A 72,089-nucleotide genomic window follows, 5' to 3' on the forward strand; every position below is an offset into this window, starting at 1 on the left:
TTTCTGTAAGTGAAATAGCAAACAAAGTGTAAGACACTTGTGTAACTGATTTCTGTACAAGTGTGAGCTACCATTTGTAAAATCCTGTTAAGAAATTGTTGCCGACTTGAGAGCTCCACCAGTTCTTGGTTGTGTCAGAGATGAGATGTTCTTGTGGCTGACAGAATATTTATTCCCGGAGGTACCTGTTATAAATTGCATTTTGCCCCTTCAGTTGCTACAAGCTTGTGATGGAGAGTGGGCAGAAAGGACAACCTGTAATTCAGGATGGTTTGGAAGCTGGTTGCCTAGGAAACTGGGACGAGCAGCATAATGCCCACCCAAACCGACTGTCAACAGGAGAGGGGATGTACTTTTTTGATCTGCGTTGCTTTCCAAATACAAATTTTGTGACTCTTGTGGAGTCCAATTAGGGCCACTGGCCCTTGATTGGCAGTGCACGCCAAAGGGGGCCAAAGGTGAGTCAGGGAGGATGGGAACTTTTTCATAAGCATTGTGCAGACAATACACGGGGCAGAGGTGGATAATGGTGTCGTTAAAATGAGCCTATAAGAGGATAAGGTGATCAACAGATGAATATTTTATATGATGTAACATACAGGCAGTTCTTGATCATAATTGAACTACATCTAAATTTCTTGCAGCAAAATTACTTTTTTTAAACACACAAGTTTATTTGCCATCATCCCCTAATCCCTACTCTTATGCTACTTACATCAGAAGCTTTGGTTTATAGTAAAGTCGTTTTCTTCAAGGGGAGCACTTGCAAAGTCACACACCTTTGATGAAAATCATATCTAATTTCCCAATACTTTTAAAACATGCACATTTATTTTTTCTTATTAAACATATCATACATGTACACACATACATGTATAGGTGTGTAGACATATGTGCATATATATTCAAGTCCAATCTTATGAAATTGCTTATTGTAGGCTGTACTGGCACTAAAAATTTGGCAATTTTATGTAGTTGAACTTACAAATAAATAAGAGAGATGATAGAATGCATTTTTTTTTTTTTTTTTTTGGTGCAGTATTTTCTTGTCTTTTTACTTGGGTCCCCATCCCCTCTTTTCCTATCTCCACCTTACCCTATCCCGGGTCAGTTTTACCGATTCTTCTCATCCACCCTCCCTCTGTCCTTGCCTCAATGAGCAACTCACTTTAAGAACATAGAATGTATCTCCATTCGCACAGAACCGCAAACGTATAAATATTTCTGAGCATCTGTCCACATGGCAGTGACAAGACTTCCAGATGATCTGTTCCCTGTTGATATTTATAGCCAAGTAGTCTCTTTCCCACGTTCTTTGCACTTACCCTTTATGGATTGCAGCCCGGTTTTAAGTAATTTACTCAGTTTTTGACATTCATTCACTTGAATTCTATCTCTCTCACAGGGGCTAGAAATTACTCACAAATGACTCAAGCTGTAAGCGTGGCAGTGTGTCGCACGAACGAATGAGTAATTCTGTTCTGCTTTCCTGCTTTTGCCTCTCTAGGATAAAGCATTATTCTGCAAAGTTAAGTACACGAGAAGGAATTGGTTTGTTTTTCACTCTGCTAACACGAGGCCCAGAATGTCGCCTGCCAGGAACATGGCCTCCTCGAGCCACGTCTCTCTGGTCTCCATGAGTTAGAGCGAAGTTAGTAATCATTTAGGCAATAGGGTCATATGAAAAGATCAGAGATTTAATATTACAGCGTTTGAAATCTTACAGCTTCACCACAAATGTGACAGGAGACCTGCCTACTCCCTTCTCAGCCAAAGGTGACTTCTCCCCATCACCGCCTCTTGCAATTGCTTTCGAATCCTATTCTCCTTCTGGGGACAGTATTTATTTTATATGTATGAAGTCATTGAGATCTCTGCTCATCGAGGTGGACACATTGTCAGGGTGCTGGACCAGGGGCCTATTCCGGACTACAGCCTCTGAGTTTTCTCACTAGGAAGTAAGTGCTGACAGAGGGAGAAGAAGAAGATTCAGTGGCCGGGCTTGTGCTCCCTTTCCCTGTGGGCACTGTCCCCCCCTGTATGCATCTGTACAGGCCTTGGACGCTCTTCGGCCCACAGGCAAATGCCTGCCATTTGACCAGGCTATTTGCCAGTTCTTACTTGAAAAGAAAAGTTTTTTTTTGTAACAAAATCAAATGTTAATACCTAGGAGTTTGCGCTTGAAGGTGCCTGGGATCAGCTCAGAAACTCCATCCCTAAGAGCTGTGATTGGTTTGCCTGATAGTGTTTCCTTGGGTGAGTCTTTGATCCTGGGCAGAGGGTGCTCTGGGCCAGGGATAACACAGATCATTCCAGTTCTTGTACGGCTGAGGGCTGTTACTTATTTAGAAGCCGAGTCTGCCCCTCCTGCTTGTCAAAAGGGTTTCAAAGCTGCCACACCAGGAATGGTATCAGACTACAGACTTCAGTAACTAATGACCCATGTCCTCCATTCCGTATTGAAATCTCAAAATGGTCCTAGAAGAGAAGTAAATCCTGTAGCTGCTTATAGGTCAGCTTAGAACTCAACGTCAGGAGAAATGCTTTTAGCTTGAGAGAGGACTCCCCAACCCCCGAAAAAAGGGAGGAAAAAAAAGAGAGTATTGTACAGAAGGGTAGCTGTTTGCAGATCATCCAGGTGTGCTCTGAAGACCAAACCTCTACATCAGCAATTAGAAGGAAACCCTGAGCTCCTCTACCTCTTAGAAAGCACAATGGACTCAGATAGCATGGGACACACACACACACACACACACACACACTCTTCATGTGATCCTACCTGCAAATCTTCCTAAGAAAGGAGTTTCTGTGGGTGAGAGAATGAGGCCAGGTGATATTCTAAGGAGGCTGTAATTTTAGCAGATCCATCAAGAACATTGATGTAGGAGGCTTGTTCTATTAAGTTCCGGAAGCCTTTTATCTTTTTCTTCGGAAAGTGTGTGAATAATTATAATGCTGCTTTGCTTCCAAAACTGGACAGTGAGTTAAACAGCAGCAGCAACAACCAGAATAACCGCAGCAGCAGCAAAAGCTCTCATCCTGGCCACCATGGAGTTCCTTGAAAGCAGTTATCTTGTGAATGACAAAGCCACCAAGATGTACACCTTCACACTAGACAGGTAACAGACAGCCGTCTCTGCTTCACCGTTTTCTGTCTTTGATACTCAATACATCCCTAGATCCCCCAGCTTCAAAACTGGAAATTTTCGCTGTGCAATTTGGGGCATTTTGTAAAATTTTATAAACTGTTGGCTGACTTGTAGAACTCATATCCTGAAACATGCAATGCATGTTTATAGACAGTTGATTTGATTCTTAAATATCTTAAGAGCATGAAGGACACACATTATGAATGTATTGTCATCTGTAGATATTGTTCCAGAAAATAGACATATATAATCTAATGGGTTTACCTTTCTTTTGCTCAATTATTCCTACTTTTAAAATAGATAGTAATTTTATTAAATTATCTTTAGGAAGAAGGGAGGCCTTTCAACTATGTGACAAAATTGTGGTTACACTGATGTTAAAATTATTTGCCCACTTCTTGCTTTATCTTCTACCAATCCACTCTCCCCCCTTATTCCACTCACACCAGCTTCTGCTTTCTCTTTGAGTAAAAATTATTTGCTATTTTCTTCATCATATAACTATATTATCGAATGTACACCTATAATAAAAATAACTGAGTTTAATTTTCTATGCAGTTTTGATTCCTTTTACTCTCCCCCCACAGTGCCACTGCAATATATTCATTCATTTTTTCTTATTTAAAAATTATTGATTGAACACACTTGGATACATAATGGAGAAGAAAAGATTATATATCTGTTCTCTAGAAACTTGGAGTCTAATGTGGAATACATGTAAGAAAAAGTCAATTGCAGAATAGCGTATGAGTCATTCTGCGGGCATTCAATGAGAATATCTCAAGGAGACCTAGGTCTCAGCCAGACTGGCAGTCGGAGAGAGCTTTGCAGAAGCAATTGAGTGAGAACGGAGGGATAAAGGGGAAGTAGAGTAAGGTTAGAGACACCTTACCCAGGAAGCAGGTTTCAGGGAAGCTGTGCAGACAGAGATGCTGCCTGGTGAAGACAGACATGTAGGAGCCAGAGTTCCGTATGTTTGGGGAATCAATCCAAGTGGGGAGCAAAGAGAGACAGACTCAATACATACAGATGAGCGAATGAAACTCTGAAATAAATTCATGCCAGGAGCAGAATTTAAGAAAATACTTATCCATTAATAATATGTATAATATTGTTTGTTTCATGGAACGGAATTAATGTTCCAAAGAGTAGCTGCATTGTGTTTGATAGAAGCAAATGTCTGAGCAACTGCAAAGAAAAACTTTCTCTCTTAGAATATTTATAACTTTGCTTTTAAAATGTATGACAAAGAATCAAGCACATCTATTACCTCACCCTAAAAGAATTATGTGCCTTAGAAAGTAATATTAGCTATAATTTATTGAGATCATAAACCATAAAGTCTCATGTTAGGTCAGGCAAAAATTTTGTGCAACAAATTGTTAACACTATGGACACTATGTATAGAGCATCTCTATATTATTGAAATAACGGTATTTCCCTTCTCATTAAAATAGATCATTAGCACTCTGTTATGCACATAAAGCCAACCATTTACAGTCTTATTTGCCTCATAAATGGGTATAGTTTGCAGGATATGGTGATGATAAAAACTGTCAAACTTGTTTATCTTTTCTTTTCAAATAAAAACAATCGAACCTGGAAGAGGTTATTCATCCTGATCCTTCATTTGAACAGTTAGGAACCTGTTTCTCCCCTTTTTTTTTCTCTTTGATGCAATAGGAAACTTTTTTGCTCGGGTCTATTGTTCCTGCTCTCCAGAGCCTCAGCCATAGGGTAATGCATGAGAATCTATGGTAATTAATTCATAGGCAGTGCTTTTACATTTAATTGTTTGAAGCATCATAACATTTGCCTTTTTTTTTTTTTTAGCATTTGCTTTTCAGAACTATCTTTAAAAGATTCTTGAAATGCCCATTAGCTTTCAGCTCAAGAGCCTGTACTGAATCTAGAGACACTTAGACCACTTTGCTCTAGTAACCTGATGGGGATGCATTTTAACTAAGGGTTTAAACTTATTTTAGAGTCATAGGTTCTTTTGGGAGCCCAGTGAAGACTGTGGGCTCTTACCTGTCCCCATAAAACACACACACACACACACACACACACACACACACACACACACAAGAACACTCTGTACTCAATGTCAATGTGTCCTCTGAAGCCACCTTTGGATGTCTGGCTTGGTGCTTCAAACTCAATCTCAGCTCAAAATGTAGCCATATTGATTCATCTGAGGTCTACAGAAAAGCAGTATTTAGAAGTAAAAATTGGCCAGGGTTCTTGCACGTTTCCCCTTGTGGCATTGCCCACAGGCTATGCCCTAGTGGGATTCCTGCCCTGGTCTACCTTCTAACTGCTCCGAGATAAGTTCTCGCTCCTGGTCACTTTCTACCAGTTTCCTCTGGCCACAAGATTCATGAAACATATCAAATCAACCAGTGGTCCCATAAACAGTGCCAGAACAATTGGTGACCCTGTTGTCCGCATGCTGCCTTTCAGCACAAGGAAAGGGGAACCTCTTCCATGCTTTCTTATCAGTTCTCAGGGTCCTCTGAGTTGATGACCATTGGTGACCCACACTACTACATCATATGGTTGTTTATTATCAGGGTACGTATCACATTACAAAGGCACAAATGGATGGTATAAATGTTTTATATACCTCTTGCCAAATGGTTCTTATTCCAATATGAAGAGTATGTGGAACTGCTCAAAATCCTGAACACTATTAACATCATTGGTATAAACATTCTGAGGTCAATTTGGTGATATCCATCCAAGTCCTTAAAAATACTGATACTCTTTGTTTGACCAAGTAATTTTACTTCTAGGATGGCACTTTAAGGAGATAATAATATATTGAGCCAAGATTAACTGTAAGAATATGAATCACATTGGTGCTTATCTGAGAAAATACTTGGAAAAAATGAATTGCCCAATAATAGGAAATCAATTAATTATGTTGTGACGTATCTATATTAAATACAATGATCTCTGTAGGTTAAAAATAATGACACAGAATACTTAATAAATTGAGAAAATGTTAACAATATATACAGCTAAGATTCAGGTTCCAAAGCTATATCTTTGGTAGGATCCTATGGTGACACTATCGTTTCATCCACAATCCAGTCCGGCCCACCTCCACCGAGTTGCAACCATGTGATTTAAGTAGCACGCACCCTATTCTCAGCTCTAGGAGTCAGCATGGATGGGTTTAGACAGTCTTCTGATTAGAACAAGGTCTGAGCCAATCAGTCCATCCATATTCTTCTGGCTATAGGGGTTGGTTCTCATTTGGCCAAATCATGTGACTCAGAATTTGTTTAGCGGTTGGAAATGGGGACACTCTCGCTTCCTGTACAAGAAGAAGCAAGTATGTAGCCCTACCTTGGGCAAACATGCCACTACCATGAGGAAAACCGCCTGAGGTTGCAGCATAGTTAGAACTGCAAAGCAATGGATCTGGAGCTCTGATAAATCAGCTTGAAGCCCGATACCTCCAGACATTTCAGTTACAGGACCAATAATCCCCATTTACGAATTAAGCAGCATGAGCTTTTTTTCTGTACTTGCAATAAAAAACATCCTAACTGACATGGTTTCAAATTATATATGAGAAGTGTGTTTGTATATTACAAAGCTAAACAACAACATGTCCATAATAATTGTCTCTTGCAGGTAAGGTTACCTGTGATTTTTCCTTCTGCTTTGTGCTCTTCTGTAATTCCAGATTTTCTAAATGAATATATTATTTTATTCAGAAAAAAACAAATATGATGATAAATGGAGTCATAATCAAAATCATCATCTAAGCCAAAGCCTGCAGACCTTTAATTCCAGATTGTGATAAGATAAATAAAATAGCTCTTTAATTGGAAACTTATTTATTTTTGTTTTTATACCTTTCAAAGCCATGAATACAAACACTTAATTCTGAGAATCTTATTAATACTTTCTAATAAATTTATTTTAAAGATTTAAATCTGATTAGTTCAAGATCTGTGGACATCAACATTTGCATCAGTAAAGATTGGTTTTAGATGTGCTGATGTTCAGGTAGGGAAGCAGAGTAGGGTGACCTGTAAAAAACAGTAGTCTTGGAATCCCAGCTCTGTTCTTTCCTGGCTATTTGACCTCAGGCAATTACTTAACCTCTCTGAACCTTAATCATTATTTCAGCTAAGAAACTGTGGGGTTGGACTCCATGTTATCTATAATCTTTCCATCTGTGAAATTCTATAATTCTATAAACGGCTCAAAATTATTTCTATTTGAGCCAAACCAACAGAACTGACATATACTGCTTGCTACAGGAAGTTTAAGAAAGTTTCAGCTTCCGTTGTAAATTCCATGGATTGGTAGAGATGGTCTGTAATGCTGTGTTAAGAAGGTTTCTGAGGGTCCACATGGACTAGGTGGGAACCAGTGCTATGATCCATTAGCAATGTTGTCATGCAGAAGAAAGTGACATTGACGGCATGTGATGGTGGGTATTTGAATCATCAGATGGCTCATATACACATATCTAATGTGGTTCCCACTACCTTTTGAATTTGTGGGACAGTGTCCAATATCTTTTCAGAATAAAGTAATTGGGAAGGAAATGCATCAAAGTGTATCTGCTTCCTTTCTCCTGTTTCTTTGATATCACATAATCACTAGTGGTAGAGACTGAACAAGAGTTAGACCGAATAAAAGTAAAACTTTCAGTAGTTGAGATTTCGATGAAAATTTCTTGCTTGTTACTTACACTTGGTATTTCTTGTAGAAGGAGCCATGAATTATAATTTCATATTAGGTAGCAAATGTCTTGACAGTGGTTCAGAGAATGGCTGGGGCTGTCAGTGGTGTTCGCAACCATGTTCATTTCTTGCTCCTGTCACACTCATCCACAGTGTGGCTCCCCAGCAGAAACCCGAGAATAAAGCTCGATGTTCTGGAGAGAAGCCAGAGGAGCTGGAGTCAGGAGCCATCTATCACTGTCACGGCAACACCAAGGACAAAGCGAACAGGGCAAACGAGCACGTCTATGCCAAGTGGAAACTCTGCGCGGCTTCAGGAATATGCTTCATATTCATGATTGCAGAGGTCGTGGGTGAGTGTTTCTCAGGAAGACTCCTCTGAATAGACAAGCAAGCAAAATCCTGCATCATGACAGGAGGGTTCCCTAGGTGCTTCTTTTCTTTTCTTTTTATTTTTTTTTATCCTCACCCAAGGACATTTCTGCATTTATCTTCAGATAGAGCAGGAGGGAGAGAGGGAGGAAGAGAGAGAGAGAAACATCAATGTGAGAGAGACACATGGACTGGCTGCAACTCACACGACCCAACCAGGGCCGGGGACAAACTGCAACCGAGATATGTGCCCTTCGTGGGAACTGAACCCAGGACTCTCTGGTCCATGGGCCGACGCTCTAACCACTGAGCCAAACCGGCCAGGGCCCTAGGTTCTTCTTTTAAAGTAACAGTTGATGTTTTCTGTAAGTATGAAGTAACAATGTGCTCATTGTAGATAAGATGGAAACAGAAGGAAACAAAATAAAATAAATCACTATGGCACATTTGAGTGATAATGTCCAATAAAATTTTGAAGTATTTCTGTACATTATATTTTCTATTCATAGTTCACTTTTTTCACATAGCCAAGAGCATAGTGAATGTTTCTGACATGCCATCAAATGCTTTTTAAAAACATTTTTATGCCTAAACAATGGACACTCCACTGTGATTTAAATAACCATCTCTCTATTGTTAAACACTTAGTGATTTTTTTTTTTTTTTCTTTTTGTGGACAATGCTGCAGTGAAAAATCTTGAATAAAATGCTGCCTGTCTTTCTGGTTAATCCCATCAAAGGGAATCTAAAAGTGGAAGTAATTGGTTGAAGGACATGAATGCTTTTGTTACTTCTTGATGCATTCTGTATTACCAAACTGCTATCCAGAAAGCTGTAAACAATTCCTATGTGTGCTAGGGCTGCATGAAAATGATTCTCTCCAATCTTTACCAGAACTTATTTTAATCTTCTAAAAATTGATGTTAATGTATAGATGAGCATGCTTTATTTTAAACATTTGTTATTGCTAGATTGTTGTTTTTTTTTTGTTTGTTTTTTTTTGCATGCTTATTAGTGACCTATATTTTCCTGTAAATGTATTTCCTGCTTGCCTCTTAATGTCTGTTTTTTTTTAGGTAATTTGTAATTCTCTATATTGATCTCTGGGAGCTCTTTATATATTAGGATATTAAACTTTTGTTATATTTGTTCAAAGTACATTTCCAGTTTGTTGTTTACTTTTCAATTTTTGTTTTGACTTAGAGAAGTTTAAAATTTTTATATAGATAATTGTATAGACCATTTAATTTTTAGCTGATTATTAACAAAATTATTCTCACTATTTTAGTACTTAGTAAGCCTTCCCCAGCGACTGAGAAGATAAATATCATTTTGTTGTTGTTCAGTGTTTTGCATTTAGTTTTAAATCAATGTGAAATTAGACTAAGAATTTAAAAAATATTTTTCTAAATAGCCAACAAAGTTTTTAGTATCACTTATGGAAAAATTATTTTCTCTGTTGATTTTTAATGTTTCTTCTATCATTTATCAAATTGTTTATAAACAATGGGTTTGGTTCTAGGGCATTTCATGATTCATGTTGCTGGTCTCTCAGTAACATTTAATTAATGCAAATTTGTATGTTATAGTATCTCTTGTTCTTTCCTTATTATTCCTCTTTGACAGAAAAAAATGGTAAAGGTCATTTGTTTTAGTTTATTATTTTAATTAAACATGGGAATAATTTTGTTCAGTATCCTCCAAAATCTAATAATGATTTTATTGCCATATAAATTAATTTGGGAACGCAAATCTCTTTATAATACTCAGTGTTTCCTCCAGAAATATGATATGTTTCTCCATTTATCCAAGTACTATACATCTTTTATCAAAGTTTTGTGGTTTTAGTTTGTTCATTTGTTTTAACACAGGGACAGCCTATTTCTTGCTAGAGTTATTTATAGTTATTTCATGTGCTTGGTTTATTCTTTCTAGAGGTGAGTAGAGTCTTCCTTTTCTCCCATACTGTTTTCTAGATGGTTGGTTTTTTATTCTGGAAAGTTTTCATTTTCTATATTTATTTTGTACTTAACAGTGTGCATATTTGAAATGTTATCATTCTAAATGTATCTAAGTCCATTCTTCTTGTTCCTCTCTCATCTCATCCCTGTAGGTAACCCTTTCTTGTGTGAAAAGCACATTTCTCCTTATTTTCAATAGTTAAGCCTCTTCTGTACTTTTCTTATTTTTTATCATGTCAAATAATATGTTATGCTAAGTCAAATCTTATTCTTATGTTTCTTTTTTTAAAATTGTTGACACTATCACAGATGTCCTTCATTTTTTTGTTGTTCAACTATTCAACAATTAAATAAAATATTTTCTGAGGGGCTAAGTATTTTTATTAAGTTAATGAAGTATTTCCTATGTTCTAATTTTTAAGTAATTAACCAATAATCAAGGATGAGTGTTGACTTTTGTCTTATTTTTCCTTCTATTTTTTTAATTCATTATTTTGACTTAAAAACCTCTTTTACTTCTTCCATTTTTGTCAGGGTTGTATTCTCATTGTATATTTTAATATCTTAAGTAGCATTCTCATTTATTTTTATTCTTTTTTTTTTTTGGTACGTGCCCCTAGAGGGAACCAACCCAGGACTCTGGTCTGCAGGCTGACGCTCCAACTGCTGAGCCAAACCGGCCAGAGCTATTCTTTCTTTTTCTTAATAAAATTATGTGCAACTTTAAACTTAGTTTGAAGGTTTTGATATGCAATGTTATCTTATTTATTTATTTTTTTCTAAAAATTTTTTTTTTTAAACAAAAGCGCTCTAAGCTATCTGGCATCTAGTATCATACGCCACTACTAGTCTGTTAGTACTGTTACCTGTTACACTCTGGTACCAATATTTTGGCTTCATTTTTTTCTGTATTACTCAAAAGGTAGCATAAACTAATAATAATCTGAGAATGGAAGGAAACAGAATCTGCTAAACGTTTTTTTTTTTTTTTTTTTTCATCATTAATAGCTAGCAATCAGAATTAATTGGTTTCTTCAAGCTATGGAGTCTTATGGCCTATATATACTCACTTTTATTGCTTTTCAAAACTGGAAAAGAACTTAGACTTATCCAGCCCCAGACAAATTCAGGGTTGTGAATAACCTTCTTCCAGTTATCGAAATAATTGATAACACAATTTCTAGAGCCAGGGTAAGTCTTTTGAAGGAACTGACTGAATAGCTTGGTAGAGTTGCAAATAACTTACCTTTAGCAGTTCCAATCTGCAAAACGTCTTTTAGAAACCCCTGGCATCGTTGTCAGAGGGGTATTCTTTTTGATTGTTGAAATTCATAAGATTGTGGACAACATTGCGTTGCTTGTGGAAGAGATCGACAAAATGGAAAATCTGAAAAACAGAACCCGTTTGAAATGTGACTTGAAAGGTGATGTCTGGAAATTCACAGCCTTCCAAATAAAGTCCTGGCCCCTCCGCTGCAAACACAGCCCAGGCAGTTGCAGAAACCAGCTTGTTTCCTCAACTACTTTCTTCCTCTGCTTTTCCCTGAACCCACGTGGGCGCTGGGAGTCAAGGGTACTTCCTCCCCAGCTGATGTCCAACCAACAGTCTGAAATGGGATGGTCTTCCATTCACAAAACTCACTTTTCTCCTTGTGCCTTTTCTGATGCCCTGTCACTTTGCTTTTTCAAAAATGACTTGTATTTTTAGGGGGTAAAATGGGACACTATTCACTTGGAGGGAGCAAATCAATCTCCTTTCCTTCCCACTCCTGATGATTAGTCTATGAGTTCTGATTGGGCTTTATTTTAGAGTCAGAGCAAAGTGACATTGTCAGAAAAGGAATAAAATGGATACTGACAGCCAACCGTTTGGAATTTGAGCTGTATTTATTTTGAGTAGCTTATCCTAAGATGTTGCTCTCATCATGTTAGTTCTATCTTCAAAATTCTTCCATGCCTCTGCTTTGCCTAGTTCAACCCTTCACAGCCTTTTCCCTATCATGGCAGATGTAGGGAATTTTGCTGAGCCCCGGGGTAAACTGGCAAGAATACTCGTGGTAATAAGAGGCTGGTCCCTCTGTGTGAGGCCCCATTGGCTGCCCCGAGAGAGATCAATCTATCGGAAAGCTCTGGCATCCTGCACAAAATGGAAAAGTCTTACTTTGGTTCAGTCATTCCACCACGTGGCTGCCAAACTGACTGTCAGTCTCTTTCCTTTCCTACGTCCCTACATGACTCTTCTGTTTCAGCTATTTATTCGGAGTGTAAAATCATCGCCGTGCCCTAACGTCTCTGTAGCTTTGGCTTATGCCTCTCCATTCCCCACCCTCACCAACACACTGGCCATGATTCCAGCACCCAATCCACAGCTCACCTCCTCCCTAACGTAATCTTGACCAAGTCAGAGAAAGCAATTCTTACTCACAGAGCACTCCTGTGGGATATGGGATTTGAGCAAATCCTTGAGGGGTGGGTAGAAATTGAGAGGTAGCTAAGAAGGAGATGAGGGGGCCTTTCGGATGGAGGGGCCTGAACGAGCAGCACCTGATCATCGCTGTGGTCCAGGAGTAAATGTCAGCTATGCCTGGAGAGACTTTGAGTGGGTGGGTCTGCAACAGGACAGGAAGTCTGTACTCTTAGGAAGCAATTCAAGCGAGCCTGATATGTATCGACATTGGGTGCCACTGTTGGTACTGGACTGGTACTGCGTGCTCAGCAGGCTTTCTCACACCCACTGCTCGGGTTGCGATTCTGTTATCCTGGCCCAGGTACCGATGCTCACAGACAAGGCTGGGTGGGAGAGGCCGAGCTGGATTTAGCAGAGTCTCTGGGTCTTTATGTAGGGAGGCTAGGGGGAAAAGCTCTCTGTTTACAAATACTAAGCTGAAATGGTAAGAACCTGGAGCTTCCAGAGGCTGACTTTTCTTCTGAGAGGGAGGAGGTCTGTCTTCAGTAGGACAATAAACACTAATAGTTGCAGACAGAATAGAGCCCCAACAATGTTTTATGAACCTGAGTTTAGGCTATACCCAATCCCATCCCACCCAGATCTGTTCTCAGTCACTGAGTCAATGAATTATCATTTTGTTGCTGTTACTGTTTGAGCTAAGCAGTTATGACTTACAAATGAGAGGACCTATCTAAGGCAGTGGTGTAGGGTAAAACATGGTTAGTGGAGAATAAAACTAGAATGGTAGTTGGGGTGGGGGCGGGGCGTCAAGAAGGACCCTGAGGGCTGGCTGGGGAATCTGGACCCCTTCTGCAGGCCTTGAGGAGTAGTTGACATTTTGAACAGAGGAGAACCAGGTCATAGATCTGTGTTTGGAGACAGAACTGGCCTCAGCTTGCAGAGCGGATGGGAGGGAAGAATTGAAGAAGGTGTGTCCACTGTGGGTGGGCCTTTGAACCGGTCGAATTGGGACTCTTTCTGATTGCTTGTGAAAATTCCTAACTGTAGAAAGGCCATCAAGAGATGAGTTACTTTGCAGAGGTAAATATGTATCCCAAGTTGATAAGACAGACATACAGACACAGAGACCTCACAAGAATATGCTGCGCTATGGCCATTACGGAAGCACTGAGAATGGTCAGGAAAGGCTCCCTGAGGTCCTAGGGTTAAAGGAAGGTGCAGGAAGCACCGTTGTTGCTAGAGAGAAGTACAGACAGAGCTGGAAGCAGGCTGGGAAGAAGGCAGGTCTCTCGGAGTAAAAAACAAAAAATCTCTCTTAGTAAGAAAATGATACAGCTGGATGGTGTGATAACCATAAGCTTCACGAATAAGGGAACTTACTTTCTACCAGAGCCAGGGTGTCTCAGCAGCTCACACCACTTCTATTTCTTGATGTTCCTGGTATTAAAAATTTAAGAAATGTCAAAACAGGCCTATGCAAACTGGTATGTTTTGAATACTTGTTACATAAGAACTCCTTGAGTTTTTGACATAACAAGCTACATAGTATAACAATGCTATTCATAAAACAATTAAAGAATTTTAATTTATTAAAAAAATTTTTTTTAATCCTCACCTGAGGACATTTTTTGTTGGGGTGGGGGGCGGGGAGAGGAAGAGAGAAACATAGACGTGAAAGGGACACATCAAGTGGCTGCCACCCGTACGTGCCCTTAGCGGGAACCGAACCCGGGTCTCTCGGGACCACAGGCCAACGCTCTAACCGCTGAGCCAAACCGGCCAGGGTGACAATTAAAGAATTTTAAAGATATGGCTCACCATCCTACGAGGTGTAGTCAAATGGTGTCAGAGAAACATTTACTGCTTTCAATCCTGTCCATATGTCTGTGTTCTCCACAGAGAAGGTCACGTGTGCGTCACATCATCTCTCTGAATCTGAGAGCCAGGCCCAAGGGCTCCCCTGACCTACTGTCATCTCCACCCCACAGGCCCTAAGTAGGGTCTGTTTCCAGAATGTAGTCTTAGGGCCTCTCCCAGCTTGTCCTAAGTACATTGCTCTCGACATCTTGCCAAGTGACCCAGAAATACGAGTGCCGCCGCCTTACTTCATGCCTCTCCCATCATTCCATTGCAAGAGGTAGTTTGCAAATGAACTTGCATTTGCTTCTGGATGCATGGCGCACTACTGACAGTTAATTCAATCATGCAGCCAGTATTTACTGAGCCTTACTGTGCACGGTACAGGGATAGGAGATACAAAGATACCACTGTGTGCTAACTGCTAGCTTCTTCTCCCTCCAAGTCAGTCTCCATATTCCTGGCCAAGATCTCCCTCTTAAATTCAGATTTGAACATGTCACAACCTCGCCTCAAAATCGTAAGTAGCTCCCCTTATCCCATAGGAGACCATTCCCATTCTGTCGCATGACATATATACCCCAACCCACCTTCCCAGTCTGACTTCCCGGGATTCCTCCAACATTCCACACCTCTTGCTTTTTCGACAAAGGTTCCAAGCTCTTTCATGTCTCTCTTCTCCTCCCTGCTCTCCCTCTTCCGGAGAAACCCTTCTCTTCCAGCTAGTTCTTCCCGCTCTCTCCTGTGCCCAGGTCCACGATGCTCCAGTGAGAGTGGTTTCTAGTCTCCCCGCCTATTCATCATACTGTCTAACAGTGAGCGTGAGGTCACCAAAGAGAGGGCCTGGGACTTTTTAACTTATCTTTGTATCTCCTGTCCCTGTACTGTGCACAGTAAGGCTCAGGAAATACTGGCTGCATGATTGAATTAACTGTCAGTAGTGCCCCATGCATCCAGAAGCAAATGCAAGTTCATTTGCGAACTACCTCTTGCAAACAGTTTGCTCCACAGTCACTCAGCATGATTGCCCCCAATTTTCTGGATGGTTCTTCCAAGTAGTTCTGATGGTAGCAAAATGGTTCTTGGGTCCCAGGCCTCCATATTAATGTGCATCTTTCAAAGCCAGGCCGTTCTTCCTCCTGACTCAGCTGAGCCCGAAGAAACCCCGTAAGACCTCATTTCCTTGACTTAGGCTACGATTTCTGTTCAGCACCAAGAGTCACCATCATCACTCATCGTGGAGATGGCGGCATGTTGCTTATCTGCGTGCAGTCATTTTCTGGGCAAGAAATAATGCATTATTAACACAGCTTCATTATCAGGCCCCAGTTTGGCAGATAGAGCAGCATTAGGGGATAATTGGAAGGACAGCTGATTTGTTAGCAAAATGTTACTTTTGGGCTAATGAATCATTGCAATTTTTGCACTGACAGCTGAGTAACAAGCTTGAAGACGACTTTCCTTCAGACCATTAAACTCTGACAAACCCGTTATTAACCGCAGCGAGGCCCAGCAGTCTGTGGGGATTATTGCAATTATGAGCCCTCTATGTAATTTTTAAAAATCATTAGCCGACAAGGTGAGCCTGATGATGGAGGGGCTGACGACTGACAGCCTCCGGTGCTTTTTAGCACAGAAGGAAATAAACAGCTGCTGGGAGGACTATCCGTCAGCAAAAGCTCTTTCCAGGGCTGGGAAGACGCAGGGAGAGTAATAAAGGTTATTGCCCTCAGACAACAAGCCCTGTCCCGGAAGGAAGAGACAAGGTTTCCCTTTGGCTTCAGTGATCGAGGCTGGAGGTCTTTTCTCAAAAAAGAACAAGAGATGGAAAGAAAAGCCAGGCAGGGCTCCATCGCTTGGGTTCTCTTCCTGTGCTTTACTGGATTGTTGCTCTTGGAAATCCCGCTGGAAGGTGCCTACCCTCCCTCCTTCCCGTCCCCCACTTTTCATAACAGGGGTCTCGAACTCAGGTGGCTGATACAAATTAGTAGAGAAGAAATAAGTGGTAAGGACTGTGGTAAAATAACAAGGCAAACACACACACACACACACACACACACACACACACACATCTGTGGGCCATTGTATCATCTGTTTACAGTCAAAAGCCCAGGTCCTTGGTTTGGAATGTGAGACCCTCTCGAATCTGGCCTATTCTTCTCCAGCTTCACCTTTTGGCATTGCCCCTTCTGAAGCCTTATGCCCTTATGACAGGGATGGTCTCCAAGAATGCCCCCCACGTTCCAATCTCTGTACCTTTTACCCCCTAGGAATAGCCTTGCCCTTGAAATTCATTTCTACGTGTTCAAATCCTACCCACTCTCTGGGTCTTAGTTTGTTGACTTGTCAAACTGGGAAGAAGAGGTGGATTGAATAGATGTTCATCTCTCTGGGAGTCTGTGACATTTCCCATCTCTGGTTAGTATGCATATGCCTCTAGATGTACTCTGGGGCCCTAACCCCGTGCGACATTGTGTACCCCTTAGGCGGCCACATTGCTGGGAGTCTTGCTGTCGCCACAGACGCTACCCACCTCTTCATTGACCTGACCAGTTTTCTGCTCAGCCTCTTCTCCTTGTGGCTGTCCTCAAAGCCTCCCTCCAAGCGGCTCACATTCGGATGGCACCGAGCAGGTACAGTTCATGGGGGGAGCGTTGTTGGCGGGTCGTGTCTCAGAGTCGAACCAAGGGACAAAGCAAAGCCTTGTTCGGAAATCACTCAGAGGCCCATCTCCAGTGCACAGAACAGAATAGACATGGAGGTGGGAACGTGTGTTCTCAATGGTAATTCAGCTGAAATCCAGAGTACTCAAGCTACCCCTGCTCCAGGGGGGCGCCAGGACATCAGGAACACAGGCATCACTCGGGCAGCCACCCCGGCTCTAGGGTCTCAGTGTGCGGTGACAGCCTAGCACTCATTCAGTCACTCTGCATCTGGGAGAGAAGGTGGGGTGAGGCTCCCAGCATCTGGCGAACTAAGGCACAGGCCGCACAGACAAGCTGCAGAGATGGAAGAACTTCTCACAGGGCGTCAGGAACAGGAGGTGAAGGAGAGCTGAGGGCGGGCAGGGGCGGTGGCCACGCTGATGTGGCTGAGCTTTGCTGAAAGTTGCCAGACACAGACCACAGCTGCGGACGGGTATCGGTGGACAGCAGTTTTGCAAGCTTACAAAGCTCTGTTCCATACTACACAATTTATCATCACGGGTGTTTTGAATTGTGTTCCTTTAACGTTCAGTGAGAGGGAGAGAGGCAGTAACCACCAACAGAAAGAGTTAGTGACAATGTGACAATGTGATCTGAAGGCGCTTTCCCGGTCCCCCAGCAGAGCAATGCTCGGAATAGGTGTACTTTCAGCGGAGCACTCACCTTCCGTCTGTATACATCACTTGAACTTTTACGCTTTCTGATACTGTTGGGCAGAGCTGTTGTGTAAGCACGGGAAGGACTCAGAATTAAAATCCTGCTCCTACTTTCTCGTCCTGGCGTGGATGTCCATGAGCATCGACTGACAGGCCAGAAGACCAGTGCTGCCCAACAGGACTCTGCTTCCAGGGAGATGTTCTGTAACATAGTGTATGGTGTGGCCACAGACCACTCCAACACTTGGCTGGTGCTACTGAAGAACCGGATTCCTCGTTTTACTTAATTCCATTTGAACAGCCACAGGTGGCGGATGGCTACTGTATCAGGCAGTACCACTACCAACAGAGAGGTGGAAACCAACCAGAACATTACACGTAATTTCATGGGTGACTCTGTTCAGAAAGACGCTAAGTATAAAAAGTGGATTTCTTTAAACAGAACATTACGTGTCCAGTGAGACAGGTGGCTGTGGTGAAAATCATGACCACTGGATGCAAGTGACTCAAGTCTGGCAAACACTCTTCCCATAATGAGAAAACAACACGTTCCAGTGCCCTGCTTTGGGGGGTGGGGGGTGGTCAGAATTATGGAATGTGCTTGACCCCTGACTGATTGCATGTTTCCAGACCCTTGTAGGGCTTTCAGAATCCATGTCCAAGGCTGAGTTACAGATCACGGTGAGGTGTTAGGGAAGTCCTAAGAGAGCCATGCTTTACTCAGTGGGCAGATTGAACAACATCTCATCTTTAAATGTTAATGTAAATGTTGCATTCTGATGTTTCTTTTCCTTACTGTTGCTGTTAAAGTACATTTAGAGTGCTGGTATACCTCTGAGCTCACCTCTGTGTTTACGGTATGTTGGGTTAGCAAATGAAACTCATTTTCCAAGTACCCCCTGAAGCTTTCCCTTTTTACTGTTTTAATCCACAGAAGACACTGGTTCCTGGCACATCATCAACGTTTTATGGCCAAATTAAGAGTTTCTAAGTACCTTTTGCTCTTTGTGTGTCATTATTTCATCTCCTAATAAGTTCCAATCATTTTAGCACCTGCTTAAATCAAAATCCCCAGAGAAAACAGCGAGGCTAGGCAACAATTAATATGCTTTAAAATTTTGCTGCGAATTACTGAGTAACCTGGAGCCCAACGAACTCATGTCACTATAAATGCAACATAAAAGTACCTTGTCTTAGGGCTAAAATCCTCCCAAAGTTTTGCTTTGTGAATCAGAGCGAACTAGTTTGAAGCTTCAGTAATGTCTTATGACTCTTGGGGATGTGAAAATGATTCATACATTCTTTGTGTATGGACATCTGTGTGCTTGCGTCCTTAGAGATCCTTGGTGCCCTGCTGTCCATCCTAGGTGTCTGGGCAGTGACCGGTGTGTTGGTGTACCTGGCGTGTGAGCGCCTGCTCTACCCAGATTACCAGATCCAGGCCACTGTGATGATCATCGTTTCAGGCTGTGCGGTGGCAGCCAACATTGTGTAAGTCACCCGGCACACTGCTCATGAAGCTTGTCTGTAACCCTGTATGGACACAGATGTGTTTGTTCTTATTGTTACTTTTTGTTTTTGTTTACTTCCTCCACTTGTGAGGATGGCAGAGACCTGACAGAGTGTTCAAATGGCTCTACGACTAAAGCTAAGGTTGGTTGTGCTGGTTCCAGTATTTTAATATTGGCTTCTAATAGCTACCATCTTGAATGCTTTCTATGTGTCAGGGACTGTGCTAAGATCTTTTGAACTACATCATCAAGCTCAATGTTCACAACACCCTTACTTCACAGATCAGAAAACTGAAGCTCAGTGCAGTAAAATGAATTGCCAATGAATTGGTGTGGAGCCAGAATAGGAATCTAGACCCACCACAGTCAGAATGGAGTCCTAGCCATTCTGCTCTCTCATGCATATTGATAGTTCCCCATGGGACTTACTCCTCGTGCGTTTTTATCACAGGAACATATGGGTTTCCAGGGAGCTGGGCGGGAAGGGATCTTAAATTTTATTTACTTCAGCCCCCTTTCTACTTTTGAATTCTCTTTTGCAACATCACCATAAAATGGTCATTAGTTTCATATATTTTAACAGAACTAATAACAGAATTTATTTCTCTCAAAAGAACTCTACAGTTTCTTTGCAGTATTTTGAATACACGAACATTCTTCCTTAAGCTATGTTAGCTAAACCCTCTTTTTATTTTCTACCTGTTTTTTCATGTCTTAACCAGGTAGTCTTACATCATTCTTATGGGATATGTGATCATTGTCATATTTGTCCGCTCTTCTCTGAATGAGCTACTTGGTTGCTTATGACAATGTGGTTTTAAGGCCAGGGCTTTGATCCTTTTGGTCAATTTGTCCCTTCCCATTTGACATTCTGATTCTGGACAATCCTATTTAAAACTGCATCTATCTCTCTGTCTGTCATCTGTGGTAGAGAAAATAATGGCCCCTCAAAATTTCCATATTCTAATGCGTAGCACTTCTAAATGTGTTAACTTACATGGTAAAAGTAATTTTAAAAATGTGATTAAGTTAAGGCTAGATCTTGACATGGGGAGATTATCCTGGATTATTCAGATAGGCCCAATGCAAACCAAAGGTCCTTACAAAAGGGAAGTATAAAGTCAGAGAGAAGAGAAGATGCTGCATTGCTGGCTTTGAAGATAAAGAAAGAGACCTGGAGTCAAAGAATGTAAGTGACATCTAGAAGCTGGAAAAGGTTAGACAATATATTCTCCCTTAGCAACTCCAGAAGGAGCATGATCCATTTTAGATTTCTAACCTCCAGAACTGTAAGAATAAATTTATGTTGCTCTAAGCTGGAAAGGCTTGTGGTAATTTGTTATAGCAGCAATAAGAAACTCATACACTATGCATCACTTATTTGTCTATCTTACAATATAATGTGACACATTGCAATAGCTTTATACATGAAAGTGAAGATGACAATGATAGAAGAATGGTGATTTCACATTGGCATTGAGAGATCAATGCAAATCTATCACCACTAGGAGACAAGACACATGTCCTTGCTGACTGGGGGTCAATAACATCATCTTTGCACAGGAGAACAATATGTTCACAAGGTAGCAGGAAGAATAAAAATATTAATAATTTCCCAAGTCACATGTCACATAGGTTGTGTTGATGCTACACAAAGATGAAGGGTACCCCTAGCTAACTACCACATGAATCTGGACCTCGATGATTGAGTCCAACTTTCTAAACAGATACCATCCACATTTTCTTTTTAGTTCAGCTGCTTCTGAACTTTGACTTTAATTTTCAGGTGCTCAGAAAGTCAAGGGAATTGAAAAGCATCGACTTCCCTGTGTGAGCAGGTAGCTATTACTGGATGAGGATACTGAATGACTAGAATGTTTTCTCCCAGAACTGGGGTTACAGGGTTCAAGTGCAGCTACAGGCTATGCTGTCTGAATAGAGATATCAGAGCCGCAATTTGGGAATAAATCTATTCCTTGGAGACTCAAAATCAGGACAGAAAGTTGTAATACAGGTTGCAAAGGGATTCGAGGATGACAATTATTGATAGAGCCTTAAGGCTATTGCATACTAAATTTTCTCTGCCTGAACAGTTCCTCCCCTCCTAGCTTATTTAACTCTAACCTTTCAAATCCAACTCAATTGCTTTGTCCTGCTAACTAAATCAGACTTCTTTGTTTGATCCTCTGTTGGTACAGCTCTTAGTAGACTTATCATTACAATTTTCCATGGGGGTGTGTGTGTGTGTGTGTGTGTGTGTATGTGTCTTTTCTAATTCTCTACATCTCCTTCGTACTCATAGCCACAATGGGAGGGGCTATGTCTGTTTTTACTCCCTTTTATGCCCCAAACATTCAACAATGCCTGACATTGGGTCCCTAAGTAGTTTTATTTTATTTTATTTTTTAATAAAATGAGTGAAAGAATGAATGACAATGTGATGAGCACACATGGCAGACCTAGAAAGAGAGTCTATTAACTATCTGGAGACCCTTAAATGGTAACTCCTAATTGAGGGTATATTTCTGCCCAAACTCTGACAATCTAAAAGTGTACATTATGTAATAAGCAAATTCTGGTGGATAGCAATCAGTTCACTTTGTGATGATGGCCTGAGATTTGACAGACACTTTTCTGAAAATAAGGATACATGGTATTAAGCAATAAATTTTTAGACCTTTGTTACAAAATACACAGAAAAAGTTCTCCTTGTTGGCTATCAGAAAATACTCCTTGTGGGCCATCAATAAAAAGTTCTCATTTTACCTTTGGTCTAATACCTCTTGAAACTGTAGATAAATCGAATCAGGTACATAAATTATCATGGCTACTATTTAACCTGTTTAACTCTTTGATTTGAATGTGAAATGTTATATTTTGAAATATTATATATATATACACATTTATAATATTTCAGTATATTTTAGTCTCTGGATAAATAGCAACGTATACTGAAGCACAGTATGGTTATCATCAGCCATTAGAAAATTATTCAAATTTCCAATTCTCTTGTAAATGAATAAAAGTAAGTAAAATGACAGATTTAAAAAACACCCACCCTGATGAAGTTCACTGCTTGTTTTGTTTTATCCCTTTCTGCTGCTGTTTGCACTTGAAACCAGTACATTTAATTAAGCTCCCACCAACGCTCAGCGTTAACCCTAGCTCAGTGCCCGACGTTCAGTAGACCTTCAATAAATGATATTTCCCCTCCTCATTGTCAAATACTTGGCTTTCACCAAAGAAGTGATGTTTTCCAGTTTTCACGTGAAACAGTAGCATTAGGTAGATGGAAGGGAAAACCGAGGCGAGTCTTTGTTGCCTGCCCTCGTGTGAAACATTTAAAATGCTATGACCCACTTGTGTTCAAAACTGGTCAGAAAGAGTATATCTTTAAACATTAACATTTCAATTCCCTGTCAGTTTGGATCATATGTGCTACTGTTAACTCTTCCATTACACCACATAGATTTTTAAGGGTTAATAGCGTGTGGGCTGAGAACATTGTTTTCTCTTTCAGACTAAGTGTGATTTTGCACCAAGGACACTCTGGCCACAATCACAAGGATGCGCAAATGAATGCCAGTGTCAGAGCGGCTTTTGTGCACGCTCTCGGCGATCTGTTTCAGAGCATCAGTGTGTTAACCAGTGCACTGGTTATCTACTTTAAGGTGAGTGTTTGATTTAACTCACTGTCATAATAATTTTATAGATCAAGTAGTATAGAAGTGGGTCCTCCAAAATTAACTTAAACAAGGGTGGAGAGACTTTGTTTGCTTAAGCAAACTATTGTTCAAATTTTAAACAAACAAACAAACAAACAAACATTCAAAGCCTGAAACCTTAGACTTCCCAAATTCCTAAGAGCTGTGTCTTTAATTGTAGGGCTTCCAGTCTTTTAAGAAAGAAGTTCCTTTTGTCATGGGGTCAGCAGGGACCGCAATAGAATTATGCATACCTTAGGGAATCTTGGGTTGTAAGCAACAGAAAAAAAATCTCTAGCTCACTTAAGCAAAAAAGAACTTATTGCTGAAATTCATTGGATTTACTCCCAGATCAAGGTACAGATAAGGGTGAATTTTGAATTTTGATATCTAATTTCAGACATTAGCCAACTTCTGTCCCAGACACCAAGCTGAAATGAATATGACTCAACCTTTTTTTGTTTGTTTGTTTCTTGTCATTATGCTGAAGATTCATATTTCTGGGAAAGGGACTCTAATTGACCTAGCTTGGGTCTTCTACCTGCTGCGTGTACTACTTGGCTCAGGGAGGGTGGAATACCCGAATGACTGTCCCACCAATATCACTCACACTGGGGGAGAGGCACCTTCTCTCCCCAAAGTCAGGGTATTGATAGAAAGTGGAAATGGATCTGGGTGGGCCTTTGACCCCAAGGAAATATTCACTGCAGATGTCTATTTGGTAGTACTGAGAATGAATGGGGGGGTTGGAGTGGAGGTGGGGGTAATGAAGCAGAAAAACATTTGTCTCTGTTCGCATCACGATTGACCAATTAGCAGGGATTCTACATTAGTTTTACTAAAATATAAAAACATGTAAGTACAAATTACAAAAACCTATCTGAACTCAGGTGAGCAAATGCTCACCAAACGCTCTAAGTCTAAGGCAAAATAGTTCTGCGTTGAAGGGCTTAGTCGGGTTGGAGAGTACACTTGTAAAGGTTAGGCTGATGCCGAGTTTCTCAGCGATAATTAGGTAGACTTCTCTGCGGCACGAAGCTGCAGCAGAGGCAGAACAGCAGGTGTTTCACCCGGAGGCTAAGGGCTCCAGTGGTGAGGGAGGCCAGAAATGAGGCCTCAGCTCGTACTCTTAGGACTGTATCCAAGATGCCTGCCTCGAGGAGGTGCCCTACTTGGGCGGGGGGAGAGAAATTAACCCAGTCTGCCAAGACCGAACTCCAGCTGCACCTTGGTCAGCCGAGCAGACAACAGTCTGTCTTCTCATCGTAATGAAGGCTGAAGAGTCACTGAGCATCGTGCAAATCAGTTCATCTCACCCTCTGCATGTCTAGTAATTTCAGGGCAGTTCACTCAGGCCTCTCGAGACGACACTCCAGGGTATCTTTCCCTTACTCCTTCAGTGCTGGGGAGCGCATCCTGCAGTCTCTCTCCTGTCTCTGGCAGTCGAAAGCAGGAAAGAAGGATGGAGTCTTCAGGAAGCGTTGTCTCTGAGTTGGATGTCAAGTGTTCGGGGAGGCTGGTGGAGGGGTGAGGGAGAGGGAAGGAAATGGGACGTTTATGTGATGTATTCATCAGACTTTCTGCAAAGGAGGGACACATTCAGTAACCAAAGCCCCTGTATTTTCCAGCCAGACTATAAAATGGCCGACCCCATCTGCACATTTGTCTTTTCCGTCCTGGTTTTGGCCAGCACCGTCACCATCTTAAAGGACTTCTCTGTCTTACTCATGGAAGGTAGGAGTGATTTTATCACTAGTCCTGGAATCCATGGTTTCTCTTCCCTGTGTCTACAGCAGGGCACCGCCTCAACGCACACACGTTGCTAATATGCCTCACGAAGAACATTTAAACTGATAAGGAATTTGGGGGAAAACAAATATGATGATTTTCTTTCGTATGGGAACAAGAAACAAGTTTCGGCTTCTATTTTTCCTCCAGCCACCATTAAATGATATGGCTCAGTGTAGAGACAGTATGTGCAAACACTAAGGGTAAACATGGAGGAAGTTATTGTAAAGATATCAGTTTATCCCTAAATGTGTGGATAAGACCCAGGAAAGATGGCATGTAGATCTGTCCTTCGGGCAGCATTGCAACTATTCTGAAGGGCTTGCCCAAAACCCTTGCTAGACTCGGCCACCAGTTCTCCAACTTTAGTGGCGTCAGAATCACTTGGAGGGTTTGTGACAACACATATTGCTGGGCCCACTGCCACTGTTCCGGAGACAGTAGGTCCCGAGTGGGCCCTAAGAATTTGAATTTCTAACAAGATGCAGCTGCTGCTGCTCTGGGAACCACACTTGGAGAACAGCTGGACTAGTCTTTTCATACCACTTAAGAGATTCCTGCAGGAGGGAGCTGGGGACGGCACCCAGAGAGTTCTAGCAGAGCCAGAGCTTTGCATCATATCAAACATTCAGATGGTCAAAAATATCTGGATATCAGCTGACCTTTTCATTTTTTTGTCTAGCACATTTTGATAGAAGGGATACACAGCTTCAGAGAGCAGTTGCCTTCGAAACAGCTCAGGTTGGCTCAGTGTTCACTGCCAAGGCTGTGTTTAAGGGTCCTTGTCCTCAATGGGCACTGTAACTGTTGACAATAGTGAAACAAAATGGAGTCAAACGTCACCGAGTGACACGTGAACTTCCTCCCCGTGGAGATGACAATATTTGGTTTGTCAAGTCACAAAAACATCCATTTCCTTCCCCGAGAGCCAACTGCTGAGCTGCCGCTATTGTTGCCATGGCACTGGTGACTTGGAGGGATAAAGGACAGGTTGGCGCACAATCTGAGATGACTGCATTCCACTTCCCTTCTCTCAGTGTGATGCTCTCTGCTGATTACTGTTCTTCTTTCATTTAATTATTACAATTGTCAGGCGATTCCTATCTGATAGATGCTCAATTCATAAATGAGGTTTTCAAATTAGGTTGGCACAAAATAATACTTATGTTTGGTAAAAATTTAAAATAATATGCAAAGGCAGAAAATAAATTTTAAGTCTCTCCATTTTTCACCTTTGGATTTTCAGTCCCATTTATCAGGGTAACACCTACTAATAAGTTGACATATATCTTTCAAAAGATAACTATAACTATGTATAGATATACACACACACACATATAAATATATGTGTATAAATATGTGTGTGTGTATATATATATATAATGTAGACCATATATATAATATATGTATAGTGTGTGTGTATGTATGTATTTTTTAAACAAATGGGATTCTGGATTGATACTTATTCTGTTCTGCACTTGATTTGTTCACTGGGAGATCTTTTCCTATTAGTATATACATAGAAACTCCCCATTCTTTTACATAGCTATAAAGTATTCCACTGTAGCCATGTACTTGCTTATTGATGGGCATTACAAACAATGGTTTAATTAACATTCTTATACATATATAATTTTAGCATTTATATACCTGTGGAATAATTCCTAGAAATGTTATTTCTGTTTCAGAAGTTCTGTGCATTTTAAGGTTTGACAGATATTGCCATTTCTACCAAAGATACTATATTAAATTTTTTTTTTTTATCCTCACCCGAGGATATTTTTCCATTTTTTATACAGATAGAGTGGGAGGGAGAGAGAGGAAGGGAGAGAGAGAGAAACATCGATGTGAAGGGACACATCGAGTGGCTGCCACCCGCACAACCAACCAGGGCCGGGGACAAACTGCAACCGAAGTACGTGCCCTTAGCGGGAACCGAACCCGGGTCTCTCCGGACCGCAGGCCGGCGCTCTAACCGTTGAGCCAAACTGGCCGGGGCTATATTAATTTTTTTTGGCCAACAGAATAAGACAGTGCCCATCTCCTCACATGTTCACCACCATTGGGTATTACCAAACTGATGATTCTTTTCTAATCTACAGGTGAAATATTTTATTTTATTAAATGCAGTTCTTTAAAAAAAATTTTTTTCTTTATTGATTTCAGAAAGAGAGGAGGGAAAAGGGAAAGATATAGAAACATTGATGATTGAGAACATTGATTGGCCGCCTCCTGCATGCCCCTCACTGGGGATCGGGCCCACAACCTGGGCCTGTGCCTGGACTGAGAATCAAAGTGGTGACCTCTTGGTGCATGGGTCGATGCCCAACCATGGAGTCATACCAGCTGGGCCAAATACAGTTCTTTAATTGAGTGACATTGAGTGATTTTTTCATATATTTATTAATCTGGGAAATTATTTTTTAACCACTAATTTGAGCATTTTTCTGGATGCATTAGTATATTTGCAGGCTCTCCCTAGGGGGAAAAATGGTTTCTAGAATGTGATGGAGCATTGAGGTCAGTGGGAGCATGGCCTCATGCTTGCCGACATTATTTCATAGAGTAAAATAAATAATAGTGGACTTCTGCTGTTCATAAATGTAAAGAGATAAATGAGGCAATAGAGACAAAAAGTAATGGGATCATGACTTCATCTTAAGGGTCCTAGATGAACGATGATAGCAGGTCTTCCAAGAGCCAAATGAAACTCCCCAGAGATGACGCACTAGGCATGTCAGTGAACTTTGGGTTGCCATACCTAGAGTCTAGCTTTACACCACACTCTCAGAGCATGAACTTCAGGCTCCCACACCCCATTCATCTATGTGGATTTAGCAATGCTTTTTAACCTCCCTGTCTCCAAATTTCCTCTCCGCCAGTTAAATAGGAATTGTAACATTGATAACTAGCTCTTAACGTTTTTGTAAATATTAAAATAAGATAATCACTATAAATAAAGTGGTTGGCACAAACCTTGAGCTGTTGTAGGTTTTCAATAAAGCAATATTGTTATTATTATTACAACATATAACAACTTTATCCATGACTCCATACACATTTTGTTGCTAATCTGAGACAAAACCCCTTTACTTTGTTTCTGCTGCCCTGAGCTCATTCAGTAAAATTACATGTCAACCAGTTCTTTCTACATCCATGAAACAATATGAAGTGGGAGTCAACTAAATTCAAGCTGTAGAGAATTGTAAGTTAGCCCTAAGGAGAAAAATCATCATGAACAAGGTTCTTAAATCCTGAAAAAGGAGGGTTAAGGATGCCCTGAAATGCTTCTTGACTAGCGGCTCATGACAATCTTGGAAACTTTTTAAAAAATACTTATGTCCAGGTCCTATACCCAGAGATTCTCATATTTTTGACTGGGGTGGGGACTGGCTTTGATGTTTTCTAATAGGTAGCCAAGCTGAAGAACCGCTACAAAGTAGAAGCACTGTCCAGTGGCTTATAAATAGTAGTGCAATGGTTCTCGCCTTGCCGGTGTGTGCGAGTCAGCAAATGAACTATGAAAATACTGGTGCAGGATCTTATCCCCAGAGAGTCTGATTTAATTGATCTTGGGTGTAACCTGGTCATCAGGATTTTTAAAATCTCCTTCAGTGATACTAATGTGCACCCAGGGTTGAGAACCACTCTGGAAGCATGTAGATTTCAGAGCCTCATCCACAGAAATTTCCTTCAGGAGGTCGAGAATGCAACTGAGACATGTTTATTTCTAACAAACACACCAGGTATATAGATTGAAGTAGAGGCTGGAAGGTGGTCAGCCTTAAAAATCTCTTCTACAGCATTCTTTTGGGATCATCTTCAGTTGATAAGGATTTACCCATTCATCCAATGACTTTTCCCATTGTTGTGCTGGTTGAGTTGATTTTTTTTAAAAAGTATCATTTTTTTATCAAATTGATATCTTTCACAATTCTAACCAAACATTGGCTCCTCTTTTATTTTTTTTACATCATTTTATATTCCATTAATTTATTTTTTAAACTTATCTTTATTGCTGAATGTATTATAGATGTTTCTCCCATTTTTCCCCCTTGACCCCCTCCTTCCCATTCCCCCCCCCCCTTACCTCCCCCACACTATTGTTGGTGTCCATTGGTGTCCATACATGCATAGAAGTTCTTTGGTTTATCTCATCCCACCCTCCCTCCCCTTTCCCTTTGAGGTCCATCAGTCTAACAACCAATTTGTACTTCTTAATTCCTTCATTTTTTCACCCGTTCCCCCCAGCCACCACCCATCTGGCAAGCAACAAAAAGTTCTCTGTATCTAAGAGTTTGTTTCTGTTCTGTTTGCTCATTTTGTTTGTAGATTCAATTGTTGATAGATATGTATTAATTGCCATTTTATTGTTCATATTTTTGTTCTTCTTCGCCTTCAAGAAGACCCTTCAACATTTCATATAATACTGGCTTGGTGGTGATGAATTTCTTTGACTTTTTCTTGTCTGGGAAACTCTTGATATGTCCACTGATTCTAAATGATAGTTTTGTAGGATAGAGTAATCTTGGTTGTAGGCCATTGCTTTTTATCACCTAGAATATCTCTTGTCACTCCTTTCTGGCCTGCAAAGTTTCTTTTGAGAAATCAGCTGACAGTCTTATGGGAGCTCCTTTGTAGGTAACAGACTGCTTTTCTCTCACTGCTTTTAAGATTCTTTCTTTGTATTTAACCTTTGGCATTTTGATGATGATGTGACTGGGTGTGGACCTCTTTGGGTTCAACTTGTTTGGGACTCTCTGTGCTTCCTGTATGTCTGTTTCCTTCACCAAGTTAGGGAATTTTTCTGTCATTATTGTTTCAAATAGTTTTTCAATTTCCTGCCCTCTGTCTTATCCTTCCCTATGATGCGAATGTTGGCACAATTGAAGTTGTCCCAGAGGTTCCTTACACTATGCTCATTTTTTTTGGATTCTTTTTTTGCTGTTCTGGTTGGATGTTTTCTGCTTCATTATATTCTAAATTGATGGTTTGCTTCTTGGCTTTACGTACTCTACTATTGATTCCCTATAAATTATTCTTTATTTCAGTTAGTACATCCTTCATTTCTGACTGGTCCTTCTTTATGTTGTTGATGTTTTCACTAAGTTCCTCAGAGGTCTCCTTAAGACCCTTGAAGGTCTCACTAAGTCCCTTGGATGTCTCACCAAGTTCCCTGAGCAACCTTATAACCTGTGTTCTGAACTCTGCATCTGTTAGATTGCTTATCTCCATTTTGTTTAGTTCTTTTCCTGGAGATTTGTTTTTTTCTTTCATTTAGGACATGTTTCTTTGTCTCCTTATTTTGGCTGCTTCCCTGTGATTGTTTCTATGTATTTGGCAGAGTTGCTATGCCTCGTAGGCTTCATAAGGTGGCCTACTGTTGCAGGTGTCCTGTAGGATCCAGTGGCACGGTCTTCCGGATAACCCCAGCTGGGCCCTTGTGGTGCACCCCTAGTGTGGACTATACACCCTTCTCTTGTAATTGAGTCTTGATTGCTGTTGGTGCATCAGTGGGAGGGGTTTACTCAGGCTGATCAGCTGCAAGGACTGGCTGTGCCCACTAGCCACTACCTTGGAGGATCAGCTGTGTAGGGGCCCACCACACAGAGCAAGACTTACTTCGGCAGGGCTCTGGTACCCACTGAGTCCACTCACTGAGTGTGTCACTTGTGGAGGTGGTTGGGTGGTGGTGTTTTGATGTGGTCTGAAGCTGTCCACCAGGTGCAAGGTCTGGGGCAAGGTCAGCCACTGTCTGTGCTCTATCCAGGGCCACCCGGCATAAGCTAGAAAGTGAACTGCAGATGGCTGCTTCTTGTACTGGGCTTGGAGGTGTCCAGGAAAACCAAGTTGTGAACTAAGGCTGGCTGCTTCTAGTGCCAGGCCCGGGGCCACTTAACAAGAGGTATGGGGCTCACTGAGACTGGCCCCTCTCGAGCCCCGGCTCAGTACCGCTCTTGTGGGCCACTGGTCAAACATGTTCATCCGGAGCCCCGGCTCCACCCCGCTCTTGTGGGTTGCTGGATTGCACAGGCCCCTCTGGATCCCCGGCTTTCCACCGCTCTTTTGAGCTGCTGGGTCTCACAGGTTCTTCTGGATCCTTAACTTCCCACCACTCTTGTGGGCCACTGGGTCACACAGGCCCCTATGGATCACCGGCTTCCCACCACTCTTGTGGGCAGCAGTTTTGCACTGGGCCCTATGAAGCCCCTGGTCCCACTGCTGGCGGCCAGGGAGTGCCGCTGCCCTGTGGGGCTCAGCTCCTGCTCAGCCTTTGCTGTAGTTTTTGGAGATGGTTCTCTGCTGCTCGTCTGTGCTTCTGTTGCCTGGGGATGGATGTCTGCTCCCCAGTCTCTGTTGCTGGGGGTACATCTTGACTGATTGGGCTGCTGTTGCGGGGGATGGTGCTGGGTTCCTGGCCATTTGTGGTTCCCGCAACCAGTACCTTGACAGCTCCACTACTGTGCACTGGGCTGTGTTGACACAGGGTGTCCACTGGCCCGATGGTGCCAGGTGCACTGGTGGGATCAGGTACCAGATGCTGCTTGTTTGAGAGATTTTAGGAAACTCAGAAGCAGGATCCAAGACAGGCCAATCCTATGGTAAAGCCTTTGGAAACAGCTTGGGTGGGCCTGAAAGTTGGGTGGGGCGGGGCCTCAGGGAGTCACCAGGGTGGGGCAACCAGGAGAGCCAGGTTGCTGGAGTCCCAGATATGGCTGCTGTCTGCCTGCCCTGGGAAGGGGGTCACCAAAGGAACAAGGCTTTCACCAGCATGTTTGTCCAGAATAAAGCAGCCCCTCCAGCCCTTGTCCGGAGGCCAAACAACTCAGTTCTTCCCTGTTCTCTGGTGCCCCTCAAGCTGCCTTCCCTCCAAGCTCAGAGGGAGCGGGTCTGAGTAAGTCCGTGCGCGGGCCCTTTAAGAAGCTGCCTGGGGCTCCAGCCGCCTCAGCCTCCCTGAGCCTCAGTTCCCTCTGATTTTCCAGCCAGAAGTGATGGGGATTCTCTTCCTGGCACTGGAACCCTGAGCGGGGCACCTGGTGTGGGACGGGGACCCCTCAGTCCTCAGGGAGGACCTTCCCAGCCGAGGTGTCCTCCTGATTTTTATCCCCACACGTGGGTGTGGGCCCAGCCCGTCCCCTCCGCCCTCCTACCAGTCTCGGTGTGGCTACTGCTTTTTTTTTTTAATCTTCACCCGAGGACGTTTTTTCGTTCTTTGTTCAGATAGAGTGGGAGGGAGAGAGGGGGGAGAGAGAGAGAGAGAGAAACATCGACGTGAAAGGGACACATCGAGTGGCTGCCACCCACACGACCCAACCAGGGCCGGGGACAAACTGCAACCGAGGTACGTGCCCTGAGCAGGAACTGAACCCGGGTCTCTCTGGACCGCAGGTGGATGCTCTAACTGCTGAGCCAAACCGGCCAGGGCGTGGCTGCTTATTTAATGTTGTAGTTGTAGGACTTCCATTCAGCTCCATGTCAGGTGGTTCTGAATGATGGTTGTGTTGTAGTTTTGTTGTAATTTTGATGTGGTTGTGGGAGGAGGCGAGACCGTGTTTACCTACCCGCCATTTTTCTGGTGTGCCCTGGCTCCTCTTAGAGCTAGCCAATGCAAGCAACGTCACAGTTTTGTACCCTCTACTCTTTGCAATATTTGAAAAAGACAATCCTATTTCCTTAGCCTGCTCTTCTGCAGGCTAGAGACACTCCAGTTCCTTCAGCCCCAGAGAAGAGCTGATTGGCTGCCTGCCAGACTCTCTACCTTCCTGGCCACTCCATACTGTTCCTTTAGAAACAAGGATGATCGTCAGACTATTACATACTGTGACCTGAACATTAACCCTAACTATTGCACCTAAATTAATACAACTTTTACAAACCAAATAATAAAATGGTATTACAATGTTAGAATCATCTATTAACGCTGTTCATTAAAGTGACCTGTTTGGTAGCTAACATTTTTATAGCATCACAGTTTACAAAGGGCAGTTATTTTCTGATATGCTCCTCAAAGAACTCTAGAACAATAGATTGTTCTTATCACCTTTATTTTCTTACAGATGATGCTAAAAATCAGAGAAGTTCCAAGATTTGGGTAAATTGAAAATAGTTGTAGCCAGAATGCTAATCCTGGATTGTTTGATCCCAAATCCCACATTATTTCATTTTGCTTCCAGAGTATATGCAAGGATCATTAGGAAAAACACAACTGGATTAATAATGCACTACCTACAAGGGAAGGATGATCACTTTTGATTATTACACACTCAAATCTGCAAATATTTTTTTGTGAACTTCTGATTGATGCTAAACCCTTTGCAATCATGGAATCTGATTTGGAATCATTTGGGATAAGAAAGTATAAATGGAGAGGGCACATGTTGGTATTTGGGTGAGGACTTTGCAGTTCCAATTGGCCATCTTGATGAGCTATGCTCAGTTGAATAACAACAGCCTTCTTTCCTTCTGTCAGGTGTGCCAAAGAACCTCACCTACAACGATGTGAGAGAGCTCATCTTAGCGGTGGACGGCGTGGTGTCTGTGCACAGCTTGCACATCTGGTCGTTAACAATGAACAAGGTGATTCTCTCAGCGCATGTTGCTGCAGGTCAGTGAGTTTTGTAAACACCCTGGACAAAATTCAGTCCTTGTTCTGGAAAGTCACTAATTTTCCTCCTCTTTTCAGAGATGCCTTCAGTGTCTGTTGCCTGTCAAAACAACTGTGAAGTATTTTTATATTACCAAAGGCCATTGAAAACAACCTCCCTTGTCAATGTCGTCAAGGCAACAATGATACTGATGACATCCCTTGAGGCTGACTGAAGAGGGTAGAGAGTAGAACAAAGGGGTAAAAATGCCACCCAAGCTTCAAGACCTTAGGCTCAGAAAATTAGACATCACCTGTTTGACTTGGTACCCAAACAGTTAGTTAAATAATAGGGATGCTTTCAACAATAAATCTCCATGGAGTGCCTCCTGTGGATGAGATGCTTTGCCCATCACTGAAGATAGAAAGATGAAGGACACACAGGTTCCATCCTTAAGGTTCTAACAACCTAAAAAACTTGCTAGTAAAAATTAATGGTGAATTTTCATACTGGATGGTTAGAAATTCTGTAACTATGTGAGATCATTCTTAGCAGGTTGGATTTATTCTAAAAACGACTTTCTCAAGTAGAAGGTAATTTTGTCCATGATACGTCCTAGGGCTGAGAAACTGGGTAGTGGGGGGGGGGGGTGTCTCACTGCCTCAGGAGACAGCTCAGGCCAAGTAAGGTACATTAGGTGGCTAAAAAATAACTCAGAAAGTTACTTAGAAGCAGAGCACAGGAACATCGGCGACAGTCACTTGAGGACTTTGCTTTCTCAGACATCCTCATCTTTGCTGAGGTTCAGAGCTGGCTACAGAGAATTTACAGCATCCACAACACCAATATTTTATTGCAAATGGAAGAATCTAGTAGTCAGGTTACTATGGGGGGAACTTTACAGCCTCCTGATAACTTTGGGGACAAGAGAAAAGATGGAGCGAGGGTTGCTGCTCTAAGAGAAGTCTGCAGGGAGCGCTAAATGCTCCCCGCCTCCTGTCACCAGCCTTGATATAGGTCCTGATTAGATATTAAGGGCTCTGGGGGCTGGTGAGAAAGATTGTGTAAGAAATAACAGCTCTGTCTTGGCTTTTTCCAGGGCTCATTTCCCCTTCTATACGTAGCTCCTAGGAGTGCCAGACCCCAGAGAAAACCGGGGGAAAAGCTCTCACAGTGACAGGCTACTTTGTTGCCCTTGCATGAATTCCCCCAGCCCACCCCCGCCTTGTCTGTGCAGATGTAGCTGATGGTCAGAGCCAAGCTGCTTCTGAGTGCCTGGTCCGCAGTGCCCCACCTCACAGCGTACTTGAAGTTGGAGATTTAGTAGTCGCCTTGTGTGTGGGATCAATGGCAGTCTCACTGTGGTTCCTTTTTCAACAGCAGCCAGCTGGGACAGCCACCGTGTCCGGAGAGAGATTGCTAATGCCCTCAGCAACAGCTTCCCCGTGGTGCATTCACTCACCATTCAGATGGAATCTCCAGCCGACCAGGACCCCGACTGCCTTTGCTGTGCAGCCCCCCGGGACTAGTTCAGTCACACCGTCAGCTTCCTGAGCTCCACAGGTCGCTAGGTGACTGCAGTTTCTGGAACATAAGAAATAAGGAACCAAAGAAAGAAGTTTGAGAAATTGATGATGCAGTACCATGCACATTTTATACTTCTTTATTTAGCTCCATCCACCATGAAAGAGATGCATTCGGATTCGCCAGTCAGTGCCGATTATCATCAGCTTTTGTGTGGTTGCAGGAATGTGTATGTAGGCCATTCCTGACTGGGGCTGAAATAACAGCTGTTGGTAACTACAGGCAAGAACAAAGTTCATTGCCCTTCAGTGACGCACCTGGGGATGAGCCGGTAAAGGTAAACTCAGGGATGTCTGATCAGGAATGTAGGGCGAGACAAAGAATCCCATCAATTCCCCCAAACCAGAGAAGTGAAAATAAGAATATCTAAATCAGGGGTAAAAGGGACCCTGGAGGCCTAATACCCCATAAAAACTTGACTTTCCCACTGAGTTGTAATATGGTTTGGGCAATTCTTTTGAATCCCTGTCTGTTCACACCACTATTCACTGCATGGGGCAGACATGCCCTCTCTCCATCTTGCTTACAAGTTGTTGTAATAGGTCTGAAACTATTGAATTATATTTTACTTCCCTGTATAAAAATCCTAGACACATTAAAATGATGAGATTACTGTTTTTCGAGTGTTTTCATATGGTATGACCTATTAATAAAAGAAAGTGAGGAGACAGAGGAGGCAGAGTACTTACCCCAGGTCACATGGGAAATAATTTAGTCACAGAATTAAGTTAAGAACTCTGGGGTCTTGAATGATATTTATGGGGTACTGACTATTGTCCCAGTATACACTGGGCTATTTATCACCTCACTTTATTCTAAAAACTGAGAAATTGTAGTTAATACCATCAGTGTACAGATAAGGACATAGGCTCCTATAGATTAAGTAACTTAACCATGTAATTTATTCATTCATTCAAAACTAATGTCAGAGGCCAGCTATGGACTGAGCACTGGTGAACCAAGCTGATAAGGCTTTTGCCTTCATTGAGTTCTTTCCCTTTTGTAGGGGAGACAGGCATTGCACCCATAAACACCGCCAGGAACGCAATACAAGTAGTGACAAGTAGCAATGAGAGAAGAGAGGCTGGGGTCCTTTGGGGAGGCCGGCTGAACAAGCAGGCGATAAGCAAACGGACCGTAAGAGGAAGCTAGTTATTGAAGAAACAACATCATGACCGGAAACCCCGAAGAAAGAACTTGGTGTGTTTGAGGATCTGAGGGAGGACCCTGTGTCTGGGGGACTCTGAGAGGATGAATTTAAGGGCAGGAAGCAGGAGAAATAAGCAGGTCCAAGTTGGAAAGTAGCTGAAACCCAGATCTATTTTATCCAAAATCTCACTTTCAAACACTTTTATTGTTTGGCGGTTTCTTTGTTTTTTTCCTCACAGTTTACATTCACTATTACTCTCTCTTTAAAAAAATTTTTTTTTCTTTATTGATCTTAAAGAGAGAGGTGGGGAGAGGGAGTGAGAGATGGAAGCATTGATGAGAGAGAACATCAATTGGCTGCCTCCTGCGTGTCCCCCACTGGGGATCAGGCCCACAACCTGGGCGTGTGCCCTGACCAGGAATCAAACCAGTGACCTCTTGGTGCATGGGTCAACACTCAACCACTGAGCCACACCGGCCAGGCAACTATTACTCTCTGTTAGTTTCAGATGCACAGCATAGTGGTGAGCCAACCATGTGCTTTACAGAGAGGTCCTTGCTGTTTTAAATACCCACCTGGCCCCACACGTAGTGATTGCAATCTTTTTTTTAATTTATTTATTTTTTATTTTTTTAATCATCCTCACCCGAGGACATTTTTCGTTCAGGAAAAGTGGGAGGGAGAGAGAGGAACAGAGAGAGAGAGAGAAACATCAATGTGAAAGGGACACACTGAGTGGTCGCCACCCGCACAACCAACCAGGGCCGGGGACAAACGCAACCGAGGTACATGCCCTTAGCGGGAACTGAACCCGGGTCTCTCCGGACCGAGGCCAATGCTCTAACTGCTGAGCCAAATCGGGGCGTGATTGCAATCTTTTTGACCAAGTCATCTCCACTGACAATGAGCCAGTGTTTTATAATTGTATGCAGAGGACAAGCCTAGGTTCTTCAAAGGAATAGGATGAAACATCGCTGGTTAAGGTGAAGGGCTGACAGTGCTTTCTGAATGGATCCTATCCCAGGAGGCACTGCACTTGGACTCTCTCTCCACAGGGTCTGGCTAAGGAAAGAGGAAACCCAGCTCCTCGAAATGGCTGTGGGCGGACCTGCCAAAAGACCTCGCCCCCAGGGGGAGTGATGCCAATGACAAGGAGGATATGCAAGCAGAGGCGAATGACGTGGGGGGAGGGGACAGGGACCTCTGTGTCAGAGGAAAGAACAGGAGTGGGAATTAGAAACCGTGGTTTCAATCCCCTTCTGCTTCCTCCCAGATATGTGATCTGAGCTGGTACCTAATTTCTCTGAGCTTCAGATTCCTCATCTGAAAAGAGGGATCATAGTTTCATCCAGTGGTTTCTGTTAGAATAACATGAGATGATAAATGTAAAGGACGGTGTTTGTGTGTGACAAAAGTCAGTGCTCAGTATAAATGCTCTTCAATCCACGGTCTCACCCTCAGCCTTGTGGGCTGTATTTTCCTCCTAGACAGGGTTGCTGTGTCTTGCAGCCAGGGGTCCATGCTCTCGGTCTTTTCCCTTCTTGCCCCTGGGTAAGCGAACCCAGGTGGCGTGTGTCTGTCTCCTTGAAAGGGACACATTGAATGGCTGCCACCCGCACAACCAACCAGGGCTGGGGACAAACTGCAACTGAGGTACGTGCCCTTAGGGGGAACCAAACCCCAAACCCGGGTCTCTCTGGACCACAGGCCGACGCTCTAACCTCCGAGCCAAATCGGCCAGGGCTCGGCTATTCTTTGTGTAGCTACCTCTCTTCTCCGTGTAGCTACCTCTCTTCTCTCGCAAGGGGCGAGACCAGATGCTCACATTCCAAGTCCTTGATCACATAACACGTCTTACTGCCATGAAAACGTCACTCTCCAACTGCAGCCATAAGCAGGAGGAGCGGTTTAGGAAGAATACAGTAAGTTTCATTCCGAGTGTGTCATCTGAAAGTGTAAATGTCCATTTGGGCAGTGAGAAATTTGGTCATAGACCTTAGAATAAATAACTTCTTGGGATTTTTTTCCTAGTCTGAATGTGGATGGTTGTGAATATACAGAGAGGCCTTTTACAACTAATCTTTATTTCCTTGTCACATTTTGGCAATAAATCTCTTCTACCTTTAGATTCTAACTTGTTTATTGCAAAACTTCATACAATTACTGTTCAAAAGAAAATATTTCCACCTCAGACCACTGCCTTTATCTGAATGCTATTGCACTGGGACCCACCAAAGAATGTAGCTGCAGAAACCGCGACAGCTTCAAGATAACCCTTCGCAACCATTCGAGTTGACCCCAGCAAGTTGGTGCTAGTATAATTTAGATATGTACCTACAAAGAGACATGCGGTGGATGTGAGTAATTCATTCAGTCCACAGCATGACCTGAGCACCTGCTGTGTCCCTGGCATTGGAGCTATAAAAAGGCATCGGGCACAGTGAGTGGGGCTCAGCTCTGACTGTAAGTCAGTGTCACCTGCAGAGAGAAAATAAAACAATTTCCCTGTACCCGGGAAATCCTGAGCCAGTGGGTCTGGTTTGAAACCTGAATTTCTGTATTTTATTTTAAAACATACCCAGAGATGATTCTCAAGAACAGCCAGAATCTAGAAGAACCTCTACCAAAAGGGGTCTCCCAGTGAGTGGGGGATTCAGACACACCCCTAGATATTTACCATTAACATCTTGAACTGCAATGGTGCGGATGGAGGGGTGGTCTAAAGGTTGCACAGAGAAAGTGATGAGAATTGTGGTGTGGGCATGGCCCTTGAGGCTTCATGTCATCGAGGTGACGGTCATGCTGGACTTTGCATTCCATATGGAAGTTCTTCAGGAGGATAAAGAAAAGGGCAGTCTAGACAAAAAGGTCATAGGCAAAGCCTGCTTCCGTTTGTCTGATAGTGTTTAATTTAAGAAGCAGGATATAGGTGGCAAAAGAAATGATAAACTCTGTGATCTTTAACACGATATCACTTCTGCTCCTCTATCATTATTCCTGTTGTAGAGAACAGGAGCTATGTCTTTGATGATTTTTATGTCATTGTCAGCACCTAGCAGGGTGCTGGAAGCCTAGCAGGCATTAGTGATGGTTGAGGCAATGACTCTGGGGCGACATGTGGGCCTTGTCATTATTTTTCATTTGCATTTGTACTTTTCTGAAATTTTGAGGGCCAAGAAAACATTGACTTTGACTGAGGAGGTCACATCTGTGCCATCCCTGAAAATCAATCGGCGCTGCTGAAATAGCTACTTGGCATTCTGCTGACAGCTCGCCCTGCTCAGTGGAGACAAACAGACTTGCTCGCCACCTCGGTGAGCACTGCGAATTAAGTAACCAGAATTAGAGCTGCTCGGCTCCTAATGTTTCCCTCCTCAGATGGCTCTCAGAACAGAAAACCGTTCACCCCAAAACATGTCTCCTGTCGCAAGGGCCACGGGATGGTTTTGCTTTTTTTATATTTTATGTAGGGCAGAGCCCCAAAGACCGGATGACCTTGCAAATGCACATTCTTTGCTCTGCTTTCTTTTTGAAATCATGTTTATCTTTAATTTCTTTTTTTTTTTTTTTTTTATCCTCACCCGAGGACATTTTTCCATTTTTTACTCAGATAGAGTGGGAAGGAGAGAGAGGAAGAGAGAGAAACATCGATGTGAAAGGGACACATCGAGTGGCCGCCACCCACACGACCCAACCAGGGCCGGGGACAAACTGTAGCCAAGGTACATGCCCTTAGCAGGAACCGAACCCGGGTCTCTGTGGACCGCAGGCTGATGCTCTAACCACTGAGCCAAACCGGCCAGGGCCGTTTATCTTTAATTTCATGTCAGGAACCCACTGAATGCCAGGTAATCATAAGGAAGGGGGATTTGTACGTCAACCAAGGGAACTCCTCCAAGCTCCATTTCTGCTATTTTCCTGAAAGTCTACTTCTTTCATTGGCTAGATTGAGAACTTTGGATGGGAGATGTTTCTGTGATAAAACATGACACAATCTGCACTGGGATTTGAAGGATGTAAGATGAAAGAGCCGATGCCATCAAGAGACTTTATGTGCCAGACATCAGTCCTGAAGGTCAGCTTTTCCCTTTGCCCTTCCTTGGCATGCTAGGAACTCCAGGCTACCGAATTGACTGGAAGAGCCTAGTAGAATTCTTTACTTCGTGGCCTTGTATTCTCTCCAGCCAGCAAAACGTTAATGACCTTTCGCGTCTTTCAAAGCAACATGCTGTATTCTTCAGAGCACTGAAATCAACCAACTTGACTGCCACCCTCCGTCCGCCATATGCTTATCTGTGTTCCAGCGCCCAATCGGCACGCATCTGGGGCGCTACGGTGATGGGGGGCCCGCAGAAGGAATGTATGCGTTCCAGATGTTTGGCTACAGATGCAGAATGGAAATGTCGGAGGACATGAAGGAACGGAGGTTTTTACTTTGAACGTCAGTTCAGTAGTTAGATTGCCTGAGTCTGAATCTCAGCTATTCTTTGTGTTAGCTCTGCGACCATGAGCGAGTACCTTGAATGGTCTGTCCCTCTGTTTCCTCATCAGCAAAACCTCCCTCTCTGAAGGTTTGGGGATTTAATACGTTAGGGCACTTAAAGAGGTGGGACTTGTACACAGCGTGTAGTTAGCTCCCAGTACAGGTTAACTGTCATTTATTATTATAAACAAAGTGAGTGCGCATGTATGTGCGCAAAAACACAGAGGTTTGTATCATCTAAACGTTTGAAAGGTACTGAGCCATCAACAGAACTCTCATGAGAGAGTGAGAAAGTTATTGGTGAGAATTAAACAGCCCTTTCTCTCGTGTGGAGCAACGGAGGCTCGCTGAGATCAGGCAGTTATCTGAGACTGCTATCTTGTGAAAGAGTCGAGTCCCTTTCTGACACGCTCTGAAAAATTCCGCTTTTATCTCTGAAGTGAAAGCTGAATTAGTTACTCAAAGTGCGTTAACCAAGTATGACTGTCTACTTCAAGGAAGGCAGAATCATGGATCTCCCAGAACTCTTACCCTGGTTCCTCTGCTTCTGGTCACAAATCGTCACAGCATATTTGGATCACTTACATATCTGTTCAATTTTGCAAGGCTACAGAGGCCTCTAGCTCCCTGGTGTCAAAAAGAAGGGCTTCTGGGCATATACATTTTATAGATTGTCGGAGAGTGTGGCTCGGAGCTCCATCCCCACCCACTGATATATGAGCCAGAAAATCCTGCAAAGAGACAAGCCTCATTTTCTGCAATTAGCTTTAAAGCACCTTCAGGAAATGACTTTCTCAGCTCATCTCCCTGCATTCCTGGTTTTGGATCACAGGGCAATCTGTTTAAATGACTAATTATAAAAATCATTAACGGCACCAAGCAAATGTTGCCTTTGAATGCTCACCTCCCAGGATTTACAAGCCCCGCTTGGCCTGAGTGATGAAACCACTTACCAGTCCAGGGACCATATGTGGTTCAGTTTCCTCACTTGGAGATTTCACACTTAACGTTTGTCATTCTGTTACTGGACACCTGTTTAAATTATTTTAAAATGTTAGAGCGTGTTGTTGAAAACAAAATCAGAAGAAAGAGAGTTTTGGGTTCAATCGTCATCTTTTTATCACTGGAATCATGACAAAATGTTTCTCGTGACACCAATCAGGACTGTAACGAGAACACACTCCTCCGCTGTGGGTCTTTTCCGAGGGAAGCACCATTCGGGGAGCAGGTTAGTTGAAGAGAGATCAAAGGTGATCTAAGAATCGGGGGCACTTTTGGAATCATCCTGGTCATTGGTAGGAAACCCCAGTGGGGAAGAGAACGGTGGTCCGAGGCAGCGGTAGCCCTTGACAGTTGTAAAACACACACTTGTGCTTCTTCAACCATAAAGGCCAAGGAGCGATGAGAGATGTCGAGCTGAATTGCCCCCCTCTCAGGTGCGCCCGTCAAGCCCTGGGGAACACGTGTCAATAGAATTGCCCTATATTTCCTTTCTTCAAAGGGGTACCTGTTTGCTAAAAACCCGATTGTCCCATTTTTAACCATTGAAACCATGTGCACAGTCCAATTGGCTACCTGAAGATCTTGTGAAGCATGATGAGTTAACCTGCACAATGTAACTCTGGAGTCTTGTTCGAAGTTGAACTGCATTCTCCACATTGGGACCAGTAGGATCTTAATAAACTAATGTCCTGTTTCTTTTCCATCCCTCCTTATTTTTTCACACATGAATAGGGCATTTTATGTGGCATATACATGGGCTTAATTAATAAGAATTCCTGTTGCTGTCCCATTCTCCACTCCGAGTTTTCTCTGACGTGGCAGAAGTCCACCATCAGAACGGTGTGGGGACCCTGAATTGACATTTCACCAGAGCAATACTTTCTATGAATAATTAATGGACCAGAAAGATGAAGCCTCTGCTTCTGGCTGCCACTTCCTCGTACAGTTTAGCACCTTGCACACGTTTTTCCTCGTACAGTTTAGCACCTTGCACACGTTTGGGGGGAAAGGACAGGTCAGATCCTCCTGGCTCAGTAAGCTCTGAATTAAGAAACAAGAAACAGATTATTTTTCCATTCAATCTCCAATCACTTAGAAACATAAAACCATAGGGAAGGTTTTTTAGGGTCTTAGATTACATCATTTTTAACATTAACTAAAGAAAAAATTCTGAGGGAGGCACTATGACCAAGCACACCTGATGAGAACATGCAATTATTTTTCTTCTCTTTCTTCTTATCATTATTATTTTGACAGCTTTTATTTTTAATTTTATTTTAATCTCACTCGATGATATTTTTTTCATTCATCTTTAGAGAGAGTGGAAAGGGGGGGACGGGGGGAGAGAGAAACATCAGTGTGAGAGACACATAGATTGGTTGCCTCCTGCATGACCCCCACCAGGGCTGAGGATGAACCACAACCCAGGTACATGCCCTTGGCTGGAAACAAACTTGCAACTCTTTGGTCTGCAGGCTGATGCTCTAACTGCTGAGCCCAACCAGCCAGGGCTATTTTGACAGCTTTTAAATATACTGGAAGTTACCACCTATATTCCAGCTACATAGGATGTTTTACCTGGGTATAAAAATTTGTAGACATACTTCCATATATAGATTTTGAAGAAAACTTCTAATATCCCTACCCTGAGACTTTTCATTAATTCATTCATTCACTAATTCACGTAACTAATTTTTCTAATATGTATGGATCAACTACAGAGTCAGGGTGTAAAATATTGCTTTATTTGCATTTATATCAGTTTACAAGATTTTTACTTAAATCAAGGATTAAGAAATGATTGAATAATTAAACCCTGGAGGTCCTGAAAAAAATCCTAACTCTTATGCTAGGCATCAACTCTGAGAAGTAAACACAGCTGCAATTCTTCTTCCTTAAAATATATATTTTATAAAGGTGTTGCTTAGGTGCAATCAAATCAGAACTTAGTTCATTTCCTGATGAGATTTTACTGACTGTTCCAGAACCTGATGAAGAATTTCACTTTACTTCTTTCTCCAGTTACTGAGGTTTCTGTGTCCCTCATTGTACAAGAGAAAATATAGGCCAATAACTTGGGGGGCTTACATGGGTTTGAAATGTTAGTGCTGGAAAGTTTGGAATAAAATCATTAGGAATAAATTTAACCAAGGAAGTAAAAAAACCCAAAAACCTGTACACTGAAAACTATAATATGTTAATGAAAGAAATTGATGAAAACACAAATAAATGAAGAGATAATACATGTTGATAGATTGTAAGAAATGATATTGTTAAAATATCTATATTACCCAACATTATTCCAGATTCAGTGCAATTTCTAACAAAATTCAAATGGCATTTTCACAGAAATAGAAAAAAAAATTCTTAAAATTGATATGAAACCACAAAAGACATTGAAAAGTGAAGTGATCTTGAGCAAGAACAAAGCTGTAGGCATCACACTTCCTGATTTCAAAATATATCATAAAGTCACAGTAATCAAAACAATATATTATTGGCATAAAAACAGACATAGAGACCAATGCAACAGAACAGAGCCTAAAAATAAATCCTTGCATTTATGGTCAACTGATTTTTGACATTATGCTAAGAACACACAACTGCAAAAGACAGTCTCCTCAATAAATGGTGTTGGGAAAATTAAAAATCCACATGTAGAAAAATGAAATTGAACCCTTATTTCACACTATGTACAAAAGTAAACTCAAAATGGATTAAAGACTTAAAGGTAAGACCTAAAACTATAAAATCACTTAATGAAAACATAGGGAAACAGCTTCTCAACATTGGTCTGCGCAAGTTTTTTTTTTTTTTTTTTGATAACCCCAAAAGCACAGGCAGCAAAAGCAAAAATAGACAAGCGAATTGCATTTAAGTAAATAGCTTCTATGCAGCAAAGAGAACAAGCAGAGTGAAGAGACAACCTACTGAATAGGAGCAAATATTTACAAACCATACATCTGATAAAGAATTAACATCCAATAGCAAAAATCAAATAACACAATAAAAATGGGCAAAGGGACTGAATAGACATTTCTCTCTCTTTTTTTTTTATCCTCACCTGAGGACAATTTTCTGGTTTTTTTTTTGTTCAGATAGAGTGGGAGGGGGGGTAGAGAGAGAGAGAGAGAGAGAGAGAGAGAGAGAAACATCGACGTGAAAGGGACACATCGAGTGGCTGCCACCCGCACAACCCAACCAGGGCCGGGGACAAACTGCAACCGAGGTACGTGCCCTTAGCGGGAACCGAAGCCGGGTCTCTCTGGACCGCAGGCTGACGTTCTAACTGCTGAGCCAAACCGGCCAGGGCTGAATAGACATTTCTCAAAAGAACACATGGATATCCAGCAGGTATATGGAAATATGTTCAATGTCACCGATGATCAGGGAAATGCAAACCAAAACCAAACTAAGAAATCACCTCACACCTTTTAAAATGATCATTATTGAAAGACAAAAGATAGCAGTGTTGGTAGAAAAGGGAACCTTTAATACACTGTTGGTGGGAAGGTAAACTGGTACAGCCACTATGAAAAACAGATTGGAGTTTCCTCAGAAAACTAAAAATATAGGACTACTACATGACCCAAAAAGCCCACTTCTGGGTATATATCCAAAGGAAATAAAAACAGGATCTCAAAGAGATAGTTGCTCTCCCATATTCATAGCAGCATTATTCACAATATCCAAGACATGGCAGCAACCTTTATGTCCATCAACAAGTGAACAGATAAAGAAAATGCAATATACAATGGAATATTATTCAGTCATGAGAAAGATGAAAATCTGTGTCCCTTCCTATTTATCTTTAAACGGTAACACCTGGCATGTGGACTAGCATGGAATAGTATTCAATGAATTACCTTATCTGCAGTAATATACTCCTGTCTAGTAGATCTTAATAGTTATTAGTAGATAGTGAGGCATTTTAATCCTTCCATATGTTTCATTGTAAACACTCAAGATCGCATTTGAATTCTAGCCTTAGGTTCACCCAGACCATGGTTCTAACTCAAGACATATCACTAGCTACATGGCTTTGTCCACACTATGAAGTAGAATTAAGTTTCTCACAATGAAATGGGGATGATGAACTTGTATCACAAGGTTGTTATAATCATTAGATACTAGTGTGACACACTCAGCCCCGTGGCTTGCACATACCATGGACTAGGAACATAAACAGTGTCATTCTCTCTGAAACAGATCCCTGCTTGTAAAACATGAACTTGTGAACCACACTGATGGCGTTGTAGAAGGCGTGGGTTCTTTATTTAAAAGAAAGATTAATGGACTTATTTAACGAGTCAAATGATCAAAATATGCCAAGACAAATTTTCTGGCCCATATCAGAGGGCGTTTAAAAATTAGATTCATTCTATTACATAGACAGCTTTTTAAAGAAATTGGTAGAAATGAATAGAAAGTGGAAAAGATAGAAGGAAAAGATCAGTTTCAAACAAAAGGAGTGGGGCAGTTACAGTGCAAATGATTGGGCCTGACAACATCTGGAGTGTGTTTGTAGCAAATTGCACTGAGATAGTGCATATAAAATGCTCAGCAAAGTGTGCTAGGGCATTATCCCAGGTAATGAGATAAGTGAGTTCCTTTCTGTCCGATGGCCTGGGGAACTGGCACCAGGCAAAGTGCTCGACCATTGTCTCCTTGCTCAGCCTTGTCTCCCACCCTGAACGGCCTGCCTCGAGCCTATAGATTAACTCCCATCTTATCTATTCATATTCCAGAGGCTCCATGCATAACCCCCGCAGGGCCAAACCCTAAGGGACAAATTCCAGCTGCAACAGGCAGATATAAAAGACACGAGCCCCTACATTGAGCGCGGCTTCTAGGACTCGACCCCCGGAGTCTGTGAACCCGCCCGGAGTGCACCCAATAAAGCCTGATCCCTGTTCATTCGGCTGATTGGCTCTCCAGTCTCTTCTCTGTTTTATTCGGCGGCGCCCCCGATTCCTTACACTTTCCTATTGTGCAAAAACAGAATAAACTGGGAAAGTGAAGACCTGGGATGGAGACTGAGATAGGGTAGAGGAAGGGTAAGAAGTTGGGGATAATAAGGTGAAGCATTCATCAGGTACATAGCCTGGATGGAGGATATTAAAATAATGTGACACAAGTGTAATAAAAGATGGCCATTTCCCTCCACACTTAGCAAAGTCAAATAGAAATTGGGATATTTTTTTTTTTTTTTATCCTCACCCGAGGGTATTTTTCCATTTTTTGTACAGATAGAGTGGGAGGGAGAGAGAGGAAGGGAGAGAGAGAGAAACATCGACGTGAAGGGACACATCGAGTGGCTGCCACCCGCACGACCAACCAGGGCCGGGGACAAACTGCAACCGAAGTACGTGCCCTTAGCGGGAACCGAACCCGGGTCTCTCCGGACCGCAGGCCGACGCTCTAACCGCTGAGCCAAACCGGCCAGGGCGAAATTGGGATATTTTAAATACGAATGGAAATGCATGTCAGAATTTAAGTGACCCTGAAACTGCCTTTGCTTTTTGATCCGTTTGCTTATTAAATGAGCATTTAATGGTTGCCTAATATATGCCAGATTCTGTGGTAGACATGGGCTCCAAGAGTGAGGAGGAGACTCACATTGTAGGGAGGGACCTGGACAGTCAGCAAATAAGTGGAGGCTTGAAGAAGACATTCACAGATAGTGGTAAGTGGGAAGTAGGAAATGAAACCTGAAGATATGGTCATGACTGGAGCGGGGTCAAGGGAGGCAATGATGAGCAGATGACATCTGGCCTGAGCCCGAACGTCAGGAAGGAGCCAGCCATGCAATGTGGTGGAGGAAACTGGAGGGCAGCATGTGCCCGGATCTGAGGTAGGAAGAACTTGGCATGTTTGAGGAAAAGAAGTCAGTGTACCTGAACTTAGTGAGCAAGGCGGAGAGAAGATGGGCAAGCTGGGCTGCAGTGGTTACAGCCCTGTAAGCCATGGTAAGGACTTGGACTTTTAGTAAATGCAAAGATCTCCCCTGGGTGGACACTTAGCATGCTGTAATTCTGTAGGTTTGTATTATTTTGGCAAAATATTTTTTAAAATAAATTTATCAAAGATTTACTAAGTACCTCAAAATCCCTTGAAAAGAAATGCTTTTTTAAAAATAGAGAGAGAGAGAGAGAGAGAGAGAGAGAGAACAAAGTACTACACTTGGGGAAATATTCCCACCCTCAGTGTCAGGAGAAGCATCATTTGGAGGTGGGAGACTGGACGACTAGTCCATCCCATCTCCACGCTCAGGAGAAGCATCGTTTGGAGGTGGGAGACTGGACGACTAGTCCATCCCATCTCCATGCTCAGGAGAAGCATCGTTTGGAGGTGGGAGACTGGACGACTAGTCCATCCCATCTCCACCTCCCCTTTGGTGCCTTTCTCCCATCTGCCATCACCAATGTTTAAATAAGGTTATAATAAAATAAGCTCATACTTGGTCTTCCTTTTTTTTCCCTTTGTGGCTTTTAAGGCATGGTTTCCCCCTCTGGGTCTACAGTAGTTGTTCCTTTCCTTCATGCAGACACAGAGGAAATTCCATGGTACCCAGATGATCCCCACCATTGACTTCAAGACCCATACTACCACCCCTGATCTGGGACAATCTTGTCTCAGAGAAGAAATTTTCATTTATTAACCAAGTACTTAGGTATAATTGCTTGCAAATCTTGTTGCCTTTTAATTTTATCTTATTTATTTTTATTTATTTATTTAATCCTCACCTGAGGACATTTTTGCATTTATCTTCAGATAGAGTGGGAGGAAGAGAAGAAGGGAGAGAGAGAGAGAGAGAGACATCGATGTGCCGCCCACACAACCCCAATCCGGGCGGGGAAAAATTGCAACCGAGGTACATGCCCTTAGCGGGAACCGAACCCGGGACTCTCTAGTCTGTGGGCCAATGCTCTAACCACTGAGCAAAATCAGCCAGGGCTCTTGTTGCCTTTTTAAAAATTAAATTATAAAAATATACATAACAGAGGGTTAAAAACTGACTTCTCAGTGGGGTTCACCCGGCCTGGTTTCTTTTCTAGGTTCGTCTATGGTTACTCTTCCTTGGTGCCCTGTACTTGTCCCACACTGAGGTTCTTGTCTGTCTGCAACGGGCCATACTGCCTCCTGGCTCTGTGCTTTGGCTCATATCTCCTACCTGAAATACCCTCTCCTCTCCTCTCCTCTCCTCCTCATTAAAATCTCCTGTTCTATAAACTTCCACTTACAAGATAAGTCCTGGGGATGAAATGTTCAGCAAACTGATTATAGTTGATGATAATGTATTGTAGATTTGAAAGCTGCTAAGAGAGTAGATCTTCAAAGTTCTCTTCACAAGAAAGGAAATGAGTAACTATATGAAATGATGGACGTTAACGAAACTTATTGAATGATTATGTCATATACCATAAATTTATCCAATAGTATATGTCAATTATATCTCAATAAAACTTAAAGATAGCAAACAAAATCTCATAGTCATCTTCCAAGGCCTTTCCAAAGATCGACGCCCCCTGAAGCTTCTCTGACTTCCTTCCCTCAGAAGAGTTAGGTTCTCCATCTTCTCTGCTTTGTAGGCATCTGTCACATTCCACAAAAATAGTTATTCACAATTTTGACTTTGCCAGTTTAACTCTGAGTCCCTCAAAAGTGCAGTAGTTTTTCTCTTATTTAGCTTTGTATCCCCTCCCAGAACCCATCATTGCGCTTTGCATCTAAGTAAGCATGGGATAGTTTGTTGAATGAATAATAATGGAATATATTGATTTTATTTCCTTTATTAACTTTAGAGAGAGAGGAAGTGAGAGGGGAGAGAGATAGAAACATCGATGAGAGAGAACATTGATTGGCCCCCTTCTGCATGTCCCCTACTGGGGATCAGGCCCACAACCTGGGCATGTGCCCTGACTGGAAATTGAACCGGTGACTTAGTGCATGGGTCAACGCTCAATCACTGAGCCACACCGGCCGGACAGAATATATCAATTTTTAAAACATAGATGTGGCTCATGGATCCGTGGTGGAGGAAGTGGAGCAGGTGGGAGCAGGTGGCAGGAAGTGTGAAGGACAGGTGTCAGCAGAGCCAGCTCTGTTACTGTCACTGTCAATGAGTCGTGGCTGACTCTGGAGCTCGGTCTCCCCACAAGGGAAAGGAGCCTAAGAATCTTCACCCTCCTTGTTCACGTCAATTGTTACGAAGATCCAATGTGATAGCACAGTCAAAAGTACTTTGTAAACTAAACCATTATATAATCAGCCATTCTGTACACCATTACGTAAACCAATATATAATTATATGACATATAATATATAAATTATTATTCCAAACTGCAAATGTTACTGCATGGCCCTATATTGTAGAAATTACACAAGAGATCTACTTCTTTCCATAGGAGTATAGCCGCCCCTCCTCTCCAACCTCCAACATATCTAAAACACACACACTCACATATACCCCGACTATTTTCTTGTCTGAATTGTGGAGAATTGCTCATTGAGGTCTTCCTGTAAGACTACTTGACCGTGACGTTGCAAATACAAATCTGTGGAAGCCGAGAAATAATCCTTCTGGTAGAAACTGTTGTACTCAGTTCAGTAAACACTGACCGATCAGCTTTTATATGCCTGGCGCTATCTGGGGGACTCAGAGTAATTCAGTGAAACAGGGGGCAGAGGATCTGATCTCAAGTTGTCCGCAGCACTATAGGCCTACTTTATAATACAGGGGTTTAATAGGAAGATCTCGCTTAACTTGTAGTTAGCCTTCTCTGAATGCCTCTTCCCTGGCTGGGGCAGGTAATGAAGTCAAGAAAGCAATTACAGGATGTATTTTGTGAGTTGGTATAGGATCTTATCACTCACATGTTGGAGGAGACAGCTTCTGAACTAATGTTATATTGGGATTGAGGACAGCCTTCGCCTTCAGACAACTTTAGGAGGGTTGAAAGTTAAAGATTGGGTGGTTCTAGAAAATACGGTTGGCTCAAAAGAGCTTGCCCACTTCCCTTCTGAGAAAGGGAAACTGGCATCTATTCCAGAAGTATTATTGGAGTGGCAGAACCATAAACCCCCCCAATGCATTTAGGCTTCTTAAAGCGAGAGTTTGGCCATGATGTTTATTTAGATTAAGGTTTTGTGCATCACCAGGAAAAAGTCTGTTTTCCAGTGGATCAGTTCAGCTGACAGGAGCGAGACAAATCAGGAGGAAAACCGGCAGCCCTATGGAGGTGGTAGAGCACACGCCCCTTTAGGAGGGAGGGATTGGCATCCAGACCAGAGGGCTTGGAGAACGTTCCTGTTACGCTGATTAGGCGCCAACTATCTTGGTTTAGTCAGAGGCCCCACAGGCTTCCTGGGCCCCTCACTGCACTGGTCCAGATGGTCTTTGCTGGCTGGGCTGTTCTCAGCCACGTACCCAGCCAGCTCCATGCTCCCAGCTCCGCTCGGAGCCGGAGAGGCTGCCCCCCTCCTTCTGTGCTTCCACAAATGCTTTACGGCTCAGCGCTCAGTGAGGCTCAAATCATTAAAATAGCAATAACAGCCCGAACTTGGCATATCCCTTCGAAAGTCCTGGACAGGAGACAGGAGATACTGAACTGACTGCTGGAGGGAGAGAAAAGGGTCCAACCCTTTCCTCATTACAAATGATAACCATAATAGAGATATATTGCTGATATAATACCAATGAGAACAGTGCCTGGCAAGGTGTCAGGTACTGGGATGAGCAATTAAATACCTTTTCTTAGGTAACCCTCAATAAAACTTCATGGTGTATGTATGCTAACCTCCATGTTACGGATGGAGGACAGCTCAGAGTTTAAGTGACTTGCCCAAAGCGAACAAGCAATAGCACTAAGATCCAAAGCCAAGACAGTGGCATTTCAAAGCACAGGCTCTATGACTCTACTCCTCCTCCAGCTCATTTCTCATCGTGGATGTTTGAATAACATGAAAAGTGACTCGAGGGGCAAGAGGGGGCCTTCAATTTCCTTGTTTGGTGCCAAACGGACAAAATTGCTCCGTGGTTGTAGAAGGTGAGGTGATGAGAGGGGGCTGGAGTGAACAGACTAGAAGTAAAGAAAGTGCTGCTATTATTTTAATGCTTTCTTTTGCATTCTGTCTCCTGAACCCACTACCCTAAGCAGCAGTAAGAGTTTTGCCTCATTTAAGAAAGCCAGTTATACTAATAGCCATGGTATGGATGATGAGTACATAGCATCAGAGAAAAATTTCCCAGCTGTTGAATAATAGTCAAAATATTATCAAGGTTCATTAGCCATAGAACTGTAAATGCAACCCACACATGCTATGTCCTGAAAACAGTGAATGACCTAAGAAACTTGTAAGTGTTTAATATGCCTCGATTTATTTTATTAAAAAAACAGGGAGCTAGAATTTTATGTACATATGTCTATACACATATTATATAAAGATGTATATAATTTTAGTGGAATGGGTGGAAAACTGTGTTTGTATTGTGAATAGATCACATAAAAAACAAACTTTGCAAGGAAATCACTTTCAATAGCTTAACATGCTTAATTAAAATACACTTACATCTTTAGAGTTCTACACCTATAGGCTTTGAATTTTCCATATACAGGCATACACAAAACAAAGTTAAACGATTACCTTTTGCTTCTATATTTCCTGGTTTCTTATACTCAGGAACTGAGTGGGACAGACTTTTATCTAGAATTTCAGAAAAGGCACATTTGCATATGAGTGTGATTACCACTGATCTATTGCATAGATCCTTGGGGGGGGGGGGGGGTAGGGAGCTCAAAGCTTTTAATACTTCCGAGCTATTGTTAAAGTTGGGCTGTGGTTGCTAAATGATGCACAACCACCCAAGGGTCCAAGAGCTGGGTTTGACCTTACGCATCTCACATCAAAGTTATTAGACTGTGACATCGGGAGCAGAATGCAGGGTGGCTGGGCAGGTGAGGGGGGAACACGTTCCCTAAGTAAAGATCTGATGACGAATCCAAGGCTGCTGCAAGGCGGGAGATACATGGAAGGTACATGACCGCCTAATGGAAGTGGCTGAAATATGGGCTGCCTCCCATTTTGGAGAGCCTGTTAAGTGCTAGATGTCTTAGAGGTGCAGAAAGTACTTCTGCAGTAATGTTCCCATTTGTCAAAAGGCCTCCTCCAGCTGTACATACCCAAGGCAGATAGATGACCAGTGGTTTCTTCTTGAAAGCTTAGTCCACTCTTGTTCCCTCACGTGCACAGTATGTTCTAGCGTGAACTGATATGACTGATGAAGGGAACACACTGACCCATCCACTCTCCTCTGAGACAGAGCGAATCCTCAGAGGCAGTGTGAGCTCTGGGTTCTGGAGCCAGACTGCCTGGGTGTGACTCCCAGTTCAGCTTTTCTCTGGTCGCCTGATATCAGTTACTGAAATTTCTAAGGCTCAGCTTCCCTAAGTATGTACTCCAGAGGGCTATAGAGTTAACATATGTAAAGAGCTTAGAATTCCTGACTTGTGGCTATTATGTTATACCCCAGCTTCGAATTCTTCATGTGACTTCTCGGTGCCCATAGAATAAAGTCCAAAATACAAAGCATGCTTGACTACGTCTGACGTCATCCACCTCCCCGGCCTCCTCTGGCATCTCTGTTCTTCCCCTCTGTTCTCACGGCAGCCACATTTCTGTCCATCAAAGTCCCAGCTCTCTCCTCCAGGGACCTTTTATGTTCTGTTCCTCTGCCTGGAAGCTTCCCACCTTCTTCTTAATAGAGTAAGAGCCAAGTTCTCATTCAAGTCTTGGTTAAATAACACACAATTAGGCCTGTTTCAGACCATCTACATTGTGCTCCCAACAGCATCCTGGACTTCTCTGTAGCACGAATCATATTGATAATTAAACATAGCTTTCTGCATTTTTAAAATGTCTGCTCCGGTCACTTAATATTGACCATAAGTATATGCCAGAGATTAACATAGTGTCTGACATTTAACAGAGGCATTGAGAAATACTGGCTGAATAAATAAATGAATAAATGTGAGTCTACCATGGGCTGTGGTCGGTACCTTGTGCTCCACAATAATAGATATAGTTCCAGTCTATCAATAGGGGCCCGATATTACAAATCTTTGGAAAAACTTTTGGAAATTCTAGATAAGTTTATGGCTAGATTTTGGTGATGATTTGATGGCTGTATACTTATCACTAACTTATCAAATTACATCCATTAAATATGTACTGCTATTTGTATGTCGATCATAACTCAATAAAGTGTTGTTGTTTTTTAATTCCACTACAATACTTCTAACATTCTTCTACTTAAAGAAGTAAAAACATGTTTTTACATGGTTTTTAATAGATTACAATGGCTATTTATGTGCCCACCTTCCCACTAGATTCTATGGTCTTCAAAATCAGAAGCTAGTGGCGAAAACATATTTAATCTAATACAAAGTATGCAGAAATTATTTAATTAAAAATATTTTAAAAGGTTGGTTATTCTGTGTTCTGCACGGCCACCTGCCCTGTGAACAACAAATATTCACTAGCACAAACGCATGTCTAAGACGTATGACGTCAACTAGAAGTTGACAGTTTAGGGGTGTTATTACTTACAATGATCTGATTGCTGATAGTGCCCGAGGCCACAAGTGTAGCACCTGACCTGCCTGTACCACATTCCTGATAACCAGCTACGTCTGCTGCCGCATATCACCTGTCACTTTGTTCTGTTTCTGTGCCCTACTAGGTGTCCAGTGCTTTCTGCTCAGAGTCAGCCTATCTCAAGTTATCACATATTCCACCCAAAGTGCCTTTCTGCCAAGGTGGGATCTAAGCTCGCTGGGCTGCTTCAAGTGGGCGTGTGCTTCCCACGTGCAGTGTTTCAGCCTGCCTGGTGCCCGGCTGGTGCCCTACGAGCCACGGCTTGAGCACCTGTAGATAAAGCTACCAATAATCTTGGCCCCGTGGTTTCAGCCTAGCACTTGTGCAACATGCAGACTAGCATGATTTTAGTTTATCCAGGAACAACATAGAAAAGTAGTGAAGAGCATGAACTTGGGAGGCAGATGGACTTGGGTTCAATTCTGCCTCTGCCATGTGTTAGCTGTGTGGTTTAGAAAAATATGAGCCAGTTTCTTCATCTTTTAAAAGAACCAACTTATAGGTTGTCAAAAAGATTCAGTGAGACAATGCATTAAAGTAATCAACAGAGTAGCTAGTATTATTACTACTACTATTATTCCTAGCATTATTGTTACTATCGCTGCTATTATTATTATCGTTATTATTATTTCAAGTTAATCCTGAGCTGAATCCATATGACACATGGGAGGTGGTCAGAGGCCATTCTCCGAAAATTAAAAGGACCTTAAGATATCTAAATAGACGGTTCAGTACTCCTTAGGGAAGCCTTCAAGCAATTTTCAGTCTTCATGCTAATGAAACGCTGTGGTTCAAAAATGTGGAAGGGAAGAAGGCAGATGAAAAGGACAAATGAAAGACTTGTAAATTGGAAGTTATATTTGAGAATCACACGGAAGCCCTTGCTATTAATTTGCAAATTATTTTGCTCTCTAAATTTTCATAAAGCTCAGCTTCGCCAACTAGCAAGTCAGCAGGAAGCAAGATTTTAGTGTTTCTTATGTATACTGTGTGTTTATAATACTTCATGTCATAAAGTATAGAAAAACACGTATAATGTATCCTTATGTACAAATATATACCTGCCTGTTTGGGGTTGATTTTCAAATTTAACATTTGTTCACACCGGACAACTTTGCCCCAGGGCTGGTAGAGACAATGGAGAATGAAGACGGGGCATGGTGGGTTTCTTTAGAGGTGGTTGTTATCCACGCTCTCCTGTAAACTCCCCCACTTGTGGGATTCAAATGGAGGACCTCTGTCCCAGTGACAAGGTAGGTCCATGCAGCACTTAGGGCTTATAGATAGATGAGGTGGCAATAAGGGTGTTCTTATAGAATTTTAAGGTAGAGGAGCACATATATGTTTTTCATCTTGATGGCATATTTGACTTTTTAATCCACTCAACTGGGCAAGGGTGTGACAATAAAGCGATTGGCCCAAGACTTGAATACCTATATCAGGTGTTAGACGGGAGTTAGGGTCAGATTTGCCTGATTTACCTGTGGGGCTTCCCTGATCACCTTCTCTGGACTTGGGACACACTGTCATGCTGATTCTTACTTAATCTTACATATATCTTTTATCTCAGCAGAATTTCTGCCTGAAACTTATACCTAGCAGTATTTGTCACCATCACAGGTAATTTACAGAGATGAATTTATGATATATGCAAATACATATGTTATATGCACACTTACCTACATATATACATATTCAAATATAACATATACAAACACAAGACATTTAATATACGTGTGTGTGTATATATATTTATAAATAAGATGTCTATATAAATACATTTATATAGTTTTTATAAATTTACTTTATAAATTTTACAACTCACAAACAATATTTCTACAGCTGTTCTCAACCAGATCAGAAATAGGAGGAAGTCTTCCACAAATACCCCTCTACACTGTAACTAAACCTCTAAACCTTCCAATTAATATATCTATTATAAACATATAATATATAGTATATATGCATAATATATATTTATTATATATATTTATATATTATAATTAAAAGAGAACACTAAGATTGAAAGAGAAGACTAAGAACACTAAAAGGTCCAAATTAGGTTGTACTATTTCCTTCACTCACTATGAACGTTCTTGTTGAAATGAAGGAGTTCAAGGTTGGAAGCTGTTGGTTTGGTTTAGAAGTTCTCTCTCGCCCTGGCCGGTTTGGCTCAGCGGTTGGAGCGTCGGCCTGCGGTCCGGAGAGACCCGGGTTCAGTTCCCACTAAGGGCACGTACCTCGGTTGCAGTTTGTCCCCGGCCCTGGTTGGTCGTGCGGGTGGCAGCCACTCGATGTGTCCCTTCACATCGATGTTTCTCTCTCTCTCTCTTCCTCTCTCTCCCTCCCGCTCTATCTGAACAAAAAATGGAAAAATGTCCTCGGGTGAGGATAAAAAATAAATAAAAATAGAAGTTCTCTCTCAAGCCCCTGGCAGAATGATTCATTGTGCATAATCTGTGTCTTACGTAGCACTATCAGGATGCTTCACTTCGGAGTCTAACAAACTGTGAGTTTGGGGATTTGTAAATTCCATTCTTGAAAGTCACCATCAAGGTCTAGATAGCTTAAAAGTTGAGTAATGAAAAATGATTTCAACATCTAATAAAAGACAACTGTAATGGTTTCCAATACACAAAATAATAACTTTATCAATTGTGGTACACATCAATGGTTTATGGTAACCATGCCCTTTACAGTGAATCTGTTCACATCTTCTAAGAGGAGGTTAAGTCTTTTCTCCCAATCCTTGAAAGTGGACTGTCCTGTGACTTGCTTTATTGAATAGAATGTAATGGAAGTGAAAGAATGCTAGTTCAAGTTCAGCCCTCAAAAGGTCTTGTAGACTTCTGCTGTCTCTTCCTCCTCCTCTCAGGCTAGTTTTCTAGAGGATGAGCCACATGGAGCATAACATCAACCTTATTATCTCAGATGAAGCACTAGTCAGGAGAGAGAGGCCGTTCTAGACAGGGATACCCCTCCAACCCACCCGTAGACTCAGGGGCGAGGCCAACCAATATCAGCCAAGGTGAGAGAGAACTTCCCAGATGACCCATACACTTGTGAGAGATAGTAAAGGTTATTGTTTTGGAATGGTTTTTACTTAGTATTACATGGCAATATTAAGTAATATAGACAGGTATACAGAAATGTGGAGACAAAGCTATAGACAAGATAAATTGTCGGTAGGCTAGGTGATCATCAAAATCCTGTTATTTCCTACTCTGTTGAATATAATACAAGAAAAGAATGTGAATACCAATAGCTAAAATTAATTACTTTTCAGTCCTGGAACCTAAAAATGGCTGCTTGAAGAAGCAATGTCTAATGTGTCCTCCATCCTGTGATTTTACGAGCTGTCTTTGATTTGGTGTATATTTTCTGTGTACAAAACTCCGACACTCAAAAATGTTAGTACTGGTGCATAGACCGTGAGAGTCTCATGGGGAAGTCAAGCACTCAGAATGATACATGATTCTGATAACTCGAAAGTTAAGTTCTTGGAAGTCAGAGATATCTTATGCAGTGGGACACTGTGAACTCATAAAATAAACACTGGAAGAGGTTGTTTATTGCATTCAAGACAAAATGTTTAAAAGCATTTCAACAACCCAAGACAGGGAACTAGCAGCTGCTATACACTGGACTAAGGCCACTGGGGCCTGGAGTTGTCACGGCCTGATGATAATCCCAGAGCAAGTTCTCTCATATCATTACTACTGAGATTCAGGTCTCCACTTACCCCCCACACCCTTGCCACAAATCCCATTTGGGGGCTGTCTGTGCAGAGGAGATATGAAGCTTTTCCACTTCTTACCTATAAAGAAGTGATGTCTCCTAAGACTACAAGCTGTGTTCTCTGTCCACCTCTTCCACTAGGCTTCCTGGCCAATTTCAGGACTCTCAGCTGCTTGTGACTATTAGGATCCTGCTTTTTCAACCTCAGCAACCTTCTGGGGATTGATACTTAGAAGTTTCCAGCACACTAAATATGACTTCTGCTGTCTTTGCTCTTTTGACATTAGGCAAAGACAACATGTTTCTGTCCAGATGGTGTCAGTTTAATCATTGGCACCTAATGTACCATGATACACTAGTGTTGACCCAGTGTATGTCATGGGTAATTTTCTGAGATTTAGCCTTGGGAAAGAGAACGGAGAATATTTTGGAGAAAAAAAATGTATTTGTAGTAGTATGAAGATCTGATCTAAGATTTTTATTTCTAAACTGGCATAAAATAGACATATATTATTAATTTAATAGTTTTCATCTTATATTAAAAACCTAAAATGTGCTACTCAATATAATTGGTTGCTTATTTATTTTTAATTCTTATTTTTTATTATTTTTTAGCTTTATTGATGTATATTTAATATACAAAAAATTGCTATTTGATGAGTTTAGACATGTACATACACTCATGATAGCATCTCTACAATCAAGATAATAGACATAGCCATTGCTTCCAACAGATTTCTTCTGTCTTCTTTTGTTTGTGTGTTAATAAGAATACTTAGTATGAGATTTACCTCTTAACTTTTTAAGTGCACAAAACTATATTATTAGTTGTAGGCTCTATGTTGTACAGCAGATCTATAGAATTTATTCATCTTGTATAACTATAACTTTATATCCATTGAACAACAGCTCCCATTTCCCCTGCCCCCACACTCATTCTATTTTTTGCTTCTATGAGTGACTATTTTAGATACCTCATATAAATGAGATCATGCAATAATTTTTTCTTTTTTTCTTCCTTCCTTTCTTTCTTCCTTTCTTTCTTCCTTCCTTCCTTCCTCTCTCTCTCTCTCTCTCTCTCTCTCTCTCTCTCTCTCTCTCTCTTTCCCCTTTATTGATGTTAGACAGAGAGAGAGGAAGGGAGGAGAGATAGAAACATCGATGAGAGAACATTGATTGGTTGCCTTCTTCACATCCCCCATTGGGGATCGGGCCCACAACCTGGGCATGTGCCCTGACTAGGAATAAAAACGGTGACCTCCTGGTGCATGGGTGGATGCTGAACCACTGAGCCACACTGACTGGGCTTTCTTTCTGTGTTTGGCTAAGTTCACTTAGCATAATGTTTTCCAGGTCCATCCATGTTGTCACAAATGATAGGATTTCCTTCTTTTATTTAAGGCTGAATAACATTGTCTTGTATGTAAATACCAGGGTCTTTATCTATTCACCTCCATGGACACATAGGTTGTTTCCATAGCTCGGCTCTTGTGAATAATGCTGCAATGAACACGAGAGTGCATATGTCTCTTTGAGATCCTGACCTCAGTTCTTTTGGATATAAACCCAGGTGTGGGATTACTGGATCATATGGTAGTTTCATTTTTAAGTTTTTTGAGGACCTCTAGACTATTTTCCAAGGTGGTTGTACCTATTTACATTCTCACAAATATGGTATAAAGGTATCTTTTTTCCCAAACCCCCGCCAACTCTTGTTATCTTTTGTTATTTTGGAAATAGCTATACCAGCAGGTGAGAGGTGATGTCTTGTGGTTTTGATTTGCACTTCTCTGATAATTAGTGATGTTGAGCACCTTTTCATATACTGGTTGGCCATTTGTATGTTTTCTTTTGTAAATATCTATTCAAGTTATTTGCCCATTTTTTTCATCAGGGTGTGTGTGTGTGTGTGTGTGCGTGTGTGTGTGTGTTGTAGTTTTTATATATTTTGGAAATTAATTTCATATCAGATATGTGGTTTGCAAATATGTCCTCCCATTCCATAAGTTGCCTTTTCACTTTTTGATTGTTTCCTTTGCTTTTTAGCTTGACATAGTCCCACTTGTCTATTTTTGTCTGTGTTTTTGGTGTCCTATCCATGAATTATTGCCAAGACCTATGTCATGAAGCTTTTTTCCTGTTTTCTTGTAGTAGTTTTAGATTCAGGTCTTACATCTAAGTCTTTAATCCATTTTGAGTTCATTATTATATGATGAAAAATAGGGGTACAATTTTACCAACACCATTTGTTGAAGAAACTATCATTTTCTCATTTTGTATTCTTGGCACCTTTGTCAAAGATCAGTTACCCGTATATGTGTGGGTTTGTTTCTGGCCTCTCTGTCATGTTTCATTAGTCTACATGTCTGTTTTTATGTGAGTACCATACTGTTTTGGTTACTGTAGCTTTGTAATATAGTTTGAAATCAGAAAATGTAGTTCTGTCAGCTTTATTTTTCTTTCTCAAGATCACTTTAGCTTTCCTGGATATTTTATTGTTCTATATAAATTTTAGGATTGGTTTTCTTCTATTTCTGTAAAATAGGCCAATGAACTTTTGATGGAAATAGTATTGAATCTGTAGAACACTTTAGATAATATGGACATTTAAACAATATTAATTCTTCCAATCCATGAACACGAGATATCTTTTCATTTACTTGAGTCTTCTTTAATTTCTTTCATCAATGTCTTGTAGTTTTCAGTATATAAATCTTTCAGCCCCTTGGTTAAGTTTATTCCAAAGTATTTTAGTCTTCTTAGTGCTACTTAACTTCTTTTTGGGATAGTACACCGTTAGTGTAAAAATGCAACTGATTTTTGTATCCTACAATTTTACTGAACCATTTATTATTTCCAACAGTTTTTTTTTTTTTTTTTTTTTGTGGAGTCTTTAGGATTTTCTGCATATAAGATCATTTCTTATGGTTATAGAACTATTGATTATGTCAGAGTTAGAATTCAAGCCCATGTCTTCCTGACCCTAACACTGATTCTCTTTCCAGAAACACTGCTTCCTATCGAAGGAGGCTCAATCGGCAGCTCTCAGAAGTCTCTGTCTCAGGGCACATGGGTCATGCTCTCTGCACCACTAATTTGAATTGTTTGCCACTTCCGCAGTAGGGGTGGGATACTGACATTAGCACTCCCCTAAAGAGCCACTGTGTCACTTGATTCTCTCAAGAAGGCCAGAAATCAGAGTGTTTGTAGTTCCCCTTGAGTGGCTTCATCTCCAGTGATGGAAAATTAACTTCATTCTGCTGACCAGTAAATGGGAAACTTTAGTCCCTAATATACCTAGTGAAGTGTTTTCTCCTCAGAGATAAGGGAGTTATTCTCTTCAGAAAGAGGACCTCTCTGGATTCAGGTTAGTTGTTTCTAAGCATTATTTCTAAATTGCAGTTAAAATCTGTTCTGTATACAGATGTTATTAATGAGACGCTCTCCTGATATAACTTTTATCAAAGAAACTATTGACCAGGGGCTCTAGAACTTAAAAATGACTCAGATAGGCACCCTCTTCCTCCCAGGAGCATGCTTGCACCTTTCCCTTCCCCCTTCTTTTCCCCCACAGGCGTGCATCTCCTGAACTCTACGGGTCCCATAAGATTTGCAGCCAGGGAGCAATGGGCAGCGACAGCTCATCCTGGGCTAACCCTCTGAACCAGTCTCCAAGGGCCCCTTTTCCTTGACTCTCCAGTGAGCTAAAGCAGCCTGCCTTGGCTCACTTCTTCCCTGTAACGTTTCTAGAAAGCCAAAGCATTCCAGTGTCTCTCCTGTTGCTTCTTCTATCCTAGGCTCTTCCTTGTTTCACTGTCCCCGGCTTTTAAATAAAAAGATAAATAAATAAATAAACCAACAAATAAATAAAATGACTCAGATGTTAGAAATAGATCACTGGCCTGGCTCATCCCCTCGGCAGTTTAGACTTTCTGCCTTTTGCACACTCACACACTCTCATTCTGGGTGCTGAGTGTGTTCCTATTCCTGTTCAGGGAGCGTCACTGCACAGCTGGGAGTTTTGTAGTTGTTTGTTAATCTGTTCACTTCTTTTTGTCAGCCATGTTTCTCTCTCCGCTTCTGCCTGAATTACCAGAAGCTTCCTCTTTTTGCCCATTTTTGATGTTAACATGGGAATTGAACCCATGACCCTTTGGTCCGAGGAGCGACGCACTCTAACTGCTGAGCCAAACCAGCCAGGCCTACCTTTTCATCAGTCTTGATGTAAAATTCAATGAGATCACCTGAAGGCCAGTGGATACATCAAGTTTATGTCTCCAGTTTAACTTATTGAGCACCTACTTTGTGAAATACTGAAGAGAATACATAGACGAGAAAGACACAGTTGCTATCATTTAAAATCCAAAGAACTAGAATCATACAGTCATGATGTAGTGTAGGGGCAGATATAGTCAGGGCTAAACATCAAATAAAGACTAACTGGTAGAGAAGACCGTGAGGGAGAAGATAACTTCTCTTTCTTAGGTGTGGATTGGGAGAAATTTCTTTCTCTCTAAAGATAACTTAAATATGATTTCCATTTTCAGAAACATTGAAATGAACAAGTGTAGAATATGGTAGGCTAGTTTATCAGGATGCCACGGACTGACTGGCTCTCTCGGGTCTGCTCAGTACCACCCCACACCTGCTGGAGGCTGGGACTGGTATTGGCTCCTCACTGTTGCTGGCCTCAATTCTGTGAACAGTCCAGTGATTAGATGTTCTCCACCAGGGCAAAGCTGACATAGCTACTTTCTGTGTGCCAGGCATTGCACATGTTCTGATTTAATCTTCAAAACAAAGTTGTGGGGTAGGAATTGAAGCACTGCTTTAAACATGAAAAATATTCATTTCTGAGTTGTTAATTTCCTTAGAAAGTAGCAGGGGAACCAGCTATCTGATACCAATTTTGAATTCTTTATCTAACCTCTCTTTGCTTCTAACTATAAAAACGTAAGCATATTTTCGCCCCGGCCATGTATCGAGCCATACACCAAAAGGTTGCAGGTTTGATTCCCAGTCAGGGCACATACCTAGGTTGTGGATTCAATCCCTCATTACGTTGCATTCAAGACACAACTGATCAATCTCTCTCTCTCCCTCCCTCCCTTTCTGTCTCTAAAATCAATAAACATATCCTTGGGTGAGGATGCAAAAAAAAAAAACCCAAAAAACATAAGCATATTTTTCTTCCTTCCTTTTATGTACTCAGGGTCTATTCATTATTTTTTCTTTCCCTTTATATTAGTGCTCAAGGTCTATTCATCATTTTTTCTTTCAGGCTCCGCCACCCCACCCCCCGCTATACACTCTTCCTATGTGCATTTGACGCACTGCTCTGTCAGCTTTTTAATGAATAGTCTATGGAAATGAAAGCACAGAGAAGACCATTTCTTGTCTACCACAAGTATTTAAGAGCAGAAAAAGAAAATAAAGTTCAATTCTTGCAAATGACAACCACAGATAACAGATAGGACCAGACCAGAAATTTGAGAGCAGGTTGTAAATCAAAACAACACAGTATGCAGTGCAATAGATAAGGAATAGGAGTGATCAGTGTTCTTTTCCTCCATATGTTATCCGCTCTCAGCAAAGGCTCTGGCTCGAGACCTGGAGCTCCTAGAAACGCCAGTTCTCACTGCCGCGCAAGGCTGGACACTGACATGTTATTTCACACGCCAGGCGTGAAGCTGTCAGTGTGGACTCTGTGGTAGAATCTACAAAATACTGGAGAAGACTGTGATGGAGGGAGCAGAGTTTCAATAATGGTTAAAAAAAAATAAGTCCCCCAAATAGAAGCCAAGGCCAGAGTCTAGGCTGACAGAAGTCTCGGACAGGAAAAGGGTTGAAGCTGCTTCGTTGTAATACCAGGAGAAGCTGAGTGGCACTTTTATAACGTGACAGTGATCATGCTGTAGAAAAATTTAAAAATAAAGCCCTTTTTTTGTTTTGAAGGAGAAAAAAAAGTGGGTAAACCACAGAAAGCATGGAGAGTTTTGCTCTTTTGGTATTAACGTCCCTGGCAACAAGATAATTTACGGGCTGGGGAACATGACAGAATTTAGTTGGGTATTTATCCTGCTTTTAGATTAGCATTTTCGTGGTTCAGGAAAGAAGATATCAATCAATGGCATGCTACATGGACACAATGCTCAGGCACATGAAACATCACGTTGCTTTGTTTTCTTTTTAAATTTTTATTCTTAATTGATTTTAGAGAGAGAGGAAGGGAGAGGGAGAGAGTTAGCAACATCAAGGAGAGAGAACATCAATTGGCTGTCTCCTACATGCCCCCCACAGGGGATTTGGCCCACAAGCTGGGCATGTACCCTGCCCAGGAATCGAACCATTGGTGCATGGGTTGGCGCTCAATCACTGAGCCATACTGGCAGGGCTGCTTTGTTTTCCTAAATCAAAGTAAACCTGGTTCTGATCGCCCAGGAGCCACAATAGGATAGCTGATACCTGTCCTTATCAAGGAACTCTTCTTTTTCACCTTGGTTGTTCCTGGTCCCAAATAGCTTATACAATCCAGTGAACTTGAGCACACGTACACACCATGCAACTTACGACACAGAACGTCTCTGTCACTCCAGAGATTCCCTGGTACAGATTTGCAAGTTATCTACTCTACACGTCTGGCCCCAGGCCGCCATCGACCTCCTTTCTGCTACTGTACATTGGTTTTGCCTGTTGTCAAATTTTATAGAAATCAAAAAAAAGGATCTAGTATATATTCTTTTGATCTGGCTTCTATTGCTCAGTATTTTATTTCTTCTTATTCATTCTTGTTACTGTGTATATTGTAGTTTGCTCATTTTATTGCTGAGCAGTATGGCATTGAATACTTCTACCACTCTTCCGTTATCCATTTACTTGTTGACAGGCATGTACATTGTTTCTGTCTTTTGGCTATTCTGAATAAATCTGCATGAACATGTGAATAAAGGTTTCTGTGTGGACACATGTTCACTTCCATTCAGGAAAAATCTAGGAGCAGAATTGTTAGGTTATCCGCTAGGTGTGTCTGACTTTATAAGACACTGATAATCACTTTGCAAACTGACTATAACATTTTACATTTCTATCAGCAATATTTAGGAATTGTATTTGCCATACATTCTAACAAAATTATGGTATTTTAAGTCTTTTTAAAGAAATCCATTTAATCCATATATAAATTAAGTGGTATCTCAATTTGCTTTTAATTAGCATTTCATTGATGATGAATGATACTGACGTCTTTTCAGTTGCAGTTGTTTATCTGTTCAAATCTTGTGCCTATTTTTAACTCAATATTTTTTTTGTAATTGATTTTTAGAGAGAGTGGAAGGGAGAGGTAGAGAGAGAGAAACATCGAAGTGATAACAAAACATCGATAATCCTTTAGGCCCTTAACCAGGGATCCAGCCCACAACCCAGGCATGTGCTGTGACTAAGAATTGAACCAACAACCTTTTGGTGCACTGGTGCACAGGACGACGCTCAGCCAACTGAGCCACGCTGACCAGGGCTGTCTTCTCGTTCTTGAGTTGTAGGAGTTTTTTTATAAATTATGAACACAAGCTCTTTGTCAGATATATGCATTGCAAATATATTCTTCTAGCGAGTGGCTTGAATGTTCATTTTCATAATGCTATCTTTCAAAGAGCAAAAGTTTCTAATTTTAATGAATTCTAATTTATCTTTTATTTTATTATTTGTGTTTTAGCCAAGAAAACTTTGCCCATACCAGCTTTGCAAAGATTGTTTCTTTTGACTTTATCTTTGTAAATATCAGAGGTCTGCAGCATTTCCTCTCATCATATCTTTGTTCCAAATTTAATTGCCTGTTCATGTCCTCATTCCCTTGCCATGAGATTAACCCCCCCAACCCTCTCTTCTTCTTTTTCTTTCCTTCTTCATTCCCTTTCTCTTCCACAACATTTTTAAGTACTAAGTGGAGACTTGGAAACAGGTTCTACAAACATCTGGAAATATTGAATAAAATATGGCATTCTTTCCATACATATATGAGTTCACATGCATAATACACAGATACACACTGATAGAGTATCACCAGGTGCCAGAAATAAAGAACTGAAAATCAGTATGATGTAAACGGAGACTGAGGAGAGGGAGATATTGGTGTCTGTCACCTATGAGTTATGATTTTAGTACCTTGGCAGTCATAAGCAATGAGCTTTAAAAATATAGAGGGCTAGGAGTTGGAGTTATGACTGTTGCATAATTCTGTGACCCTTGAAGAACTGCACTCATTGTGAACGATGGGATTTGGGAAACATCTACCCATTGGAACAGGGATAAATCAATGACTTCTGTCTGTCCAGGCCTGGTCTATGATAGAAAACAATCAAGTTCCAAATGTATGCCTCATTCAGGTTCGTGTTTTGAACTTACACTGCCTATGTAGTCTGGGAACCCCAACCCAAAACTTTAACATAAAAATTAGCTCCAAAATGTGATTGCCAAAAAAAAAAAATACAAACCAACTCTTTGGACATTTACACAATGAAATACTACTTGGCTAGAAAAAAAAGCAAACCAACTCCTGAAACATGTTTCTAGAATCTAAGTCACACCATATATCCAGTAAAGCAACAATAACAAAAGATATCAACTAGATGAGTCTGTTATAAGAAACAACTTGAAGAAACACTCAAATGCATTAGAAACCATTTGAATGCATAATTTAAATGCATCAACACACAAAACACCAACAGAATTAGGGTCATACGAACTTGAGGTATTAGAATGACAATCTGAAGAAAATAATTGTATTTAAGATGATTAAGAGTTAAAGGACTCAAAACTATCAAGCACATACAAGATAGCCCATGAAAAGAATGAGACTTGGAAATGGAGTAAAACTTTGAGAAGTGAAAGAGTTGCAATCGCTGAACCTAAAAATCCAATAGCTGTGTTTAACTGCAGATAAACACGTGGGATTCATGAATAGAAACGTGTCTGAGAAAAAAAAATAATGCATCATCTAAGAGACGACAAATGGAAAAGCAATGTTCAGAAAGAAAGGGGTTGAAGTGAGAAGGCCCTGAACACAGCTGACAGGAGTTGCTAATTAGGAGCACTCGAGAAAGGAGAATGATGGTAATAGTCACAGAGATAACAGCTTCTAATTATCCAAAATTAAAGAAAGAAGGGAGTCTCTAAATTCAAAAATAGAACAAAGCCGAAGAATAATAAATATATTTTTTGAAATCAGAGGGAAATAAATTACTTCTAATAGGCAAAAATAATGACACTGACCTAAAATTTCTCAACAGAAATACCAGCAGTCCAAAGACCTTAGGTGCTGAGGAAAAATAAGTGATAACCTTGTCAGCCTGGACCATGAAAAACTGTGGATGTTAATGGATTCCTATAAAAAGGCAACGACATGTAGTTGAACCAAATAATAGAGTTTATTCAGACAACTTCTTTAACATTGATATGCTGTCATTTATTTAAAAAAATTTTTTTTCCTTTATTGATTTTTAGAGAGAGAGGAAGGGAGAGGGAGAGAGAGGTAGAAACATCGATGAGAGAGAACATTGATTGGCCGCCTCCTGCATGCCCTCCACTGGGGATTTGGCCCACAACCTGAGCATGTGTCCTGACCAGGAATCAAACCAGTGACCTCTTGGTGCATGGGTCAGTGCTCAACCACTGAGCTACACCGGCCAGACGATATGCTGTCATTGAAACAGCCACTGGCTTTATTAAACAACCAAAAGCAATGACTAATCAGGTTACATAAACCCAAGGGCTAACTAAAACACTAAACAACAGTTATACAAAATTAGAAGAGAGAAAATTTAGTTATACATGTTTTAAGGACCATACATAGTTTAGGAGGACAAAGATGATCGTTATGTGAGTGAAAGAGGCCAGACGAAATGAATCCATGCTAGATGATTTCATTTACATGAAAGCTTGTAAAATGCAAACTGATGTAGGGTGACAGCAAGCAGATTTGTGCACGCTTGGATGTGGTGGTGGATGGAAGAGGTGGGAGGCACAGAGTGTTGGAGGATGATGATATGTTCATTTTCTTGATTGTGATGGTAATGGGTCTATTTATACATATTTACCAAAGTGCACCCTTTACATATGTGCAGTGTGCATTGTAACAGAGCTGATCTTTAATATCATAGTTTCCACTCCTTCAATAAAATGACCCAACTATATGCTGTATATAGGAAACTCACTTCAAATATAATGACTTAAATAAAGGGTCAGTAAACTATGGCCCAGGAGACAGCCACCAATTTTGTAAAGAAAATATTATGAGAACATAGCCATTTACACATTCATTTACATATTGTTTGTGACTGGTGTCATAATCAATGGCAGAATTGAGTAGTTGTGACAAAGACCACATGGACCTCAAAGTTAAAAAATATTTGCCCTCCTTCACCTCCCTGGCCCTTTAAGAAAAAAATTTCATAACCCATAATATAGGTAGGTTGAAAGTAAAAATGGAAAATAGATGTAACACTGCAGATATTGTTATTTAAAAAGCTGTAGAGGCTACATTACTATCAGACAGAGTAGATTTTGCAATTAAAGCATTGTAAGAGATAGAGGTTCGTTAGATAATGATATAAGGTTCAATTCACCAACAAAACTCAATAATACTAAAGAATCATGCACCTAACAACAATGTTTCAACTATATGAAGCAAAACCTGACAAAACTAAAAGGAGAAAAAGTCCCAATATATAGTTGGATATTTTATCACCCCTTTCTTACAATTGATAGACCTGGTAGCAAACAAAGTATTTTTTAAAAAATATTTGACAAATATTCCAAGAATGCCTGGTATCTAAAGGTTTCTTTTAAAATCATGTTCTCATACAAATAACATATTCTGATAATTACTCAGTGATGAGAAACAAAAACTTAGGTGTTTAAAAATATATATTTATTTTAAATGCATGCTGCTATTTCAGTTAAGACCTTGTTTAAATTTTCATGTCTGGCAGTGTGGTGGAGTATATAACCAGAAAATTGTCCTGGAGAAAAACGCCTAGAAGATTAGAATTTTAAAATGTACAATTTAGCACATACACAAAAAAGAAATCTTCAGGAGATACAAGAAAAAAGATGAAAACTCCACAGTAGCACTTGAGTTGGGATTAAAATTTGGATTGGTCCTTAGGTTTCAATCAGACAGGATTATAAAACCAAGCAGAGACAGGAGTTAAGTCCTTCAGACCTTCACAGAACAATACGTCAGTATTGGGTCTTCAAATGTCATATCCTGATTGAAATGGTAGAGTAAAAATTATTTATCCACCAACATAAGAAAATAAGGCAATTTGTCTTTTTTCACGTGAATTTTGGAGGAGAGGGTGTCTCTTAAAATTGATAACCAAATGCATTTGAAGTTTGATTACACTATCTGCATTTTCAACAAAACACCCAAGTGAAAAATGAATACAAGTTCCAGGTTAGCAATACTGAAGCTGTAGGTAGAAGTAAACACCAAGTTTTTTTCATGGGACACATCTTAAATCCAGACTGCCCAGAATTTTCACAGAGGAGTCTCCTAAAGATGTGCTCACAATCCACAATTACAGATCTCATGCAAAAAGCAGAGGGTGGACAAAATAAGCAGCAGGTTAATATCTTAAAAACCTGAGATAAAGCTTGTGTGGACTATTTTAACTGGGAAAAAAAACACATTTAGTAGTTCATTTAGTAATTGGTTATTTATTTTGAGCCATAGTCTTCAGCTTCACAAAAGTCACTGCTGTCTGTCACAAAATAATAAAAATGTTAATTTACAAAGTAATGCGTGCACTTCACAATCATGTGTTTCAAAGCTGGGGTGTGACAATCATTTCACGTGCGGTTCTCTGTTTTACGATGTCACCCTTGGAAAGCTCTAATTCTTCTATTTCTCTTGTTCTTGATGCACAACAAACACAGGAAATGCCACCTCTAACTTGAAAATAATTTTGTAAGTTTAGAGGTCAGCACTAATCTACGCTAATGCAGGAATTAGAATTTATTTTTTAAATTATTTATTTTATATTAGGCTTTAGTGATTTTTAGCATATGTTTGTGTGTGTGTGTATACATATGTATTCTGTTCTAACATCTATTTATAACTAGATGTGTTTAGCCTGGCTGGTGTGGTTCAGAGGTTTGGGTCCCCTGGACTGAGAGGTCCTGGTTCCATTCCCGTTCAGGGCACATGCCCAGGTTGTTGGCTCGATTCCCAGTGGGGGGCATGTAGAAGGCAGCCAATCGATGTTTCTCTCTCACATCGATGTTTCTATCTCTCCCTTCCTCTCTCTCTAAAAAATAAATAGAAACATATTTAAAAATAAATAAATAAATGAAACTAGATGTTTTTAAAAAATGAACGTCTGAGAATCAAATAAAATTTGGCAAAAAAATTTTATGTGACGTTAAGTTTCTTCACTAGTCAAAATACGGACCTTCCCAGATTGTCTACGAGTTGCTGTACTTGAAAGCGCAGTTCGCAAAGCAGTATTCGGCTGAGCCCGTGTGCCTTCTGCAAGGAGCATGAGATGATGGGTATAACTCAGCAATGACTTTGCCTATTTTATATGACGCACTGAACATTACCTGCACAGCAAGTAGGTTTAGGGTTGTTTTATAACTAATTTCTTCTTCCAGTGGCACTCTAATTTCAATTTGTACTCAGTCTACTGTTCCGACAACTAAAGTGAGTTCTGTAGTTTCAAGGACTTCATAAATTATTTGCTGTGGATGCAAAGGATCTCGACAGAGAAACACTAAGATGGGTTTTGCCCAGGTATGTTTCTGGAAGCTTTATGACTATTCAGAAAAAGGAATCTGACTAAATCTACCATGGCCTCCATCCACCCCAAAAGGTAGTTAGAAATGACCTTCTGTGTAATGAAGGAAAAAGAAAAAAAAGAGATGAAACACTCTAATCTCAGTACAGATGAAGCTTGAAATTCCCAGGAATGCCTGAAGATGTCTGGGAGTGGTTGTAAAATTTTCTATCAGGAGGGACAATGAGGTTGTCAAATCTGAATGTTATCTATTCTTATTCACCATTGAAAACCTTGGATGACTATAAAGGAGAGACTGCAGGGTTTAGGCCTTCACATTTTCTAATTAAGGCAAATTATACCTTTTAAAAGAGATTTAAGAAATCTCCTAACAGGATGCCTCAGCCACAGTGACTTTCCTAGGGCATATCAGTGGGATTGGCCCAGGCCAAATTGTAGGATAGAGGAAGTATGATTTCCGGTGCCCGGACATTCTATTGCTAGGACGCTCCAGGTAAAGCGATTCTTCCAAAGAGCCCAGTGCTATTCCAATCATCCTCATCCATCAGAACTTACTGGTGTATTTCATGAATCTTTGTTGAGTGCTTCCAATATTCCAGTCTCTGGGTGAAGTGTGCTGAAGTTCTAACAAAGGGAAGATGTAGGCAACTAACCAACAATGTATAGAGAAAAGGGACCCTTGCTTTTGCAGGGAGATGTGTGGGGGCCCTGGGCACAGTTAGGGCGGGCCCTACATGTATCTGGAAGGTGGAAGACAAGCTCCTAGGAGCAGTGACCTCAGGCTGAGCCTGGAGGAGGGGAAGTCAGCCAGGTGAAATGGAGGAGAGGGCACTCCAGGTAGGAGCGTGGCCCAAGGGAGAGAACACGGCGCGTTTAGGGAGGGGCAGTAGCTTTTGCTCAGTGTTGATCAGAAGGCCCTGGGCCCTCTTTCAGAAACGCGTGCAGCTGCTGTTTACAGACGCTTGCTTCTGAGCTCCGGGACACTGGCAAAGCGATGCTACAGGTGGTCTTGGTGCCTGGCACTTTGAAGAGAAGTTTAAGAGCAAGTTCTTTCGCAAACATTGCAACAACATTGCTATCATAAAACAATGTTGAAGACGACTTTTTATCGAAGTGGTTAAAATTCAAGTTTCAGATTTCATCCTGGTGACTACTCCTCCACTGATACACGGACTGTGGAGAGAGGTTTCTGTTGTGATCACGTTCAGCGTTCATTCAGTTCCTGCCACAGCAGATTTCCAAGACATGTCTCCTCCGCCAGGTGACGTGCCAGC

General features: G+C 41.5%; 1 protein-coding gene across 1 annotated transcript; it reads left to right on the plus strand.

Moving 5' to 3' along the window:
- Positions 1-3,048: 3,048 nt before the first annotated feature.
- SLC30A8 (solute carrier family 30 member 8) lies at positions 3,049-34,936 on the plus strand. Its single transcript, XM_036264371.1, has 8 exons — positions 3,049-3,119; positions 8,012-8,211; positions 16,945-17,091; positions 19,157-19,310; positions 22,851-23,001; positions 24,663-24,768; positions 33,293-33,427; positions 34,788-34,936. The coding sequence occupies exons 1-8, from the start codon at positions 3,049-3,051 to the stop codon at positions 34,934-34,936; spliced, it is 1,113 nt and encodes a 370-aa protein (XP_036120264.1).
- The last annotated feature ends 37,153 nt before the right edge of the window (positions 34,937-72,089 follow it).

This window comes from Molossus molossus, unplaced genomic scaffold, assembly GCF_014108415.1.
Source record: "Molossus molossus isolate mMolMol1 unplaced genomic scaffold, mMolMol1.p scaffold_m16_p_16, whole genome shotgun sequence".
Classification (NCBI taxonomy): Eukaryota; Metazoa; Chordata; class Mammalia; order Chiroptera; family Molossidae; genus Molossus; species Molossus molossus.

Coding starts and splice junctions, on each gene's coding strand:
- SLC30A8 (XM_036264371.1), top strand. CDS start 3,049: ATGGAGTTCCTTGAAAGCAGTTATCTTGTGAATGACAAAGCCACCAAG. Junction 24,769..33,292: donor CTCTGTCTTACTCATGGAAG/GTAGGAGTGATT, acceptor TCCTTCTGTCAG/GTGTGCCAAAGAACCTCACC. Junction 33,428..34,787: donor CTCAGCGCATGTTGCTGCAG/GTCAGTGAGTTT, acceptor CTTTTTCAACAG/CAGCCAGCTGGGACAGCCAC.